Source organism: Juglans regia, chromosome 16 (assembly GCF_001411555.2).
Source record: "Juglans regia cultivar Chandler chromosome 16, Walnut 2.0, whole genome shotgun sequence".
NCBI lineage: Eukaryota > Viridiplantae > Streptophyta > Magnoliopsida > Fagales > Juglandaceae > Juglans > Juglans regia.
The window spans coordinates 13,265,281-13,335,138 of NC_049916.1; the positions used below are offsets into that span (position 1 = coordinate 13,265,281).

The 69,858-nt window shown below is 37.5% G+C and overlaps 2 protein-coding genes and 1 pseudogene across 3 annotated transcripts in view; 1 reads left to right on the top strand and 2 right to left on the bottom strand.

The window, feature by feature from the left end:
• Positions 1–312, top strand: part of LOC108998140 (serine carboxypeptidase-like 34) — a 15,400-nt gene extending 15,088 nt beyond the window's left edge. Inside the window, exon 10 of one of the 2 annotated variants that reach the window (XM_018974605.2) lies at positions 96–207. Coding sequence is in view for 1 of the 2 variants with exons in the window: in XM_018974604.2 (XP_018830149.1) it covers positions 96–251 (156 nt within the window). In the remaining variant the exon portion in view is untranslated. Of the gene's footprint in view, positions 1–95 lie in introns of both variants that reach the window. The other variant, XM_018974604.2, reaches the window with a different exon arrangement.
• A 9,924-nt stretch (positions 313–10,236) lies between these two features.
• On the bottom strand, positions 10,237–35,973 carry LOC108998119 (annotated as a pseudogene).
• Positions 35,974–36,117: 144 nt separating this feature from the next.
• On the bottom strand, positions 36,118–37,105 carry LOC108998129 (nicotinamidase 2-like). Its single transcript, XM_018974577.2, has one exon. It carries the CDS (start codon positions 36,942–36,944, stop codon positions 36,354–36,356), a length of 591 nt encoding a protein of 196 aa, XP_018830122.1. The 5' UTR covers positions 36,945–37,105; the 3' UTR covers positions 36,118–36,353.
• Between the last annotated feature and the right edge of the window lie 32,753 nt (positions 37,106–69,858).

A 69,858-nucleotide genomic window follows, 5' to 3' on the forward strand; every position in this document is an offset into this window, starting at 1 on the left:
TGGGTTTATTTTTTATTTTATTTTATTTTTTTCCTGTTTAAATTTTACATGAAAGTGACAGTTCATAATTTGTTGGATTAATGAATTGTGAGCAGGTTGCCGGGAGGACGAGTGTCTATGATAAGGGGCTTATCTTTGTGACGGTGAGAGGTGCTGGTCACAAGGTTCCTATGCTTGCACCCAAGAGAGCTCTGCACATGGTTGAACACTTCTTAGCCAATAAGAAACTGCAATCTGCTTCACCATTTTAATGTTAAACATCATTATTTGCTTGGTTTCTTCTTTTTCCTTTTGAAATGAAAAAAAAAAAAACTGTTACAGATATAGAGATTACACAAAATAAACCCACAAACTGATGTGGCTTCATTGAATCCATTAGATCTACTTTATAATAAATGTAATTTTACAATCTGACGTACTACATCAAATTACATCAGTTTGTAGATTTTTTTTTAATAATTTTGTGGCTAAAGTATTTTTCAATAAAAAAATATCAGCAAGCTGGAGTTTACACAATGAAGAATGCATGGTGTTTGTTATATTTATAGGGTGTTTTATTTATTTGATGCAGAAAAGGGGATTAATTGCCTGACAAATTAAGAGATAAAAAAAAAGGAAATTAATTAATCATAATAATCATGGGGAGAGTAAACTACTCAATTAATTAGATACTTCAATAAAGGAATCGAAGTGGATGAGAAAGTAAAATTGACTATTCTGCTAATTAAGCGCTAATTAATTAATTATAAATGACTCTCTACCCTAGATATTTCTCTGTCCTCTTCTTTTAAGTCATAAAATATAAAACAAAATCTTAGTTATATCCAGTAAAAATAATCATAAATTCTTCATTTTTAAAAAGAAAAAAATTCACTGGTAAAAGATATATTAATATCGCTACCTACAACAGAAATCATGGTCTTTTGGGAAGAATTTTTTAGACGAAATTAAAATTGTCTCAAAAAATAATTTTTTGAGGCGAAATTCAAATTTCATCTCTAAATAATAACAATGATCGTTTACCATTCAAACCACAAAAGTTACATTTGAACGGCTTATTTAAGGACAAAAAATATTTCATCTCTAAGAAATTTTTCGTTCAAATGGTTAAAAAAACATTTGAATGAAAATTAGCTACAATTGAACGATTTATATAACTGTTCAAATGCCACGCAGTTTTGTTTATGGAACTGAAAAAAGAACCATTATAGTTCGAACGCTTTATATTTTATTCGATTGTTATTTTTTGAGACGAAAGAAGTTGTCCCGAATAAAATAACATTGCAAACATTAAATTGAGCGTTCAAACATACATTGAGAATTCGTTCGAAAGACAAAAATATAGTTCGAATGAAAAATATGGCAGGATCAATTATTTTTTTGGTGGGAGTGGAAAATTAGTTCGAATGCATATAAAATACGTTCGAATATGATCAAAATTTTTATTTATTTTGATGTAAAAAAATACCTAAATAAATTAGAGATCAATATTTATTTTATATGAAAAATAGCAGTTAAAGAACATATAGAATGAAGATCCATAAATAATTTAGAAAAGGAAAAGACGGACATAAACTAGCTTAGTTATTGTTAAAAATAAGAATAAATAAATGCGATAGAAAAGATAATTAATTATATTTAAGCAATGATTCATACAATGATTCATAATTAAATTAATTTTAAAAACCATTTCGTGTTCATACAAAAAATTAGAAAAGTGCAAATAAAATGTATACACTACATCTCCAAATCATTGACCATCGACTTAGCTCCACATTCCTTGACTTGTGTCAGCCGAGTCAAGATTGTCGGTTGAGTCATCTACACATCTCGACCCAACTCTATGACAATGTTAGGAATCTTTGTACATACATCAGAGATGGCACTCCAGATCTACGTGCACACCTCTACTATCACCTTTACTCACCCAATACCCCATGATTGGTCGGGTGTGCATATCCATGGATCTCAGTCGTCTCTATAGTGGGAGCACGAGGCTTCTTGTTGTTGTGTGACAAAGTGGAGGAGTTGATCGGCCCAATTGGCTCTCGGACACACTCATCAACATTTGATTGGACCATTGTTGCGACAAAAAATCATGTGATCAGGACCCCAAAGGGCAATATATATGTCGTAATATAGTTAGTCTCCAATTGAATATTAGCAAAGTTATATCTTGATCCATGAAAGCGACAATTCATTTGTTGGATTAATGAACTGTGAACAGGTTGTCGGGAGGACAAGTATCTATGATAAAGGGTTTATTCTTGTACTGAAAAATATCTGTAATTGCACAGTAACAAGTAGTAAAGTGTTTTAAAGAAAACGGATGTCGAACCCACATGGAATACTTATGATATTGAGTATTGAAATTCACTAAATTAATTACTATTTGGAAAACCAAAATTTGAAGAATAGATTATCTAAATTAAATTGAAGAAAATAGCATTAAAATTAAGATTTTAAATATAATAAGGATAGATCTAGAACGTTTGATTTCACCTAGCAAATCACATACAATTTATTCTTCCTTGTTATAGAATTCCAATTATCCCAAGTTGATGATAAATATCACTTAACTATTCAATATTTTCTCTCGAACAATACCAAAAATATCTCCAACTAATAACTTCATATCTCTATGTGATTTTAACTAATTGGAGACTCATTAAGTTTTTTGGATTTTTCTTGAAAATCACACTAATCGTGATAAAGTATCTATACTTTCGCTCAACTAATGGTGCTTAATTCTAGAGTTTTAATGACAAATCACTTCGCGATCTCATTACGATTCAATAGATTGAACAATAATTAGCTAGAAAATTGCAAGCATTAAGAATAAAGAATAAATACTCAATTATGGAAATATTGAAAATACGATAACTTAGAATATAAATTGTGTGTTCAATGCTAGACTACATCAAAACTCTAGAAAATAAAATTAGTTCATAATGAAATTGAAAACAAAAAGAATAAAACTAGTATTCTTCGTGGGAGTAGGTTGATGAAGCATGCGGCTCTCGCCTCTTCCCTCCAGATCCTCCTCCTCGAAAGAAACTTAAAAAATAAACTCTGAAATATTTTTACTCTAAAACTCATATTCTCCCTCCTCTAGTCATCCCATAAGATGGGATTAAATAGATGTCAAAAATACAAATCCAGAAACAAGATAAATGTGACTACAATCTAGCCTAAAGATCTAGAAAATAATTTTTAAAGATAAATGTTAACATAAAATAAGATTATCCCAAGAATATGATTATCTCAAGAATAACAAAATTATCTAAAATGGAAGATTCAGTAATATATGGCTTGAATTGCAGAGTTCGGGAGGATTTGGTGGTCAGTAGATTGATTGCGGAACTCGGAAGAGTCCCACTGGGTAGATGCCGTGTGCACTAAATATAACTGGTCTCCTCACCTACCGAGAGGAAAGACTCTCGACTAGGATGATAGAATCGTCTCGCCAACCTACCAAGCGGTAAAAATGCTCGCCTTTTCTAGTTGTTGCCCACGATGTAGTTTAGATTGGTTGCTTAAGTTGGTCGTTTATACTGGTCGCAGTTGGGTCTTCTCGCCTACTGAGAGGAAAGACTATTCGCTTACTGAGGGGTAAGTCTTCTTGCCTTTTCAGATCTCGTCGCCTTTCGTCTGGCTCCATAGTCTTTTCTTTTGTACTAAAATGCTCTGTTTTTGCACTAAATCCTATCATTCCTTCAAATCCAAGAAAATAAATAAAAATATTTAATTAAGGGAAAACTAGCACTTTACATAAATAAAGAGTGATAAAAATAACATAAAAATAACATTTATCACTTATCTTTATGACAGTGAGAGGTTCTGGCCACAAGGTTCCTATTCTTGCACCCAAGAGGGCTCTCCGCATGGTTGACCACTACTTAGCCAATAAGAAACTGCAATCTGCTTCACCATTTTAATGTTCCTCATTATTTGCTTGGTTTTTTCTTTTCTCTTTTGAAATGAAAAATATCAATGAGGGATGAGTACTAGAATCTAATGATTTTAATGACCCTGTAGTACTTGTAATATCTTACTACTAAATAAATATAGTATGCTACCAAATTTAAGCCATGCATGGTGTTTGTTAAATTTATAGGGTGTGTGATTCCCTCAAGTCCTCCCTCAAGTCCCACTTGGTATTTGGTGAAATTTGAAGTGTCGATACATGCAACACAATGTTACATATCCCCGTTCATGACAGTTAAAGATGCAATACACCTAGCATGCATCTACAATATGCAATATACGTAGCGGATATTATTTTTCTTTAGCAATACTATGTACCAGATGTAATATATCCCAAAATAATCATAAACATACTTCATAATTCACATGATAGCAAGTATCTAGAAGTTTAGAACTTGTCCAAAGATCTGTAACGTCAAAAGTACTAGAGACAGAGCTTCATAATTACAGCCTAAAAATAAAATAATCTAATAGATTACTGAGCCACCCATGCAGCTCTGCTATGATGTCTAAAGTATTGTCTAGGAAACGAATAATCGTGGTTATCAGTCTGCGTTGCTCCTTTGCGGCCTAGTTAGCCTCGTCCAGACCTCCTTGCGCTTGTTCTGAATTTCCTAACACATTATCTATCATTTTGGGGGGAATGATGATACCAGCCCGCTAGAAATTCAATGGTAAAATTTCTATAGACTTTAGAAATCTCGTGAAAACCACGTAAGTTTTTACAAATTGACCAATCGCGGAGGTTTTAGTCTATTAGTACAGTAAGTGTTACCACTCACTATGGTGCCAAAAGCTCTATTTTATTTATTTGAGATAGTTAGAAGTGTAAGAATGTGATATGGTCTATGCCAATAGACTCAATTGATTATTTAAGATTTTATGACGTAATTATCTCATTTTCAGTTTTCGTATAAAAAGCTTGTTCGAAAAACACGTTTTATTTATTTCAAGGCACTTTGGCCGTGAATTTCGAATAAACGAATCGTACAGTTAATTTAGTGTGTATGTTTAATAATTTTACAATGCAAATTCTATTTTTCACTTTCAAGAAGTGAATTAATCTTAATAGTAGCACCAACTGTAGTGTTTTCAAAACCATAGTGTGGAATGTCCAAATTAGGTTACAGAAGTTTTATTTGAACAGTTGGAAAGATCTTAGCCACACTTGGTGATTAGTATTGAACACTTGACACCAAGAGGAACTATGAAATGGAATGTGAAGGAAATCAAGGTGTGAGATCATGCCACCTAAGCAAAACCCTATTTCATCTAACCTACCAAATTGTGTCAAACCAAAGAGGGTTTAACCCTTGTAAAACCCTAAATACTTAGAATTCAATTGAAATCTCAAAAGTTTGGTTGAAACCGAAACCCTAAACGGTTTTCCCAAACCCTAAAGTTGGCCTTCAAACCCTATTTGATCTTATTTATAATATTGTGTTTAATAACTTGATTAAATCACTTTCACATGCAATTAACTCCTCAAATTCATGCTATAAAATCATTATCCAACCTTTTAAACCTTAGAAATTTGATTGGGTCAAGAAAAATTAGATTTGGGCTTGATAGCATCTCAAATCCTAACAAAACCCTCTTTAAACCCTAAATGAATCACACTTGTTTAAGGCCAACAAATTTTGGCTACCTTGGCAAAGCTTCTAGAGGAAGTTTCCCCCCACCCATAATGGATCAACCTATGCCCTTAACAGTCCCAAATAGTCCCTTGATGTGAGGGAAAGATCCACCTCACCACCTCCCTTCTACACTGCGGCAACAACATCCCATTCCCACTCACTATTTGCATGTTTTTGTGACCTAATCACCACCCATCAAGTTGTCACTCAAACCTATAATTCACTTTTCAGAAGAGTATTAGACGTGCAAGTCACCCTTTCACTCACTTCACCCATTTTCATTTCCGTTCTTGAAAAAAACACTTAGAAGCTCTCTCGGGCAGCTTTCTAAGCCATTTTGCATGCCATTTTTGGAACCTTTTAAATATTTTCTCACAATAATTCCTCATTAAAGTTTTTCGTCTTTGAGTCTAGTTTCCGTGAAATCCTTGTTTGCTTGATTTCATGGTCATTTGATCGGTCAAAAGTTTTGTAACCATAGAAAGGTCAATCTGTGCGATAATCTGGATAATGTGTTGTATTTTGGAGTTTTTTACCAAGTTAATAGACAAATCTTGGTCCGAAATGTTTATGGAGTGTTTTCAACATGTTCATATGAATTTTTTGTGGATATTGGTTGCATAATTAAAACTTTTGATGAAATATTTTCTTAAATCTAAAAGGTTAGAAACTGGAAGAGGAAAAACAATTTTTGTTTTAAGAAAGTTTGGATCGTTTGTGGTCTATTCTTACTCCAATGGTTTTGATAAATTTATTTGATGATACCAATCCTTTTATCTACATTTTAGGATATTATTTTGAATATTTTTTGTGTTAGTTTCTAATATATGAATTTTTATGTAAGAAAATACTCGGTTAGGTCAAAAGTTTGATGTTTTCGACTAGATCCATGTTTTGGTTTATTTTCAGCCATGTGATTTTAAGTTTAATGCTTGGATCTACTTTAGGTCACATTTTTAAACCATATGATGTTTTTGTTTTAAGATCTCATCATGGTATGTCTCGGATCAAGTGTTTGATCAAAACAAAATTGAGAAACAATTATGTTTGTTACTAGTGTTGGAGCAGAGTACTTCAAGTGAGATTTTGTATTTTTGGTGACTTTTGTGTGCTGATTCAAAGCATGTTAGTTCTTAAGAATGTGTTATGAACATGTTAGAAGAAAGTTTTAAATTTTTGAAGTTCTTGAAGATGTTTTGAAATAGGTCAAACCTCGAGATTCAAGGGTTTGTATTTTAGTTAAAAAAATTTAATCTTTTTACTAAAACGTTTTGTGTTTATGAGAAATATAGTTTTGTTAGATGTTTTAAGTATGTTTGTAACCTTAGGATATGAGGATTTTTGTTGCAATATTTCGATTTAATCATGAGTTTTGAAGTTGGAAGAAATTGCAACAAAAATCAATAGATATGGCATTTGGAAGTTTCGACCAAATGGTGTTTTTTATAGTTGTGTTTGGTTTTAATTTTTTTCTAAGTTGATATGGCCGTTGGAAGTTTCTACCCTATGGCCATATTTGTCTTCATGACTTTACATGATATGACATACTCTCGTGCGTGGTATAACACATAACATTGCATATTATTGTTTATCGTACATGATATAGCATAACAAGATCTAAACTTTATGTGAATATTACATGGCATACATGCGATTATTATAATGTATCATCTATTCTAACAACAATCCATATCAGCATGGCAGACATAGTTTCATTGAATCACCATGTATCATCGAAATTCGTAAAGGTTCATGAATAAGGACTAACCTTGAACTGGCTCGTAGCATAGCAGAGGTTATGGTAAACCTCACATGTTCATAAAAGAAGGCAAAATAATTTATCCCACTTGAAGTTATGATCATACTACTTACCTCTTAACGCTGCTTCCTGGTTCCAAGTTCATAGCACACTACCTATACCAGGTACTAGACGTTACTAATTTTCTAGAAAACGTGTCATAGAGTTCTTCCAAATTGAACACATATCATGAATTTTAATCTAATAAAATGTTCATCTACATACTGAATTCAATGAATACTAATATTATATAGCAATTAAAACAATAATATCATGTCTAGTTCTTTAAATACACTTTAGTAAGAAATATATATTATCTATTCTATAAAATAATAGTGTAAATATGGGTGAAAGAAAAACCGATGAACCCATAAGCCGGACCAAACTGGTAGGTTAAGTCTGATACCAGTTCCATTTTTCTCAAAACTGGTCGAAATCGGTCTGGTTTTGATTTTTCCTTTTCTAACACCGAACTAAACTAGACCAAAATGGTTCATATATATATTTTAATTTTTATATTGTATAAAATTATTTTTATATATAATTATATATAGAATAATTTTTATTATATGATAAAATACTAATTAGTATAACATTAAATTTTCAAATCCTATATAAATAACTAACTATATATTATCACTATAGTCTATTGTATTAGTAGTTATACTAATACTTTTTTGTTTTTTGATAAAACGGATCTCATTCCATTCATTTAAAGAGGACATACAACTTTGACTTCAAACAACAAGTCAATTACAGACGTTAGTAGAATCTCAGTACACTATTGTGACTGACATGGTCTAGTCCAGACGGCTTATCTCTACAGACCGAAGTCTAAGAGATAGCAACTCTGTTCCTGACAGTGTACACAGTAACTAAACATAAAACTACATACCCAACTAGACTGAGTATGGAGAAACCAAACCCCAACATCACCGACTAAGCGGAGGGGGGACAACACCCTTTGGACCTAAGTCCAAAGGGACAAATGTTTTTGGATTTTTTTGTTTTCTTGAAAATAAAGACAAGGCATAAATAAATTACATTGAGAAAACACTGTAAAAAAGGAAAAACAGTGCACAAAAATGCCTCAGAAGGAAAAACCGACGGTCGATCTTCGAAGATCCAGAGTTGCCGGTTCGGGAGCAGCCGCGCGTTACTATATCACCATATATTATACTAATACTATATCACCATATATTATACTATACCATAATATATTACGATATTATATATTATAATATAATACTATATTATATATACTATATAATATACCGAAAAAATTGGACCAAATCAAAGCAGAACCAGAACCGGTAAAACTAGAAGTACGGATTTATGAGTATAATTAGTGCGGTATCGGTTCTTCAAATCTCAAAACCAGTATATAGTTGTTTGGTTCTAAAATATGTCTGAAACCAAATCGAAGTGGACCGGTTACATCCCTAAGTGTAAATAATAATTTCACAAAATAGGTTTAAGAACGCTATAGACTAACCATATTTAATACCGAGAGATATAAGTTTCAAATCCTTAAGACATTTTCTGAAAAATAAGTTCTGGGTTTACATATAGATTCAAATTAAAACAGTTTCTGTGACAATAACATAGGAACCACTCCACTTAAATAATATACTAGTTTCTTAAAAGCATAAAAAATAGAGCCAGCATATGACAAGGCCCATGTGAAAAATCAGCCCTCTTAAAAGATTTACAAGGTTCCTGGTCGAATAGGCTTAAGGACCAAGGCCCACTTTGTATTTTAGAGGAATAGGCATCCTTGGAAGAGCTACAGGCTGAGAAAGAGGGAGCTCGTGAGAGAAGGACCTTGCGACAAACTCACCGAGAGAGGAGGCCGAATGTGACGATGGGGTGAGTCGAGGTCGACGGCGGCGCAACTTTCTGAGAGAGAGAAATAGACTTTGTGGTCTGTTAGACTGGGAATCACGATGGAAGTATAGGAATGGAGGGATTCCGACAAGACTTGGCTGGCCGACAGTTTCTCGGTTTGACGTCCTCTATGGTCGACGGTGAGCTGAGCAACAACACACGGGTGTTTTTATTATTCACGGTTGAGAGAATAAAAATGACATAGGGGTTTATGGGTCAACGCACGCAGTGGAGGGAGGGAGGGCTTACCGTTGACGTGCTTTGTGGTGGTTTCCGGCAAGGTGGTTGCTTAGTTGCTGTGAGGAAAGGTCACGGTGGTGCTGTGAGGGCTGGTTTGCTGAATAGCAAACTTTGACTGTACTGGGTTCTAGCCGTTGTGGTTATTGGGGTGAGGGAGGAATAATGTGAATAAAAAGAAAATATTTTAGACTAGGGTTTTGAAGCTTGAAATTGGCTACAAGAATCCCACTAAAAACAATCACTATCTCAATGCTGAATGTGATGAATGCCCTTCTACATTCTGAGCATGATATGTTGATTCTGATTTTAACACCAAACACTGTAAACAAGCTTGAAGCATTTATTTATGGAGTTAAGCAAGCACACCAAATACAGAAGAAAATCATAAACACTGCTGATATTTGAATGACTCTTCAACCTCAACTTCAACTTTAGATGGCAGGGCATAGTCCGTGACTCTTGCAAGAAGACTCAAAATATGAAAGGGCAGTTCCAGGAATATTTCAATTTTCAACCAAAAAATCATGGCATGTTCACCAATCTTCCCCCTACTCTCCCGCACAAAAGAAGTCAGAAAAGGATACACATATTTAGATGGTAGGTAACATCAGAGAGAACCTTATTTTTCAGCTGCATCAGGTTGAATTAATATTCATTGATGACAAAAAAACTAGAGTTAGTTAATTCTTACACTGATGTAGAAACGCCGGTTACAGAGCCAAACATGCCATTGAGCAAAACTCCTATTCCCTGAAAATCAAACAAATTTCACAGGTGATGAAGCAGCAAAATATTTAGCTTAGATTGGAAAAAGAATCATAATATGTAAATGAGGCATCATTTAAACATGTCCTACCAGCCAATCAACACCACGGCTAGACTGAAGGTGGCACGGGTGTAGCGCTGCCATATCTTGCTGTTGCAAAAAATATACCAGCAGACTGCAAATATAAGAGGAGCATCGGAAGTGAAAGGTTTTTACTTTTGTATGTCGTATCCATTTCAGAACGATGAAATTTTTTTTGCAGATCCATAAATTCAACACAAAAGCTAATGAGGTGGTCACATGAAATGTTTGCTACGCTTTCAGAAGTAAATTGCAGAGAATGGTGTTATGGAGCAGCTAGCTAATGAACTAGAAACACACGAAATCCCTGTTCAGAAGTAAACCTCATAAAGTGAAACAAAAGAAGCAGCCATCATTGCAAAAGCTTCACTGGCATGAAATGTGGGGCTTCACTACCTCAGCGCAGGACGGTTTTGTAACATCTAGGAAGAGTAACAATACAGTAAGAGCATATATATGAAAAATACAGGAAGAACATATATATGAATTCTGAGGCCCTCCCCGTAGTGAGGACTTGAATCAACTTTCTCAGAGCTGTTCAAGTTCTACTTTAATTTGCTATCAATGCAGTCGATCAGAAATATAAAAACAATCCCTTGTACAGAAATTGTGTTAGTTTGCAAGCTGTTTTCATCACTTCGTTTTTCTTTTCTTTACTTTACTTTTCTTTCTTTTTTGTAGGGCAAGGGGGTTGGAGCTAAGAACAGTTAACCATCAATTCTCTTGTTCCGACAATATCTTCCTCTTGGGTGCATTTAGGCAATGCACGATAACTTTTATTATCAAACGTTAACCTCAGATTACTTATTGATGAAGCTGTTACATCAAATTATGAATGGTGGTTTCAACTTTCAAGAGAAAAATAAAAGAAAGAAAGCAATTGGTCAATATTTCTACGAGCTTGTTTGGAAAATCTCATCAAGGAGCTGCAGTAAAGAGTCCAGCATGATCTGTGCGGCAACTAATCTGAGTTTTTGCAGGTTTGTTCCTATGCACACCACTTGATGTAAGAGATTGTGCATATAACCAGGTAATTCCAACTGAGAAGAGCACTGCAAATCGATCCCATATTGGCCTCTCTCGTTTCAACAACTGGGGAAGATACTGCAAGTACACACAAAGTTGCCAGCTTGATGGATGATCTTTTTTCTCTTCTATTCTATTTTAATATTAGCATGTTATACTCGCAATGAACAGGTCTCTAACGCACAATCTCAGCCCCACCCCCATCTTATGTAGATGATCTCATTAAGCAAAAGATAGTGCGTTGAGAAACAAAAAACAAAATAAAACCTAGCGCAGGTAGGGAGACTTGTATGTCTACCTGTTACAGTCCTGGAAAAATGAGTACACCCAATTGACTGATTATTTTCCTTCATGCACCATTTGATTAATAAATGATGGTCAGTGTCCTCTCGAATATATTCATTCCACTTGAAAAATAGTGTTATTGCAAATAGAACTAGAGAGAGCCTCGCTTATTTTCACAACTCCTCTTAACTCCTCTTATTTTATCATTATAATTTTTTCAAATTCTTACATAGAATAAAATAAACAATTCTACATTTTTAAATCCCAAAAGAAAAATAATATTAAAAAAATATATTCTAATAATATTTTATTCAAATTTTAACTTTAATCTCAACTCATCTCATCTCATCTGCGAAAACAAACGAGACAATATCTCTCTCTAGAATCAAGAGTCATCTAATGGTTTGTCCTAGGCTTCTAATCTTTATTTATTTTTATTTTTTTGGATAAGTGAAGGCTTCTAATCTTACACCATGGTCCTAGAGAAAATTATCTCCTTTGCCAACTGTCAAATATAAAACATCATTCAATAAGATGTGTAACACCCTGCTTAAGTAACCATTAGAAGCATTCTAGATTAGACTTTTAATTTTGAGTCATTACTTACATTAAGATTGATAGTAGATTAACTTTAATCTTGGCACTTAGTACCATTAAGCTAATGATTAGAAAAGTAAGCCCATTAGTGAATTTAGTGAGGCCTTTAGGACTTTAGAGAATTCATGGGCCTAGTCCAAGAGCCCTTAAACCATGAACTCACACACTTGGTCCTTTTAAGCCCACAATGCCCAAAACCATGTTTGGGTTTATTTCAATATTCAACTTGATAGCCCAATACATCATACCGTTGGTTTCCTTAAACTCAAATCATACCCTAAGTACCCAAATTAAGTTTTGAAAGTTGGCTAAGACCATTAACCATCATACTTGAGGTTAGGGAACTTTAAGCTATGCTTTGAAACTTAATTTTGTTTAATCTGAAATTAAATCTTTTAATTTGAATTTTCTTGAATTATTACTTCATTACATCATAATTAGACCTTGCTAATACCCTAACTAAATCTCCCCACAAGTCATTAAGGAAAATGACATATCAAACCCAAACCTTACATCAATCGGCTTTGTGTATTGTATTTTGTATGCTTGGACTGTTTTGCCCTTAGACCCAACATTTTTGTAGTTTTTCTCCAAAGGTAATATGGTCCTTAAACACCTCATGAGACCCCTTCAAACTTAGTTTGAGGCTTGGACGAAATTGGTTACACAAATCAACTCAAATGATCAAACTGAGTGCACATTGGTCTTGTTTGTGTAGCAATTGATTGGATTGGAATTTAACCAACCATCTACCATGGTTGAGCCACCACCCCATGTCACCTCCTTCACCACCTAATCCCCAAGGGGCTCCATGACCATCATGAAAAATTTGACTCAAATTTTCCGACCCAAAACCATCAAAAAATCGAAGCTCAAATCTACCAAGTAGAAACCACTTGAACCCACCAGTTAGCATAAGTGGTTTGCTTGACTTTTTGTCAACTAAACCATGCCTCAAGACCTGGCCACCACTGTAGGACCATTGGATCCACAGCGAGGAAGAAATTGTGGTGGTTTCAGGCCACTATTCCCCCTGCACAAGATGACACAAACTGATGAAGACAATCTGAATTTTCAACAACCACCCTCCATTGCATCATCTGTTTTTGAATTATACCTCCATAATCACTTGGCAACCAACCCTCCACCTTCTACCACCAGAAAAAGCCTTCAAGAATTGATCTTGCACCTGCACAAATAAGTCATGATGATGAGTCAAAAGAATGAGTTAAGACAATGAGCAAAACTATCCAAAGAAAATCATTTTGAACCCGTTAGTCCCATGGTTGGTTTTGTTGGCTTTCTTTCTATTTCTTCTATACCATACTTGACCAGCCCCCATAGAAGTAATGTAGCAACTATATAAAGTGAAATCATGGTGGTTTAGGACACTTTTTTGGTCTGCATAAGATGACACAAGTGATGGAGTGCAAATTTGAAAATTTCAGTTTCTTATACCACCTTCCACCAATCACCTTGGACCAAGGCCAACGTCCCCTCCCTTTGGCTGCCTATAAAAGGCCCCTTCATCCCCTCATTTTCTTCACACCTCAGCTCCAAGTTTTCTCCTAAGTCTTGAGAGCACTTATCCCCCTTAGAGAGCAATAGAGTGAAATCGAGTAGATTTTTTGTGAGTTTTTGAGTGTTCTTGAGCGAAGCTGCCTTGAGTGCTTGGAAGGCCACGAAATTTGTAGGGTTTCTTGCTCTTGATCTTAGTTAGTATTTCAAGTTTTTTTTCCAAGTGTTGGTACTAATTTTGGTTGAGTTTTGAGAAGATTATCAAGCTTAGTTCAAAACCAGGTCATTAAAGGGTGGTTTGAATGATTAAATGATTTTAAGTAAAAATTTAGCTATAGCATGTCTTAAGCATTATTTAATATGATTTATTATTGTTTTAGAATAATTATGGAAGGTTTGATTTTTGATTGAAAGCATGTCATGATAGGTTTTAAATCTATCTTGTTTTGATCATCAATTATAAATCGATTTTGAATAAATTAGACATTTAGGATATCTTAGCCATGATTAAGTGTCGGAATGAACTTGATTACCCAATAATTAGCCTTTATTATGTCATTAAAGATGTTAGTGATCATTTGTAATTAAAGAAAATCTCTTATGCATGCATTCATAGGGATCAATAGTTGAAACACACTTAGGCATCAACTAGAGTGCATGCCACGGGTTGGGACTGTTTGGGTAAGTTCCACTTTGATTTTTGAAAATCCAAGGGCATCTATGATTTTAGAATGCCAAAATATGAAGTCTATCAATTTTGGTTAAATTTGGAGCTCGTTTGTAATTAGTGAAATTTAGGGCCATAACGACAATTTTTTAGAGCCTAGGGGTGTTTTTGTAAATATCTATTTTTGAAACCTTTAATTTTGAACCACAACCATAGAAGTATTAATCATAACTTAGTACGCACTTGATTTCAACTGCTACGACATTTTTTCGATTACTCAGGAAGTTTGTAAGTTAGCCTCTAACTTACACCTTGACAGACTATTTATGATTTTTTGTTAAATATCTCATTCATGTTCAATTATCACTTTGTGCTTAAAATATTGTGTTATAGATACATTGAGTGTATATATACATGACATGTAATATTTCTACCATTTTAGCATATTGCATCTATAAATGTCATTATCACATGAAAAATTTGATATCTATGCACATGTCATGAAACACATTTTTCAAGTTAGCATGAAAATAATTTTTGTCACGACCCCAAAGGTTAGGATGGGGAATTATCCTAGTGTAACTCTTATGTCTACTCTGGAGTGTTTAAGAATGGAGATGTAACCCTTGCATTGACAAAGAACAGTCAACGGGATTCAAATGGGTTCTTTTTAAAGAACGCAGGAGCAAAGTCAAATTTTATGACATCTAATGCTAGTGGGTGTATATGTTATGATGATGTTATGTTATATTACCAATGCATTAAAAAAGAGTCTGCAGACAACGTAGTTTCAACGTGAGTTGTACTACGATCACTGACAGGTACTCACAATGCACATTGGAAACTATGACGATATCACATGTTATGATTAATTTAGGAATTGCTAAAAATGATGAAATGTTATGATGAAAATATTATTTTTTGACAATTAAAGTAAAAATATTCTTTGAATGAAAATATGTGTCTCCCTTGTTTTGAAAACGTTAAGGAATTTGGCTGGGAGACACACGCACATTTTTCTACATTTCATATTTATCATTCTTCATGCATAATTTATTTTTGTGCAATTTGGTTGTTAACTTACTAAGATTTCATATAAATCTCACACCTTGTGAACCCATTATCACTACACTTGAAATTATAAAAGTTGTGTCAGGATACGAGAAGAGCGGATTAGATGGAGCACTGGACTGACTGATTGAGGAGGAGCCTGACCTCGAGAGGAGACTAGATTTGATTATCATGTTTATAGTCTTAGTCCTTCATGCTCTAGAACGCGTGAAGTGATTAATTTAACTTTAAAGACTTTAATATGTAGTTGTATTAAGTTACGCTGTGATTTGACTTTGAGCTTATGATGATCAGTAATGCATTGGGATGTTTTAGTTATTCTGGCATAAGTTCTGTTTTCACCCTTCTATCCACTGTAGTTATTGCATACTACTAGTTACATACTAGGATGCATTGCATGTTAACTATCACGAATGGGGGTATGTAGCCTTGTGTTATATGTCCCAGCACTCTAAGTCTCTGTTTCATCCCAAACGGAGGTTAGGAGCATCACAAGATGTGATACTAGTTGCCTGTTTTCCAAGATCAACAGAAGATGAAGTTCAGAGTACATACAAAACCTCGCTACTTACCAGTGAAATGAAAACCATAATAACAATCAACCCCGGAAGCCAACTTCAACATATTTTGCCATGAAGGGACCTAAAGTTGAACGATTGTTTCCTTTGCATTTTTCTATTCCTACTGTTATTTCTTTCGCTTGTAACACTGTAAACAATAAGGGTGAAGTATGGCACATACGGTTGGGTCATCCTAACTCAGTTGTTTTATCTCATTTAGTAAACTTTGGTTTGTTGGGCAATAAAGACCAATTTTCATCTCATCTTTCCATTGATTGTTCCACATGCAAATTAGGTAAAAGTAAGTCTCTTCATTTCCCTCTCATGGTAGTCATGTTGAACGGTGTTTTGATTTGATTCATAGTGATGTGTGGAAACTTTCTCCAGTTATTTCACATGCGAATTATAAATACTTTGTTACTTTCATTGATGATTATACCAAGCATACCTGAATTTATTTTCTATGTTCTAAATCCAAGGTTTTCTCTGTGTTTCAACAATTCATTGCCAATGTAGAAACTCAATTTTCTTCAAGGATCAAGACTTTAAGGTCTGATTCAGGTGGCGAATATATGTCTTGTAAGTTTCACGATTTTCTCCAACAAAAATACATTATTTCTCAATGCTCTTGTCCTTATACACCTTAGCAAATTGGTGTTGCTAAACGTAAAAATAAACATTTGTTGGATGTTGTTCATACGTTATTGCTTCAATCCTCTGTTCTGCCTAAATTCTGGTTTGAAGCCTTGTCTACGACAGTTTATTTAATTAATAGATTGCCTTCCAGTGTCTTGAATTTTGATACTCCTTACTTTTGTCTTTATCATCAGCATCCTCGTTATCTTGATATGCATACTTTGGTTGTGTTTGTTTTGTTCATTTGTCATCCCATGAACGTCATAAATTATCTACTCAATCTGTTCCTAATCGGTATGGTTTTTCACATACCTCTCTCCATTTTATTTTGTCTTCCATTCCCATTCCGTCAAGTTATTTTGAGGTTGTTAAACATGAATGTTGGCATGAGGGGATGTCTGAAAAACTTCAGGCTCTTCAAGATAACTACACATGGGATGTTGTTCCTTGTCCTACTACTGTTAAAGCCATCGGTTGCAAATGGGTTTACTCGATTAAGCTACAATGTAAGATAACAAGCATAGCAAATTAAAATTTGCAAGCAAAATAAAGAAAAAAGTGTTTTGATAGTAATTATCAACATTGAGACTTTTTGTTTTTGATAAGTAATTATCAACATTAAGACTTAAAGGCAAAGTGAAGGATTTAGAACTATTTACCAAAGGGAAACCGAGATGATAAAGCCCAAACCCCGTAAAAGTTACATACGGAACAACAGAAAGGGGACTAAGGAACCCAAACCAGCAATTAGAGAAAGATCACAAAATAGCTAGCATAACTTGAATACAAACCAATTCACAAACCCTGCCATTCATGAAACTTTCAGTTATCTATAATTTACCTTACTGCATTCCTCCAAATGCCTAAAAATCCCATAACCATCTGGAAACATGCAATAATAATCAGAGCACCTTGTATTCCTTTCATAGTCTCTATGAACCTCTGAAAAATCACTCGTAAGGCAGACAATAAGTCCAGCATAATGTCAGACTACTCAATAGGAATAAAAATTACAAAAAAAGTAACAGAGAGAAAGTTTCAAGCATAGGTATAAAGATTAATTAACCTCATGAGGATCTGTGAATACATTATATCTCCTGGCTAGTACAATTGAATTTGTGGGTATATAATATATATATATATATATATGAATATATGAACCCACAACCACAGATAGGAGCTGAGTCCCAAACAAAGACTACAAGAGTGTGTTCAATCCTGAAACAAAAAGCAAGGTTTGAACGGATCACCCTTGCCTTCTCAATCTATGATGACAAAAGTACCTCACTTAGAATAAAAATAATCAAGGAAATAAACAACATTAAAGAAAATGTAGCTTAATCCTTGCATCACCACCACCCATTTGAGGAACGATCATGCTGGGAATCAAAGTGGTAATGCCCAGAGTCAAAAGATAATGCTGGAAACCCAACACAACAGCTTCCACTACATTATGATAAAAATACAAGTCCTCCCGGCCCCTCATCCAAGTTGTGACTTAAATTATCACAAAATTATGCTTAAGAATATACATATTGACAATTTTATGGTAAATCCAGATTGATATCAGGATCAGTAGAACTATTATATCAATAAAGACGGAAACAACAAAAGAATAATAGGTAAAACTCCAATGATAGTTTTTTTTTTTTATTTTAAACAAAGGCCGGTAGAGCTTGCTTTATTAAAGCCTCACTAAGGGGGAGGGAACCCAGATACAAGAGACGCTAGCCACAACAGAGAAAAAAACCAAAACATTTTCCTTAAACATCAAACAGACCCTTGCAAAGCAAGGAGACCCAGTTTATCAACCTTCAAAATCCCTTTGAGCATATGATCAGGAACGTCACTGAATTGTAACCATTTCCCAGCTAGTCTTGCAAAAGCCATACATGCTAAATAATCTGCCCTTGCATTGCATTCCCTGAACATGTGGCCAACCACAACCTGCATACTCGAAATAGTTACTCCAAGGATAGTTACTTTGCCGTTTTCTAACTGAAAAGAAACGTAAGAAAAGATCTTAAACTTAGTAGTTTTTATACTCTCTCTCTCTCTCATTCTCTCATTCTCTCTCTCTCTCTCTCTCTCTCTTCTCTCTCCTCTTTATGTTCAGACATCAAAGCATGGCTTTAAAAAGGCTCAGACAGATTATTGGGTGCTCAGTTGGGATGAGATTTCTCATCCCAATTCTTTAACTAGATGAGATGCACTTTCCAAACAATCACTTCAAGATTTCTCAGAAATCTCCCCCATTTCCCAAAACATCTCAACATTGTTCATAGACAAGACCCATTGCGCATAACATGCAGCGTCTGTCCTCCTCCCACATTACTCCCCCCAGTGTGAGCAAGTCACATTATCCTTCCTCCACAGCACACTTGCATTGTCCCCCAAACAAACCCATCCTCCTCCATTACTAAAGGCTCAAGCTAGCACACTTCCTCCACAGAAATGTCAGATCTGCGAACCCGTTCGAAACATATCTAAAATCCTCAAACCCAAAATCATTCGCCATTTCAGAAATCCACTTGGAAAGACACAGGTCGTTAAACAAAGAACCCTCATTTATCGACCGGTGCCTTTTCAACCCTTCGGTGTCCAGTGGCCTACGTAGATCTAACGTTTCTCACGGCATCCGGTGAGAGTACTCACCACTAAGCTCATCTTGATCGTTTGAGGTAAGCAACTTCACAGCCCCTACTTTCCCTTTGCCCCATGCTGCCGTGCGAATCTCTGAACATTTTTATGTCAATCAAGCAAGCTATTGTTGACCCTGACCAAGCCGAATCTTGAACCTAGTTGTTCTATGCAGTGAATTTACATTGACCTGACCTCTGCTGTGCAAAATCAGACCTCGCTTTGGCAGCAATAGTTGCATAGGAAAACCGCTCGGTTGTCTCTTATAGAATAGAGGACAATGGTGTATAAAAGAGCAGTAGTTGATAGAGAGGAAGACATCCGTATGAAGCAAATCAACCCTCGCATCGTTATCCACAAATCTGCCCAATGTTGCCTCCACAACTGCACCACCACAGGTCTGAAGACTCGGTCGTACCAGGTGAGTATCGAGAAGCCCCCCTATTTTTTTATTGTTTTTTTAAGGGCTACTTCTTGATTCCTCGGTCTTTCTTGTAGCATTACTACTTGAGGCGTGCTTCGACTTCATCCTCTCTCGATAGGTATCTTCTCTTCTGCCATATACACAATAACTTATAGCATAAATTTTGGCTGAGACATTATTAATACCACTAGCTACATTTCCGTGAGTTTAATGTTAGGAAATCAGTTTCTCAAAGGTTCAATTTTTTTTTTAAAAAAAAAAGTCAAAGTAAATCTATTAATTATCATCTTTAATATTTTTACATTATTTCATGCATGAGATAGACTGTTTACATTATTTCCATGCATGAGCTTGACTGTTCACTGTGTTGGGGGTTAAGGAATATACCAATACTTAGCACAACATCTTCCCATGCATGAGCTGAAGTGTTTGTCATTATACTGCTCAAATACTGTTTTGGAGTTATTTTTCTTGGTGGTGAGTCTCTTCTTGAGTTGTAGAAACCTGGTGCTAAGTCTATTAAGATGTTATTTGCTGCTACTAGTTTTTTTTTTTAAAATAAAGGAGGGCGGAACCTCTGAATACTATATAGAACCCCTCACTTTTGACGGAGGAAAACCTTTAAACACCATTCAAAAAGTATAAAAAAACTATCTTTTTCCTGCCTACCATTTCCAAGCCTATACAGAATTCCAAAAAACTTGCCATCTAACTATACAATGCCTATCACTTTCTTCTAATGTAAGCTGTACCCAGTATATCCAATCTCACTAAGCCTCTCATCAACCTTGGGAGCTGCAGCCATTCCAAGCAGGTTAAGGACTCGCCCAAAGCCCCTCGCCTCGCCAGTGAGTCTGCCACTTGGTTTCCCTCTCTGTATTGGTGTGCTATGGAGAAATCAAAATCCTGTAATAGACTCTGTACTTGATCCCAGTAGTCTCAAAGGTGCCATACCGTGCATTTGTTGGTGAGGATCCAGTTTACTACGACTGCTGAATCACACTCTATGTCTATAGACATGTGTCCATGAAGCTTACAGAGTTTTAGGCCTTCTAACACCCCCCTTAGCTCAGCTTCTGTGCTTGAACATGAACCAAAAAACTTTGAGAATCCAAACACTATGTGACCCCTCTCATCCGGTAGAATTCCCCCCCCCCTCCCGCGTGACCTGTATTACTTAGGCTGCTTCCGTCCGAGTTGAGCTTCAAACGACCATACTTCGGTTTCTTCCATCTAATCACTTGCACTTTTCTTTTTTTTGTTTGGTATTCGGATCTCCATTTTTCTCAACAATATTTCTTCCCAGCTGTTTGATGAGTGGCATCTGTTTATTCTGGCAGCAATGGAGCCTACCCAGAATTTTATAGCACCCCATACCTCCATTGGACTTTCGGTTCTCCCCTCCATTCTAGCTGCACACCTTCTACTCCATAGTCTCTAGACTATAATGCAAGGAATTAAGCCCAGTAAGAATCCCAACTGAGATTTGCGGGAGGCCCTATTAAACCAAAGTTGAACTCTCTCTTTCCAGCTTTGTTGGGCGAGATAAGGCACTCCCACCTCAGCCGATACCTTCCTCCACACAGCTGCTGCAAAGTCCCCTTTGCCGAGGACATGTTCTAAATCTTCACATTTTCTTTCCTTGCAACTGTTGCAGCCCGATGCGAGAGATATCCCTATTTTACAAATTTGTTCATCAACGCCTAAACAATTAAACACTGCCCTCCACATGCATATTGTTATCTTTCTCGGTAGAAACTTATGCCATACCCATTTGGCCCATTCAAATAACGGCCTCTTCACTCTCACAACCTCCCATGCCGACTTTGTGGAAAAAGTCGCACTCCGCGCAGGTAGCCAAATCAGAATATCCTTATTATCATTAAGAATTCCTATCAATTCTAATACTTCCCTAGCTGCTACTGGTTATTGCTTATCTGTTTTGGAGTTATTTTGTACTGGTGCTGAGTCTAGTTTGGAGTTGTTTCTGGTGGTCCTGAGTGTGTTTAGACTATTGTTTGGTGCTGGTGCTCGTGTTAAGTAGATGAGACTGCTACTGGTTATTGCTGTGTCAGTTTTGGAGTTATTTTGTGCTGGTGTTGAGTCTTGTTTTGGAGTTGTTTCTAGTGGTGCTGGTGCTGGTGCTGGTGTTGTTGCGTTATAGATGTTGGTGCTGGTGTTGACTCACTCATGGAGTTGTTTCTGGTGGTGGTGAGTCTGTTTAGATGGTTTGTTTGGTGCTGCTGCTGTTGCGTTATAGATGTTGCTGGTACTGCTTATTAGAACTGTCTATATTAAAATGTAATGTTTCGGATGTTGCTGTCTGTGTTGAGTCACTGTATTAGATGTTGTTATCTGGTTGTTGTAGATGTACTTTTAGATTCTATCTTATATTGCGTACAACTATATATTGTCATGATTCTTTTGTTCTTAGTTTGTTTTAGGCAAAATCTTTTATGTTAAGTATTGGCAAACTAATAGCAGACTTCACACTTTGTCCACGATTTTGGTCTTGGGGTATGTTTAATGAAATGTTTCTATCTAAAGAATGGAGGTTTGTCAGTAGTGTTGGTAGTTGCCTTTCTATCTAGGGTTCCCCTCAAAGCGAAATGATAAGCATTGGATTTGAGATTGTGCCAGTAGTTTTAGGTGTTGATGGTGATCAATCCTTCTAGTTCAAAATATGATCAATGTGTCATAAAAGATTAAAATGCACCAAATGCATTTTTTTTTTTGTCTTTTTCTCAAAAAAATTACATTTTTTTTTCCACACTGATTTTTAATAAACCAACTTTTGTTTGCCTGTGGAATGCAGTGATTTTTGTATTACATTTTAACTGTTTGTATTAAAATGTAATGTTTCGAGTATATGTAATGTTTCGGACACACATGATTTTTCCCACTCAAAGATTAAACTCCAAATGCAATGAAAGAATGTAATGTTTGGATCAACTCGTGGGTTATACCGTACAAACTATTTGGTCTAATTATAATTTTGTTGCATATGTGCTGCAAAAGAACAATTTTTTTCCTTTGCATTTTGTGGAAATATATTTTTAAAACTAATATTGAGTCATTTTTCCATAATTTGTCTAAACTTGTTTCTTTACCTATTACAAGACAAAAGCTCCCCAGTAGTCTACCGACATAATTTTTTCAATGCTATATTATTTATTTGAAGATCTATGTTCAAATAGATCTTTGATGATATACTCATGGTCTGGAGGAGATAGACCTATTGAAATATGTTTTATTGAAAAGTGGTTTTGTTTGCAAGATAGTATTTAGGGGAAAGGAATTCAGAGAGCATCCGGCCTCTATTGGCAATCAAATTTGTTTTTTCTTGCAACTTCTAGTAAGATAATTTAGAAGCATAATTTATAAAATTATTTATTTGATCCTGTATTTTCATATTTGTTCAGGCCTTGTTAATATTTTTTTGATTTTTATTTTCCATATTCAGAATGGACCATGAGAGTAGCTCTGCAGAAACCCCATCAATTGGGACCAACAGCGAGATGGACGATTCTTGCTCAACTATGCCTGATAACAGCGAGGCGGACGAGTTTATGATGACATATCCTTTTAGTGGAGATGAAGCGGCAATGCAGGAGGTTAACCTTAGTTATGTGATGCACTTAACATCTGAATTATGGGCATGTCAGGTTCCAATGCCCCACCACAATATAGGTCTACGGGGGGATCAATATATTCAAGTGGTGTTGAACAAAAACCCGACGAGTTGCAAAGAGATGTTTCGAATGGAAGTGTCCGCATTCCAGTATGTATGCAACCTACTACGGGGGTCATTAATTATGAACCAGACAGAGAGGGTGTCAGTAGAGGAATCAGTAGGCATGTTTTCCCTTCTCGTTGGCCATGCACAAGGTCAACGCATCATAGGGGACCGATTCCAACATTCTAGTGAAACTATTAACCGACATATAAAGATGGTCATGCGATTGCTACATGAGCTAGGTCGGACTGTGATTAGGCCGACACACAATCATGGGGTCCATCCTTACATTGCGGGTAACCGTCACAATTATCCATAGTTTAAGGTAATTAATTTCCTGGATGCATAAATGCTTATTTCATGGTGATTAACCATCTTCAATACTGGGATGTGTTTTCTGATATATGTGATTGTAGAAATGTCTTGGTGCATTGGACGACACAATGATTTCAGCTGTTGCACCACCTCGTCTTTCAAACGCATATAGAAATCGTTATAATTGGATTGCACAAAATGTCTTATGCTTATGTGACTTTGATATGAAGTTCACGTTTGTGTATACTAGATGGGAGGGCACAGCCCATGATGCACAAGTTTTTCAGGATGCCTTGAGTCGAGCTCGGAATGGATTTCCAAGGCCAAATCCAAGTACGTGATATGTAAATTGGTATTGGAAGTGAGTGGCAAAAAAATCCTTGATGAATTTTCTGCCATTCATTCCAGGGACATTTCTAAGACAAGCTGTAACTCAGTATATTTTCATGTTATGTAGGATTTATTATCTTATCGATTCCACATTTCCTTGCATTGAGAAGTTTATGCCGCCATATCCACGAGAGAGGTATCATTGATCTGATCGTTATGGTGCCCGTTAGTTTCAAGGTTATAAAGATTATTTTAACTTTCGTCATTCATCGTTGCACAATGTTATCGAGTGCACATTCGCAATGTTGAAAAACCGGTTTCAGATATTGGAAGCAATGCCTCGATATAGCCCAAACAAGCAAGGGATGATCGTGACCACATGTTGTACACTGCACAAACTGATTAAAACGGTGATGCCGAATGATGAGTTCATTCAACATACATTGAGGCTTCAATTCAATGGAGAAAATATGCATGGGGGAGAGGACGTGAGCTCGACGAAAGAAGTGGTAGACATATCCCATGAGTCAGCCAGAGTTATGGCTGCACAGAGAGATTGGATTGGGATTCCTATGTGGGAGAACCGGAATGGGGGATGAATGTGTATTGCATATTTTCTTATTCTTGCTAATTGCATGATCAATTTAAGTGGCTTGTCTTGATTCCAAGTATATGATCAGATTATTTTAAAAAAATTTAAGAACCCCCATTTAATAATGGTATTGTCTATCATTTTTTTGTAAACATATTTGGTTGTTTGCTTTAGTTATGAACCTAATATAAAAGGGAGCACATCACAAGTAAAATATAGAGCATGGGCGGAATTAAAGAAGCTTGGAGTTTCCAACAAATACACTACCAATAGACAACAAAAGAAGTCATTATAAAATAATACAAGAGTCCGACCCAATGAAGAGTACACTACCAAAGTGGACAAGTTTTGACATTAATGTAGCATTAAACGGTTTACATTATCATTAACTTTGAAAAATTTTAAATAAACTAGTAAGGCAATAAATAAAACCCAAGACCCAATCAAGACATATTTGTACTTGTTCTTCATAGCTTGGAATCTTTGATGTTCTATTCTTGCACATTCATCTGCGATCCTTTCATTCTGCTAACTCTAACGTGCGCTTACAACAATTCGGTTGATTCCATGCATGATCAAGCCATTCAAAAAATTCACACTGCTTTTGAGCCTTATAATTTCTACAGTTAAAAAACCTCCGGCCAAAACTGTTGGGCTTTGCAGACATCCGCAGTTTGGAGGGAATGCCACAAAAACAAAGTAGTCTTCGTCCTTAGATCATTTCATCTTTTGGCCTTGTAGGGTGAGTAGTAGATATGGTCACTCCGCTACTACTTTCCATATTTCTTGCAAACAAAGTACAAAAGGCAGTAAACAAACACCCCCTACTTTGCACAACAATTTCAAATAACATAGGCAGCACTAGTAAAAAATAACATGAGTTCTTTGCAAGCAGCTTTGTTGCATTTTCTTATCACAACAAGTACTTCAACAATCTGTCCAACACAAGCTTCCTTCCAGGGACCGAAATGATAAATTTGTGTCCAAACTGCCCAAACTATCTGGTGGAACAATATTTCCCTCAATGTATGCGAGTAGTCATAACAAAATGCATTGACAAATGAACTGCCAGTAAAGTCATTCGGCATCATATATGTATGAATTCACAGGTTTGGAACAAGTGCTCATTTTCATGGTTTTTGGGACAATTTTTATTAGGACACAAGCATCTTCACAAGCAACAGAAGATAATCTTTCTAACCAAAAGTAAAAGCAGCACATGCCAAAGAAATAAGGGTGGTGCTTTAGAAATCAACACAAAATAATTCCTACCAGCGTTGTTATGTGTACATTGAACCAGGGAGGTGATGAAATGGAGATGGAAAGACCCAGAAAATTAGTGGACGTAGAGGAAAAAAATCATTAAAACATCAACAACAAAGAAGATCCACAAAATTCAAGAAAATGATATTCACCAACCTGGGAACTTCATGAACACACAAATATGAAACGAGAGGATAGAAATCTAATAATCTTTTAGGAAATCAATTATTTTTATCGAAGCAAAAAATCTTCAAATCGAAAAAATCATTCAAAATCATTTCATCGACCAAGCAATTTCAAATGAAATCCATTGTTTGAAGGGATAATTTTTATCAGAGGACACAAATCTTGAAAATCGTCATCGATAATAACCTATTGACCAGAAAATGTTTGTTCGAAGACAGGGAAAGTGGAAATGAAGTGGTCCAAAGCAGAAATTAAAACCCTAAACTCGAACTGCTAATTTGAATAAACCAATCCCCCGCAGAGACGTAACTTACCCACGGTTCAGATGCGCAGGAGCAGTGGTCATCGAGAAACTCTGCTTCGAAGGTTCCTCGGTTCGTCGTGTCGGTGCTGCCGGATGAAGCTGCTGCTGAGGGAGGAGGTGCGTGATCTGGGGTGAAAATGGAACTATATAAAGGTGAAAGAGCAAGGCAATGGAGACATAGGCCTCAGGAGGATGAAACGGTGGGACCCACGAGTATTATCTCAAGATAATTTCAGAAATCTCAACTCACTTTACATCCAAACATATCTAAATGGGACCCACAAACTTTCTCTAAAACCATTTCAAAAATTTCAACTAATTTCGTTTTAATACTATTCACAAAAATCTCATCTCATCTCAACTCACAAACCTGCCTTAATCTCAATTTGGATTGAGAGTTACGATTTGTTTGGAGAGTGAGATGAGATGATAATTTTATGAATAGTAGTAGATAGTTTGTGAATAGCAGTAAAATAGTTTGAGTTAATTATTTTTTAGATTTTGAGAAATGAGAGAGAAAATGTTAAATAAAAAATATTATAAAGTTAAAATATTATAATAATATAGTTTTATAATATTATTTTTATTTAGAGATTTAAAAAAGTTGAAATTTTTTTCTATTTTTTATTGGAAAGTTTGAAAAAGTTGTAATGATTAATTTGAAAATTTTATATTTGAATTATGTTTGGAAATAAGATGGGATGAGACGAAATGAGATCGGATGAGAATTTTGTGTCTCATCTAACGCCCCAAACCTACCGTCTTGTTTGTTTTCGAGATAAGATGAGATGAGTTGAGATAAAAGCTGAAAGTTGAATAAGATATTATTAGAATATATTTTTTTAATATGATTTTTGTTTTGAGATTTGAAAGTTTTGAATTGTTTATTTTATTTTGTTTGAGAATTTGAGAAAATTATAATGATTATTTGAGATGAGATGAGAATGGATATGAAAACAAACGATACCTAACTGAGAGTTTTTTTTTTTTTTTTTCCTAATCAAGCATATTATATAGAAATAAGTAAAATACAAAAGTTTAAGGTTGATCATTTCTACTATCAATATACAAGAAACAACTAGGGATTTTATCTAAGGGTAAGCTTCTAAAAACATGATTGGTAGCTGCCCATTGCGCTATTGAGTGCACATCAATTTTGCGATCAACGAATTTTAGCAAATTTCCATCATTGTTGATGATGAGAAATACGTTGAATGTCATCAGTAATAGTTGAGATGATCCAAAAGGGAGTAGAGGCTGGGCTTTTAATGGTTGTAAAGACCAATTGGGCATCCCCTTCTATTATCGCTAGATTTTGAGAACTAGCCATATTGGAAGCTAACAGTGCAACTTTAGCTTCTGCAACTAGAGGAATTGTGGTTTGTAGCTTTTCTGTTTTTATTTCTAGTATGTCTCCCATGTGGTTCCTTCGAATGGCTGATGTTACTGAGAATTGATCATGTATTATTGTAACGAAGGAGAAGCTTTGATAGTTTGAGGATGGGGTGTTCCATTCTTCTTCTTTGTTGTGTTGTCTTAGCTTTTCTTTCCAAGCTTCCATATAATCTTCATAGATGTGGTTTAGCTAGATCTTTGCCTCTTCCAGTGACAAGGAGGTATGATTGTGAATAATGTCGTTTCGCGTTCTCCAAATAAAATCTAGCATTATAACTGTAAACAATTGAAAATGATGTTTTTCCTCATTACGTAGCCCCAATTCCTTTTCCGGGTGAATGATCATTCTAATCCAATCCAAAATTGTATCAATTGGCAAGCTTGTGAGGTTTAGGGGCCAACTGCTCTATTGCCACATGATTCTGTTAATAGGACATTCTACAAAGAGATGCAGCAGAGTTTCTTTCTCTTGATTGCAGAGTGGGCATTCTTCAGATTCTTGATGATGAAGATTTCACCAAACCGTGATGTAGTGGGAAGGTTATTCCAAATCAGTAATTTATGACAATCATGGATTTTGAGGCTCGACATTGGCTTTTTTTTTTTTTTATCAAAGAGTGAGAAATCACCTGTCCAATAGTGATCCCCACTCAATTTTATTAATAAGCCCTCACTTGTGGGGGAGGAATACCGTGGTAACAAACATATGTACTCGGGCTTTACAATAATAAGAAAGACTAATTAAGCCCCAAGCACCAGACACCAACTCAAAACTCAAACAAAAAAACTAATAAGTGAACAAAACCAAAATAAAACACTAAAGGAATATTATGAAAATAAGAGAACTGACACTCAATCCTAAATACAACCACACTACCTGAGATAAGCCAATCCACATGAATCAGTTCTAAGAATACCACTTAATAGATGAGGAACATCCGTCTACCCTAACCACTCATGAGAGACCCCATTACTACCCAATCGAGCCAAAAAATCTGCAGCCTTATTACCTTCCCTATAAATATGCTTAATAGAGAAATTCATCTCTGCCAACATATTCATAATATCTTCCCAAAAATCCTCTAAGTACTAGAGAGTACATCTTCTGTCCTAAACCCAATTAACAACCAAAAGCGAGTCCATTTCAATATTTATATTATTAAGCCCCAATCTTTTACAATGTTCAATCCCTCTTCTCAAGGCAATAACTTCCGCAAGATTATTACTACCACTCCCAATGGATTCAGCAAATGCAAAAACCATCTTCCCAAACTCATTTCTTACTACTCCTCCGGCACCCAAAATACCAGGATTATTAATACTACTTCCGTCCACATTCAGTTTAAACCAATCTTTCTTCGGCCTCTCCCATCTTACTGCCATTGAAACTCCTCTTTTTTAAAAATTAATAGAAAGATTCAAAGACTTCAATATCTGTACATCCTTTTCCACAAGCCGGAAATCCTTGTAAATCTTAATACCCACCTAATTAATCCAATACTTTATCAATCTCCATAAAACCTGAACCTTCTCCTTCCTACCTTCCATTCGCGCTGTACATCGCCATTTCCATAAATTCTATGTGATGATGACAGGAATAACTCCCATTAGAATACCTAACTGAGAGGACTTCGATGCTCTTCGGAACCAGGCCTCAACAGTTGCCCTCCAAGACCGGTTCGGGACAAACGGAATACCCAAAATATTAGAACTAAACTTCCATATAGCCTTAGCAATATTACCACTATATAACACATGATTAATATCCTCAATGGCACCGTCCCGACAACATTCACATTTCGAGACTAAAGGCACACCAATTCTCCTTATACGATCATCCACTGCAAGGCATGAGTTTAAGGCCTTCCACATAAGCACATAAAACTTCTTAGGTAAAGCTGAATTCTAAATCCAATCCGACCATTGACAATTAGGATTACGAATCCGAACAAAAGACCAGGCAGTTCTGGTCGTGAAAGACCCATCCGAATTTTCCAACCAAATAAGCTGATCCTTACCATTCCTCCTACTACTAACTTCATTGACTATATCCTCCATTTTCTCAGGCCCTACTAGCTGCTCAAGTTGCTCCATATCCCAATTGTTATTAATCATACAATCTTTCACCTTCAATTCCAGATCACCCACCATCTGATACTGCTCCATTAGAGGTCCAGAATTTAGCCAACTGTCTCTCCAGAACGACACGTTCCCCTCCCTAATCTTCCACCTGGAACGTGAAAGTACAACAGGAATTTCTTTTACAATTGCTTTCCAAAACCTAGTGCCTCTAGATGGATTAAGCTCAAGCGGATGCTGACCATGCAAGTATTTAGCACAAAAAAATCTTTTCCATAAAGAATCTGAACTTAACAAATTCCAGGCAAATTTAAGATGCAATGATCTTTGCACATCAACAAAACTTTCAAACCAACCCCTCCTTCATCAACAGGTTTGCATAATCTGTCCCATTTAATCCATTTCCTCTTGGGACTCCCATTAAATGAGCCCCAAAAAAAAGTACTAAATAATTTATTAAACTGAAGCAACACTAATTTCGGAACCTGCATCACAGATAACAAGTGAATTGGCATACTCGACAACACATGCTTTAATAAAATGACTCTCGCCCCTGTGGAGAGAAAACTCACCTTCCAACCTTCAATCTTCTTTCGAATTTTTTGAATAACATCCTGAAAATGAATTAACTTCAATCTACTAGAAACAATAGGCACCCCTAAGTACTTGACCGGGAACACCCCTTCCGTGAACTGTGTATTCAATAAAAGGTGTCTACGTCTAACAGAATTAATTATTTTAGAAAAAAAGATAGAAGACTTGGCGCTATTTACCTGTTGACCAGACCACTCAGCATAAATACGAAGAACTTCAACAATTTCCGAAACTGAAGACCTCCCTCCATTTGCAAAAATTACCATGTCATCAGCATATAAAAGATGAGAAATAACAGGACCATGTCTAGGATGAGAAAAACTTTTAATTCTCCCCAATTCAAATTTCTTTTTTAACAGCCGAGAGAGAACTTCTTCTACCAAAATGAACAAGTAAGGAGATAGAGGATCTCCTTGACGGAGACCACGTCCACCCTTGAAAAAACCTTTGGCGACACCATTCATAACCACAGAATACCAAGGCGTAGTAACACATTGAACTAACAAATGACAAACCTTCGGGGAAAACCCAAAAGCTTTCAAAATATGACTTAAAAAACCCCAGTCAATCGTGTCATAAGCTTTTGCAAAATCAATTTTCATCATAATATTACCTCTGCGAATTGGCTTATTTATATCATGAATAAGCTCCTGGGTAAGACTAATATTTTCAAAAATACTTCTACCAGGCAAAAAAGCTCCTTGTTCCATAGAAATAATCCTACTGAAAACTGAAGTAAATCTGTTCACTAAAATTTTAGAACAAATTTTATAGACCACTGAACAAAAACTAATGGGCCTAAAATTCCCAAACGACGTAGGATTCTGAACTTTAGGAATTAAGACAATATAAGAGGCAGAGTAAAACCTTGGTAAGACAGCCCCGCCAAAGAAATCACTAACAGCTTCTAATAAATCTTGATACACCAAGGACCAACAATGCTGAAAAAAACCCGAGCCAAATCCATCCGGCCCCGGACTACTATCCACCGGAATAGAAAAAAGTGCATCTTTTACTTCCCCAACCGACGGAATACTACCAAAAAATTGATTTTCCTCCTCTGAAACTTCCTCAGAAATTAACCCAACCAGATCTGGCAAAGAACTGGTTGCTTTAGCTTTGAGGAAATCCTCAAAATAAACACACGCAGCCTCATGGATATCTTCAGGCGAGTTAATCACTCTGCCATCAGAGAGCTTCATTTCTACCACCATATTATGTTTGTTATTCTGCAAAGCTTTAAATAAAACAGTCGAAACCTCACCCTGCGATACCCACTTTTGTTTGACTTGTTGAGCAATACGAGACTCTTCCCTTTTTAACTAGACATCAAGCTCAACCTTGTTCGCTAAAACGTCAGCTTCTACATCCTCTGAGTAACATTCTTGAAGTCTTAATTCACCTTCCTCCACTTTAGCTTCTAACTCTTTAATATGCTTTCCTGTCCAGCCAAACACTTCCTTGTTCCAAGATTTAAGAACCAATTTTAACCTCTTCAATTTAGCAGCTAGCTTCCACAAACCCGTACCATTAACCTCCACCTGCCAAGAACTAGAAACACATCTCCAAAACTCATCATGATTAGTCCACACATATTGAAATTTAAAAGATGTGTGATCATACCTAGCAGATGAAACCAAGTGACCCAATACCATAGGGGAGTGATCTGAAGTCCTCCTAGGAAGATATTGAATTCTACCCGACGGATAAAGATCCTTAAACTTGGAATTACATAAAGCTCTATCCAGTCTAGCCCATGAACGCGCCATTCCTAATCGTCCGTTGCACCAAGAAAAGCCATTACCTGAAAAAGGCATCTCAACAAGTCTGCCATCATCAATAAAGGAACAAAAATCCTCCATTGCAATAAGCATCCTAGGATTTCCCCCTCTTCTTTCATTATCATTACAAATGACATTAAAATCCTCAATAATCACATGAGGAAACTGTAAATTATTAACACCAAGTAAATTAGACCACAAAGGCCTCCGATCTAAAAACCGACACTTTGCATAAACCGAAGAGATCAATAAGCTAGAGTTAATAAGCAAAGTAAGGTGCTAATCCGAAACACCCATAACCTCCACCTTCAAACCAGCCATCCAAAAACACCAAAGCTTACCTTCTTGATTTGCATTAGAAAGACACTCATCAAATTCTAGAAACGTCTTCCAAGAACTCAACTGAGAATCATCCCTAAACGGTTCTGCAATAAAAAGAATAATAGGATGCAGCTCTCGTACAAGCCCCCTCAATCGTTTCCTCGAGGTACCAAGGCCTCGGATGTTCCAAAACAACAATTTATTAATCAAGGATTCTGCTTAGAGGGCTTGCTAGGAACCCTATAGGACCTACATAACAAACGCTTACTAGGAGACTTCCTAACTACTAAATCAGAATCCGAAAAATCATCTTTTTGTTTACCTGGGTGGGGATACTTACCTTCATCCTCTGATTTGGACTCCATCTGCAAATCTGTCTGAACTATCTGCACCTCTCCTTCTGCTACTGGGATATTCCCGCTTGATACCACTTCAATTCTGGACTCTAGCTGCACAGCATCCTCCGCTACAGATGATGTCTCGATGAGTTCCACCCTTCTGGGTTCTAATTGGCCACCAACTACAGCATCGTCTTTCTGCACTGCAACTTCCACTACTGGTAATGTCTCAATGAATTCCACCCTTCTGGGTTCTAGTTGGCCACCAACTCTAGCAGACAGATCATGAGTTATTATTGGTAAGACCAACTCCTCCACTGGTAAAGTCCCGCTGGCCTCTCCACAGATCAACCTCTGCTCGGGGGCCTCCATTTCTTCGATAACACTCTCAGACACCAACTTCGACTTCCCTACATCCTTGCCACCATCCAAGACCGGCACCTCAATCTCAACATCTTCCAATGCCAAAACAGGGGACTCTGAGGTTTTCCCCGAATGATCTGTAGTAATCTTCGCATCATCTTCTTTATCTTTTGGCACCCAGATTGTACTTGACTTAATAACCTTCAAGCTCTTGCTGCTCTTTCCTTCTTTCTTGTTTGCCTTACACATCTTTACGTTATGCCCTTGCACCTTGCACACGGAACAAAATGCAGGCAATGTTTCATACTCAATTTCTTGGAAAATGCTTGTAGGATGTCTCGGTGTCCCAATCCAAATGGAATGAATTAGCTCATGATCGATATTCATCAGAACACACACCCTTGCACCATCGGTACGAGTTGCACAGCGTGTCGCATTATCTCTCCTTAAAAAGATTCAAATCGGTGCAACAATATTCCGCAAGAACGCTTCTTGATAAAGATTCGGAGGTAGTCCGGGCAACATGATCCAAACTGGAACCAATGATGGTTCCTCATCTTCAGTAAAATCTGTAGACCATTGAAAGGGTCTATAAGCAACCCCTTCAATATCACAGCTTTCACGGGACAATGATTTCAAGAAATCATCTTCATCTGAAAATCTCACAAAGACATTCCAAGCCTTCCGCATAGCTGAAACGACTGGCTGTTTCGTTAGTCCCCATCTGCTGTGAATGAACCCTCTGATGCGATCCAAAGATGGTCTTTGCCTTAAGAATTTTAAAACCATAGAGAACCGAAAAGGAACTGCCGAACGATCCAACTCCTCCTTAGTAAATTGCACAAAGAACTCACCTTCAACACATTTTGGTGGCCTGAATGGTATCGAGACCTCAGGGAGGGCCTGAGGAACCTGGGAAACCAATTCCGCAAATGTGCATGTCTTTGCATGCGACGGGGGGCTGGCAGCCCCCGGTACCATCCATGCACGTAAGAAACTGACTAGTTCTAGAACGAAACTCCAAAATCAAGACACTAGAACTTGAAGTTCTTGGAGCATTCTTGCAGTTCTTTGAGGCTCCACATTGACTTGAAGAGTGACATTGAGATATTTTTCTGCACTGGTTCTTGGGCAATTATTGATGCTTGATGAGCTGTTTTAACCGAATATTTTTCATTGTGGTTTAGTGCCGTGACAACTTTATCCTGCTCATGTGCTCTTGCTGAGAGTTGAATTTTTTGTATTTCTGATATACTTTCCTGATCCAAGAGGTTTTTGCATTTTTGGAACATCCCAAATCCGAAAATTATTTTTTATGAGACTCGAAACTGTAAGAGTAGAATAGTTTGAGGCCATACCTTGGATCGGCTTTGGTTTGAAATTTACTAGTGAAGGGACCCTCGAATCAGACCAAATATTTACTGATTGTCCACTAAAAATCTGGAAGCAGCGCCTTCTTTTGAGTAAGTCTTTTGTTTTAAGTATTCCCTTCCACATACTAGAATCAGATGTCTTCTATAATGTCTCTCGGAAGGATGTGTCCTTTAGATATTTAGCAGTTAGGATTGAGTGCCACAGCCCATTTCTAGGTCCACTTATTTCCCAACTAGTTTTTGCTAGCATTGTTTGATTCATCTTTTCCATCACTCTGATGCTGAGGCTTCCATCTTTTTTTGGTTAGGATGGACTTCTAGGATTTTAATGTCAAATTATGAATTTTGTCTTTTGGGAAGCCCCACCAGAAATTTTTGAAGATCGAGAGTTTTGCAAACTGATTTTGGTAGCTTGAATCAACTCATGTGATATGTGGGTATTGTACTTACTACTAATCTGATTAACATGGTTCTCCCTGCCTCAGCTACTAGCTTTGATTTCCAACCTCTAATTTTTTCTCCACTTTGCTCAAGATTTCAATGTAGTTTTCTTTTTTGTTTTTGTTGAAAGAGGTGGGTAAGCCCAAATATTTCATTCTAGTCGATAATGCTTTGTAAGGCAGCCAGAGATTGGTGTTTTGGTAGCTGAGCTTGTATTTCTTGTAATAAATATGAAAGATTTGTTCAGATTTATCTTTTGTCCTGACCATATTTGGTATTTTATTAGGCACTCCAATATATTTTGAGCATTTTTTTCTATGGTCTTTGCAAAGATAATTGTGTCATTTGCAAAAAATAAGTGTGACACTGTTGGATTGTTTCTCCTAATTTGAACCCCTCCCAACTTTTTTTGAGCTTCAACCTTTAACAAGATTCTAGATAAAGCTTCTACGACCAGTATGAAGAGAAAATGCGACATAGGTCTCCTTGCTTAATTCATTTTTGTGATTTGAAGAAACGTCTTGGTGAACCATTAATAAGAATGGAGAATGACATTATTGTTATGCACTCATTTATCAAATTTATCTATTTTTTATTGAATCTCATATTTTTCCTCATTACAAAGAGGAAATCCATTCCACCGATACTGAATGTTGGGTAGCTGTTTCTTCACTTGGTGTGGTTGCACCTCCTCAAGTCCTTTGTTGCCACCTCCCCTATTGTTGTCACCATCTTGGGTCATGTCTCTATAAAGAAAAATGATAATTATACTTATGAGTTACAAACGACGTATAATTATTTTTTAAAAAATAAATAAATATAAAATTTACATAAAAAATAATATTTTTTTAATAATATACTTTATATTTAAAATGACTGCATGACATACACTTTTCGGCTGTATATAACTTCATTCCATGCAAAAGATATACGTACAATGGAGTTATTAGCGAGGGAGGCATACAAATCCTAATATTAACTTTGTTCTACACTCCTTCCACGAGACTCGGAAACAAACAAACAAAATATAGAGACGATACAAAGGGTACATTCAATACCAGAAAGGAAAGCAACAGATGGACAAATAGAGAAAAGAGAAGAGAGATGGAGTTTTAATTTATTTCATTGATTCCCAAGAAATCCCTCCCGAAGCCGTTCGCAGTCGACCAAGTAAGCGAAGCCATAGGCCATGTTCTTCAACGTGGCCTGGTGCAGCTCCTTGTCGGACGTGGCTGTCGCGTCCGTGGAGAAGAAAACTCTGAAACCTCTAATGAATGCCTCACGCGCCGTCGTCTCGCAGCACAGGTTGGTCATCACCCCCGTCACGATCACCTCCCCCACGCCCCTCTCCCACAGCAGCCCATCCAGGTTCGTGTCCCGGAAAGCGCTGTAGGTGTTCTTCTCGACCACCACGTCGCCGGGCCTCCGGTCCAGCTCCTCCATGAGCTCCGCCTCCAACGTCCCGTCGATGATGAGGTCTCCGTTCCGCCACTCCTCGAGCATGCCGTGGTCTTCGGAGGAATTGTGGGAGTGGCGCGTGAAGTAGACGGGGATCGAGGCGCGGCGGCAGAGGTGGATTGTGGAGAGGAGGTTAGGGAGTATAGGTTGGGCCATAGCAGAGAAGTAGTTCTGGACGTCGATGACAAGGAGGGCTGAAATCTTGGGGTCTGGGTTTCTCCTTCTGATCTCATATTTCTGGTACGAGGTAGCCATTGATGCGTGGGATGAGGAATAGAAGCTGTTAAAGTTTTTTTGAATCTGGTTCTTGAGATTTTAGGTAAAAAAGGGAAGCGATGTAAAGGACAAGGACCGAAGGACAGGGAAAGCAGGGTCCGTTCATGTAACAAGCAGCAAAGAAGAGTCTAGAGTTTGTAATTTTGCTGTGATAGAATTTCGAAATTTTTATTCTTCAGCCTGTTTTTTAACACTCCGGCCACACCCCACTTTAACAGTACGAAATTGGCTGCCACCACATTCGTTGAAATAATCAAAGTAAAATTTATGTTTAGATGTTAAAGTGAATTAAATTGAGATGATAAAATATTAAAATATTATTTATTATTATTATTATTATTTTAAAATTTAAAAAAATTAAATTATTTATTATATTTTATATTAAAATTTGAAAAAAATTATAATGATGAATTGAGATGAGTTTGGGATTCAAACTTTCCAAATTTAATGAATTTGGTTCTTACTATTCTATTAATATCAAATTTTTATATTTGATTATTTATTTATTTATTATATAATAATAAAATAATATAAGATAAATTTAATTTTAGTTATTTCATTCACATCAAATTTTTACATTGAATTGTTTATTTATTTATTATATAATAATAAAATAATATTAATTTAATTTTTTTAATTATTAATTTTTTTAATTTTATCATATTTTATCATTCTACCTATTATATATTAATTGGTTAAGTAATGATATACACACAATACATTGTACAATATATTGCACAACAATATTATAAAATGAGAATATTTTTATAAAATGATATTATTTTTGTAAGATGTTTTACAAAAATACCACTTATTTAAAATATAATTATGTAAAGTATTGTAAAAAATATTGTGTATAAATTATTTTCCTAATTGGTAACCATATTCTAATTAATTAGTAATCATATCCAGAATTTGTATGTTTGTAGTTTTACCAACACATTGCAAAGTCCACAAATGATTCCTGTATCAATCTTAAAACAATTGGACTAGAGTAAAAATTAATAATTTTTTATATTGAGAAATACCGGAGAACTTGTCAGTAATGATGATGGCACAATTCACAATAGCACCAAAATAATAGACATAAAAGCCACACACAGGCATGAAATCCAAGCTTTATAAAAAAAAACCATCCCAAAATCTCTGCTCAATTAGTGGAATAATTGGCAGCTAAATTGTAGTCGTTGGAGTAAAATTCTAAAACAACTTTCTTGCTTTAATTAGAATTTAGACCATCATTCAATGCGCAACCACCACACTAAATCATAGAATGTAGTTAATATGTATAAAATGTTGTAGTCCAATTCAAGTTGCATTGACGACTTACATAATGTGGTAGTGTGCACTTGGGGCTATCAATGGAGGGCAAATCATGTCCAAAAACATCCAGATCCAACAAGAAACAGTAACAACTCATGTAAAATCAAAACACACTACTATGAAAGGAGGAGGATAGAGAGATCGGAGGAAAATGAATCAAAAGCAGGGACAGAAGGACCAAGGAGTCTACGAGAGAAGGAGGGGTTTACCAAGTTCTGAGTCAACTCGGCGATTTCCAGTCCTTGGAGTTGGAGTGCGGTGGTGCAGTGGTGCGATGGCATTGTTGCCGACGAGACTTGGGTTGGTGGTGCGGTGGTGATGCAGTGGCGGAGCACCTTCGTTGAATAAAGGTCGTGTGCAGAAGGAAGAGAGTTTCTGGGTCTTTTAGAGCGAAATAAACGGAATGATATTTGGAATAGGAAATGTCGAGAGAAGAGAGAGAATGTGCCAAAAGTAATAATAAAAAAATATTTGATTCATCTACCGTATACATCAAATTTGACTTTTGTTTTAGATATATTGTAGTAAAAATTAACTTTCAAATGCTTTGTCTAATCCAATGTGGGCTAAATTTTATCCCAATAGCTCTCAACATCTATTTTTTTGGCATTTGGCTAATCTATTGAGACTACTCTGAGAGCACTACTAGTGGCCTAATCATTCTTTGGCCAAATTTTGACTAGGAAATTTACTTTTTCAAATTTACCTAGCCATTTTTCAATAACACCAAATAACAAACTTTTTAAGTCTATCACTATTCTATTAAAATATTGATTTTAACATTTTCATTTATTTTAATTCTAATGGTAATTAGAATATTTATTCGATATTTAAAAAGTTCACATTAATTTTCTAACGTTCATATTATTCCAACAAATATAATTTAACGATCTTTTTTTTACAACAATCATATTCTTCCAACGGATATATTTTTCTAACCATCATATTTTTTCAACAGTCATATAGAACTTCTTGCCAAAAGCATTAACCAGAAAATACTATCTCAATAAATAAAAAAATCCAAGTCAAAGATTCTTAGTAAAAGGAAAGTCCCACAGAGCAAAACATGAGAGAAATCTATAAAAAAAAAATAAGTTTTTAACGGAGAGAATGTGTATAGAGAAGAAGACGTTTTGTGCTTTCAATTTTCACCAGCAGACGTTTTGTGGAGCAGGCTTCGGCGCGATGGCTCGGAAGAATATTTTTTGGCTAAAAAATAATTTGGCCAGCAACTTGGGCTGGCTAGATTTGGCCAGTGAGCAAATCTTAGGCTAAAAATACTGTAGATTAATTGAGTACATTGTAGTGGATTTTTGTACAATCTAGCTAAACTTTGGCCAAATTTTAGTTAAGTTGATTTCACTACTAGTGCTCTGACTCCCTTATTCAACCTATGAATTGGCCTTTTCAAAATCATAGGCGATGAGTTCACCCTCACTCCATGGCAACTTCTTCAAACCGATAGCGACATTGGCCATTTAACTCAACGGCTACGAGATTCAAACCGCTGCAACCCATTACTCAATGACGACACTAGTTAGGGAGGCTTCCTTTCTTCAAATTGTACCAACCCAGATTGCAAGAGTTATGTCACCCGAGACCGACTTCTTCATTGTACATAGTTGTGGGCCATAATTATCCTGCATTTGTTTTGAGTTTTTTTTTTTTTTTTGCTAGCCGAAACGATAACATGTGAATGGTTAGATTTAAAAAGCAAAAAACAAACAAAACGAGAGGGGAAATAGAGTTCTTCAACTCAAAAACGAGGAAGGACCTAGAAAGGCAAAGACGTGTACCTTATAACAATCTTAGCAGAAAGTCCACAAAAATTTTGAAATGTAAAGTAGAGAACTTGAAGAAAATCTCAAAATAAAATTAATAAGAACAAGTCGAAATGCAAATGGAAGAGCTTGACAATGTCATTGAAGAAAAACTTTATTTTCATGGGTTGAATCTTCACTTACAGGCGATGTGGATGCAATGCAACACTGGACACAGCTTCGAGATCAAACAAATGGGTAAAACTTGTTGCAGCTCCTTAAGGCTTTTTTTACTCTTCTGAAGCTAGAAAAGGTCGACCAGATAAGGCGTTTGTTGTTAGTTTTTTTTTCCACTTAAGCCATTTTAGTTTGCACGCTGGCCAGTGTAGCCAGAGTGTTAAAAAGTAAGGCTGAAGCATAGCAGAACTCATAGAATTTTGTTGCTCAGTTATAGGGTGAGTGACCTCTAGAGAAACAAGAGGAACGAGAGAGTGAGAGAGGATTCTAGAAATTAATATTAAGATAATTGTTCAAATCTTTCCTTACAGGGACAAAGCCTACTAATAACTAGAACTACATTTAACCATTTTGACAAAACATCGGCCAATAATTGGCAATTACAAATAACATAAGAAATGATAAGATTTTCATATTGTGTCTAAAATTACTAGTGGCGTATAAGGCCTTACATGAAAAGAAAACAAATAAGTGAGCTCATGGCCCATAACCCAGTAGGTGTTGTACACTTCCATCTCTAAGCACTAAGCTCATTCCTGTCCCAGTGCACGAACAGCCCAATGCTTCCCACTTCTCCCTGGCCGTCTTATGTGTGTAACAAAGACCTCCCATTTAGAACACCTTACCCACAAGGTGTGGGTAGGTCTCTTTCAGCTCCCTGTAGGGCTCCCAAGTCATGTCCTTAACCAACTGCCCTTGCCATCAGATCAACAACTCCACCACTGGTAAGTTCTTCGAGTTCCTCATCCTTCTAGCTAAAACTTCCTCTGATTTGGGTTTAATTATGCCTTTTGTGTTGATTGGGGGTAGGGTGTTTTGTGCCACTGTGTTTTGCCCTAATTTTTTCTTGATCTGTGAAATGTGAAACACAAGATGTATGGAGGAAGAAGGGGTAGCTCTAATTTGTAGGCTACTTCCCTAATTTTTTCTATAATCTAAAATGGCCCGTAAAACCTAGGGAAAAGCTTCAAGCTTTGTCGATGGGCCACTAAGTGTTGTCTGTAGGGTTAAAGCCCTATATAGACCCACTCCCCAGTCTCGAAATTTTGCTCCTTTCTCTTAAGGTTAGCATAGTTTTTTCATTCAATGCTTGGCTCTCTTGAGGTTATGCCTTTGTAACTATAGGCTCTGGTCCCTTGATCTCAAATCCTCTTCTACTGCTTCAACTTTAGTGGTTCCAGGGACATAAGGAAGGAGTTTGGGTGGGGCATAGCAATATAGGGCCTCAAAAGGAGTGATGCATGTAAATGAGTGGTATGTGGTGTTATACCACAACTTTGCTAGGGGGATCCAGTGGGCCCAAGCCTTTGGCTGGTCACACACAAAGCACCTTAGATAGTTTTCTAGGCACTTGCTCATAGTCTCACTCTAACCATCAGTTTGAGGATGGTACAAGGTGCTAAGTGCAAGTTAAGTCCCTTGTATTCTGAAAAGCTATTGCTAGAATAAGCTTGTGAAAACACTTTCTCTGTCTAACACAATAGATTGGGGCATACCATGGAGCCTTAAGATCTATTTGAAAAAAAGTTGGGCCACTATCTTAGCCGAGAAGGTGTGAGCTAGAGGTGTAAAATGGGCATATTTAGTGAGGCGATACACAACCACCCATACATTGTTAAACCCTAGGGATCTAGGCAATCCTTCCACAAAGTCCATTATAATGTGCAGCCATGGTTGAGAGGGAATTGGGAGGGGTTGTAGCAGCCCACTTGGCTTATCTGCTTTGACCATTTGACACACCCCACATTTCCTTATAAATTTCTTTAGGTCTGACTTTAACCTAGGCCAATAAAACTCCCTTTCACCCTGTGCAGGGTGTTATCCTAACCAGAATGTTCCCCCAAAGGCCCATTGTGCAGTGTCTGTAACACTTTCTGCCTAGAATCCCCATGGTTAGCAACAAACAATCTCTACTTGTAGTAGAGTAGACCCCCCTTCACTGTACATTTCTGAGGCAACTTCCCTTCTTCAAACTGTTTAAGTAAACTGATTGCATAGGAGTCCTGCCTATACCCCTCCTTAACTTCATCCTACCATTCAATTGTAGGGATAGATAGGGCTGAAATACTCAGGCCCAGTTCCTATTTAGTAGTCTCATCCTTTCTAGATAAGGCATCAACAACATGATTTTCCACCCCTTCTTATATTCCACTCTTATGTCATATCCTAGCAACTTAGACACTCATTTTTGCTATATGGGTGTTCCCACCTTCTGCTCAAGTAGGAATTCCATACTTTGGTAATCTATCTCTATAGTAAAGACCTGCCCAATGAAATAGGGTCTCCACTCCTATATTGCAACCACTAAAGCGTACAATTCCTTCTCATAAGTGGGCAGACTAGTATTCTCCCTTTAAGGCCCTAACTAAAATAAGTAATGGGCCTATCTTTCTACATCAACACAACCCCAATAGCCTTTTCCAAAGCATCACATTCAATAACAAAAGGTTGGGTGAGATCAGGCAGGGCTAACGTAGGGTGGTTTGTGATTGCTTCCTTCAACTTAATAAAGGCCTCTTTAGCTTCTTGGGTCCACACAAATTGATTCTTTCCTAACAAACTAATTAGAGGGCCAAACAATGCTCCCATAACCCTTAATAAATTTTTTGTAATATCTTGTTAGGCGTAGGAAGCCCTTGAGTGCCTTGAGTGAAGTGGGAAAAGGCCACTCTTCCATTGCCTTAAATCTTTCTAGGATCTGCACTTACCCGTCTAGCTAATATTAGATGGCCCAAATAAGTCACTTCAGCACATGCAAACTTGCATTTATAAGCCTTAGCCAGCAATTGGTGTTGTCTTAGTGTCTCCAAAGTCACCTTCGGATGCTATAAATGGTCTTCTGGTGTCTTGTTGTACACTAAATTATAGTAAAAAAAAATAAAAAAAATAAAAAAAGAATAAACCTCCTCAAATAAGGTCTAAGTATTTCATTCATTAGATTTTGAAAAGTTTAGGAGCATTAGTTAGCCCAAAGGGCATAGCTAAGAATTCGTATTGGCTCTTATGTGTCTTAAAGGTTGTTTTAGGAATATCTTCTTTTCTCACCCTGATTTGGTGGTAACCAAGTCGTAGCTCCAATTTTGAGAAGACCTTAGCCCCATTAAGTTCATCTAGCAGCTCCTCAACCACTGGAATTGGGTAATTTTCCTTCACAGTGACCTTGTTGAGTGTCCGATAATCCATACACATTCTCCATGAGCCATCGACCTTCCTTACTAGCAACACTGGGGAAGAATAGGGGTTTTGGCTTGATCACCCCTATTTTTAGAAATTCTTGGACAATGTTTTCAATTTCGTCTTTCTGAAAGTAGGAGTACCTATAGTCTCATTGACACATGTAGGGTGCTGGGTAATAGGTTTATGAAATGGTCATGTGTTCTATGGGGTGGCAGGCCTTAGGGCTCCAAACACATCAATAAACACTTTTAAAAAATCCACTAAAAAATTCAGGAATATGTTCTAACTCTTGGAATTTCTATTCTTCAATGAGCTGTAACCACACCCTTTTTCCAGTTTATTGTATTTATTAATGCATGCCCCCTTCTTCAATACTGATGGAGGGACTCAATCCCTTTAATTGTACATCTTTGTCCCATTGTGGGAATCCCATAGTTAAGTCTCCAAAATTCCACAGTATTAGCCCCAATTCTCTTAACCATTGCACTCCTAAAACCATGTCACAACTAACTAAAACCAGCACATGTACTTCAATCACAAACTCCACTCCTTGCAATTTAAATTTCAGTCTAGGGCACCTCCCTTCACAAGAGATTTCCTCCCATTGGCCACTTTGACTTTGACCATTTCCTTCCCTTGAATCGAGATGTTCCCCTTCATTACTACTGAAGGATCTAGGAAATTATGTGTACTGCTCAAATCTATAAGTACCACCACAACCTAGTTCCCCACCTTCCCCTTAATCCTCATAGTCTTAGGATTTTGGGATCCCACTAAGGCATGCCTTGGGGTTCTGATTCCACTAAGGCATTCAGTGGAATCAGAACCAAATTGTTCTTCCTCAATAAAGAACAGTTTGGGGTTAGGGCATTTGTGGCTGAGATTCCACTTTGAATCACAATAATAATAAAGGTCTTTTTCCCTTCTCTCCTTCATTTGGTTTTGATTTATCTTTTGCACTAGGACCATGGCTTTTGAAGGCTCTTTTGGAGCTGTGGTATGAATAACATGCTGGTATTTCAAAGTTCCCTGTTCAGGGGAGGGCAGTATCCCCTTATAGTTTCTCTTCATCACCCCTAAGTGTTCTTGATTTTTTGCTAAAATGTAGGCAATTAACAAGTTGTCTGGCTTAGACATTCTCACGGGTAGCATCATGTCATCCCTTAAACCACTAAAAATGAAATTGAGTTTGTAGGATTTAGACAACCCTTTAAGCCTATTTGAGAGAACCTCAAATTTAGACTTATATTTCTCCACTATTCCAACTTGTTTAAGCCTTGTTAAGGTCTCCAAGGGGTCATCATATGAACTAGGGTCAAACCTAATTAAGAGAGCTTGGGTGAACTCTTCCCAACTACCCAAGTTTCCAAACTCTTCTAAGTCCTGGAACCAAATCAGTGCCTAGCCTTCCATATGGAATGAGGCTAACCTCAATTTATGAGGGGTAAGGTATTGTAAAATGCAAAGAAATTGTTAGCTTTGTAGAGCCAATCCATGGACTCTTCCCCATTAAAACTTGGGAAATCAATACGTACTAACCTTGGCATTACTCCTTCTGTAGGTTTCCAAAATTCCTCATATTGATGGTGCTATGTTGAAGCTTCCCCATCTGATGAGTAGTGGTTCTTCCTTTGCAACTCGGCTGTCAATGCTAACATATGTTGCATCATTAAGTCTGATTGTCGTTTCAAAGCCAAAATCTCAGTATCCACAGTTTTGAATTATGAATCTGTGGACCTCGTGAGATTGACCAAACCTTCCTACAACTAACTCATGCGTGTACCCTCATCCATTTTCACAGTTAGAGATTGAAATCTTTGATACCAGATTGTAACAAGCAATAAAGAAGAGTCCTAAAATATTTGTTTTAAGGAATGCATAATGGAGTTTTGTTTATCACTTAGAGGGTGAGTGACCTCCAGTGAAACAGGAGAGTGAGAGAGAATTATGGAAATTGTATTTAAGATAATTGTTGAAATCTTTCCTTACAGGGACTGAGCTTACTAATAGCTAGTGAATCACATCTAACCGTTTCCATGAAGCATCAACCAATGATTGGCAATTACAAATAACAGAAGAAAGGATAAAATTAAAAACGCATATAAAGCCTTACAGGAAAAGAAAATGCATAAGTGAGCCCATGGCCCATAACCCAGCAGGTGCTGGACACGTTCATCTCCAATCACTAAGCCCATTCTTATCCTGGCCTACAAATAGCCCAATGCTTCCCACTTCTCGTTGGCCATCTTCTACTTTTGACAGTCTATGTACAGTCCCCATTCGGGGACCGCCCACGCAAACCTCGACATTATTGTCCCTAAAATTTATTTTAATTACAATAAATGCTCTTGATATGTATCCTTTGTCAAAATGTGAGATTTTATTTCTAAAATAGACACAAAAATTTCTCTCATTTGTCTCTTCAATCCTTGTCCGACAAAGTAGCAGTGGTCAAGTCCTCCACCATCATCGGCTTGCTTGTGTATCGACTTCGAACACTCCCTCATTTTCGTATTCGTTTTGAGTATTTCTAAAATCCATCTACTTCAAGCTTCGTCCACCGTCGTTGACTTAAGTTTCTCCTCCACCATTTTTTACCCCAGACCACATGTTTTGATATTTTATAACCGACTTATTATCCTTGCCTTGTAGCATGAGCACAAAGTTGCTATGTTTTTGGTATGTTTTTCCCTTACTCGAAAAAGCGTTGTTGCTGGTTGGTTTTGAAGCAATTTATCTTACTATTCTTTCTTTGATTTTCTTTGTTGGGTATCCAACAATCTTATTTGTTTACATTGTTATCATATAGAAATTTGATTATGTCTTAGTTACATTCTTTGTTGGGTATCCAACAATCTTATTTGCTTACATTGTTATCATATAGAAATTTGATTACATCTTTTGTGTAACTACATCATTTTTTATGCATTCTACTTATTAGGAAATCAAATTTATTTTACAGCATCAGTTTTCCATTTAAAAAAACTTACAACAATGATATTTTCCATGAGAACTTCATGTCTAAGAAATGATCATATCTTAGATCCTTCAACAATTGCTTACTTTACATTGTTTCATCTTAGCACTTGTTATGTCCATAACAAAAGCTTGAATATGTTCAATGTTTAAGGAGATTTAATCACTAATTGGCACATTGTCAGCACAAGTTTTAGTTACCTGTTATTCTTAATTTTAGAAAACATGCTTACTATTGCCGCTTATTTCTCAAATCATTGGTGTTAAGTGGATGGCATACAATTGCAATTTATCCATTAGGCAAGATGTTAACTATTTTCGGGTTTAATATATGTTTCATGGATGATGAGACACTGAGGGACAACTTTTTTAAATATATCAAGATGGTTAACTAGTCCATTTTTTATGTTAGTTTTCTTGTCTAAATAGGTATTCTTTGTGTACAACTAGATGGAAAAAAGGAGAAGAAAACACATATGCAAGACCTACCAACACTGATGCAATCTGCCAATACTGCTGCAATGCCTGCCAACACAGTTGCATGCACTCAGGTATTCTTGTCTTATCCGACAACCATGCTATTGGTTTGATGTATAATTTTGCTAAAAATCATTAGTCGATATTATTTTTTCGAAGTGCTTATGTTCAAAGGGATGTGTCAAAATTACATCTATGATTTTATATTGTAAATTGTAGTAACCGATGGGAGTCCCATTTGGACAACAAATTCCATATCTATTTGGACTGTCAATTCCCTATTCGGGATGTTCAAGTAAGCCTAAGGAGGTGATAGAACCCACCTCATCTACTAGGCGATCGTTATTTTCTTCTGAAAGTAGTACTTATCCAAATACCCCAAATGTAAGAGATGAGTTACTTGAACAACTGATAGACCATAAATATTTGATTTCATGTACATATTAAACAAGCATAATTTATAGTCAAGTTGGGTTTATACCTTTCCTGATATTCTGTTTTATGGTATCATGCAGGAGAATGAATGTTCAGGAGAGAAACATGTTGATGAGGGCACTACAACTATTTCAGTTGTGTCTTATGGGAATACTGATGAAGAAGTACCGCTATTAGAGCCAATGCCGGGAAATGATGATGATGGAGTTTTAAAGCCAACGTTGGGATATTTTTAAAACTGAGTAGGAACTCATTGACTACTATAAGCAATATGAGAAACAAGCTGGGTTTGGCGTAATGACCCAAAGAAGTAAAAGGGAAGATGATGGGAGCGTTAGATATGAAACACTTGACTGTGCTCGTGGTGGTAAGGCAAGGAAGCATACTACCAACCTTGCTAAACCACATCCGATAATGAATACTAATTGTAAGGCGAAGATGAATGCAATCTTGGTTAGTGGGGTCTTGCGCATAACTAATATTGAGAATGCACATAACCATGAGCTAAGTCCAAAAAAGGTAAGCTTCTTTAAATGTAATCGAGTTACTGATGATTCCGTAAAGAGGTAGCTAGACATTAACGATAAGGCAAGCATATGTATGGCTAAAAGTTTTAAATCATTAGTTGTCGGGGCTGGTGGATTCAAGAATTTTCCATTGATTAAGAAAGATGCACGAAATTATATTGACAAGGCCAACACCTTAAACATGGCAAAGGATGTACGAACTTTCACTCATTCAGCTGCACAATCTCATGTTATATCCCATTTATCCATGGAGAAGAAAATTCAAGAAGTGTACACTAATTCTAAATTTAAGGAAATACAATCCGGAGTAATGGGGATTATCTATTCTCATTGCGTTCTCATCAAAACGGAATAGATGATTTCAACATATCAAGTTAATGACTAGAGGCAAGTTGAAGATTGCATCAAACGAGTTACTTATCAGGCATACTTCAATGAAGATATGTGCGAGGCTAAGTGCATATGTGGACTATTTGAGATGAGATGAATTATATGTAAGCACATTCTTGCAATTATTGCTGCAAGGGATGTCCAATCGTGGCTGAAAAAGTACATTATAGAGAAATGGAGGAAGGACATTAAACGTAGATATGCTATTATTCAAAGCAATTATGATGACTTGAGTGTTAAACCAGCTGTTGGTAGGTACTCTAGTTTGATAAAGATATGCTACAAAGTAGCCACAAATGCAACAAAAAGTGAAGATAATTCCCTAGTTATGGCATAGAAGTTATAGGCCATGAATTTGATTTACACTAAAACAAAACCTTAGCAGGCACTTGCAAATACTGATAGTTCTATTGATGTTGAAACTGGAAGTTCGAAGAAAGTGCTAAGTCCTCACGTCATTAAAGGCAAAGGGAGGACCTCATCGAAGAGGAGACAACCTACAATAGAAAAGGTTATAAACAAGACACAAACATAAATAAACAGCTCGATGGCAAGCGACAGAGGAAAAATGTGGGATGATTTGTTTATGATTTTATATAGGCAAAATTTAGTTTTTTACTCTTAATTTGTTTATGTATTCAAATGTAGACAATTTCACATCCGAAAGATGTATTCAACCCAACAAATGAGGTAGTATTGTTTGGCACACAACAAAGTGTTATTTCGCAAGTATATGCTATTACTCTTTTTTTTTAGTCATGATTTGTTTCTATGCTGAACAAATAATGAAATTTTTAGTCATGATTTTGACACAATTTTCCAAACTATTTGTAGGTGAACTTCCAATATCATGGCCTCTTGAGAATTGATGATCATTTTTGTATGATGGTCGTTGTTTGTAATGAGATTTGCATAGGTTTGGTTTAATCAGATTTGCGTGAAGGTCAAGAGATGAGAAGACTATGTAGTCTGCTATATTTTGACTACGTTAAAAGAATGGGTTCATGTATTTTGTAAGTTCATCCGTGTAACTCAATGGAATCATGAAGCATTCAGCGTATTGTTGTAACTCGTTGTATTTTGCAACTTGTTTGAGTAAACCAGATTGGTCATTATAATTGTCTAAATCCTGGTAGTATATGTTGCCATCATTTTCCTCATGTTCAATTTGTTATCATTAATATTCTGATAGTATTGTAAACATAACAATACGAACTGTTGAAAACATAACAACACTTAATAATATATTAAATAAATATTACAGATTCTAAGAGTTTAGTACACAGTTGCTAGGTTTGAAGATTACAATATTGTCAAAGGTTTTAAATTGTGACAACCTGGGCTTAGTCAAGTCCTCACCTATTGCTTCTAATATTTTAGTCTTAGTCCAATTAGAATTTAGCCCAAGAATTTGGTGAGATGAGACCTTAGGAAGTGACAAGGGTCCCACCTTTTTGCTAATGAGTTAGGCGCCCAAGCCCACAAGGAGGCCCAAGGCTAGTGTTACTCGGCCACTAGATGGTTTAGGGTTTTGAATATAGTGGGAGGCGCCGTTTGGGAGAAAGTGACCTTTAGGTTTCCTAAGTTTCAATCATTTGGAACCTTGGGAAGAGGCATTTCAGTTTGACAAAAAACTTTTCATTTGGCGAACTTGCAAGATAGCTTCTAGAAGAAGCAAAAATGATGGAAGGAAGACAAAGATTTTGGCTCACTTAGGGCACACGTCCACTTCACCAACCACCATGCCACTTGGCCAACATGCAACCTCACATCCAAGATTTATTGTATCTAGACTTAAAAATGGAAGAAGGGAAGAGAGAAGTGAATTTGATACCCAAGGAACACATGCCACCCACCCTTTAACGTTCATGCATGGAAATCTCTAAGAGATACAATTATGAAGGAGTGTAAAACACACATGGGGAACCACGAGATTTGGACACAAGCCTCTAGGAAATTTCTAGGATTTTGGTTAGGGGAATGAACACACCACCCACAAGGCATTTTCTAGAAGAATCTTTGATGAAGGGACAATGAGGATTTCGGAAATGGCATGCCATTTGGCAACCATGTTGTGAGGTCTCTAATTTTCGTATGTTTTAATTCCCTTTTTATTTTATTAAATGTGTTATTTTAATTATGTTTTTTGTGTTATTTTACTAATGGTATTTTATTTTTGTTAATTTTATTTTACTTTAAGTGTGTTATTTTAATTATTTTATTTGTAGTATTTTATTTTATTTTTTGGGCTTGTGTTTATGTGTTACTGGTTGTGGGCCATGGGTGTGTGTGTTGTGTTAAGCGAGCCCGTATGCAAATTGGACCCAACCCTTACGCTAAGCAAGCCCAGCCCGTGTGGTTTGAACTCAGCCCCTCCCACTATCTGGAACGACGCCGTTTGGAGGATTGCCCCTTAGGGTTTTAATTTCTTCTTCCTGCACCGCACAACTTCTTCCTTCTTCTTCTTCTTTCTTCTTCTTCCTTCTTCTATTTTCTTCTTCTGGTTTCTTCTTTTCCAATAGCTACCGTGAGCCACCTCCACTTTTCTATGGCAGCTCCTTGTCGTTCAGTGGAGGCTCCGAAGCCTTGCTGTCGAGCTACCTCACATCACACGGCCCCCAACTTCCACCTCCATCTTGCGTGGGCTTCTCCGTGTCGTGCGGCTGTGCACTCCAAAGTGCTGTTGTCCAGCTGCCGTGCCACATGTCCGCGCCTTAGCCATTTCTTCTCCATGGCTTGAGATGCCAATTTCACCTTTCATCTACCATGCGGCACGCACAGCTCCTCGAACCGCCATTCTTAGTCTATAAATAGGCCACAGGATTTCCTAAATTGAAGTCCTTCCAGTCACTCATCTTCCCTCTCTCGCTTAAGCTTTTTACATTTCTTGGTGTTTGAGATTATTCTGTGTTTTTTATTGTGAACCCGTGAGCTTGTGTTGTTCTGCCGAACTCTTTTTGTTTCTAAAATCATGAATTTTGCTCAGGTTCTTGGTAAATTATTGGTTTGTAGTGAGTTGAGTTTTCATCCACTTATGTTTTGACCAACCCAAGAGTTGAGAGGCCTTTTTGGCAGTGTTCTGCCGTGAGCTTCGCCGTGTGCCACTGTTGAGCTACCGCCTTGAGCAAACGCCCTTTCGCTTGATCTTTCAAAATTTTTCATCTTCATTTTGTATGAAATTTTTCAGTTTTAAAATAATATTGTTGTAATTGTCTTTCATAAACTGTTGATTGTGTTGGTCTGTTGGAAATTGGGCCTGGGCCGGATTGGAGGACGGGATTTTTGCTTGTAATTGTGAAATTGTGTATTTGTAAATAGAGGGCTATTTTATATAAATGAGTTATTTAAATGTGTATTCCAATTAATTGTTGAATAGCATATTTATCGTTTTTAATAAACTTGTGCTGTGATATCACGTTGTTTGTTTGGAATTGTGATTGAACATATGGGTACGTGTATATCACGACCCCAAGCCGAGATGGGGCATTATCTCAGTAGAGCTCCTCTGGTCACTCAGGAGCATAACAGACTGACGTGACATCCCCTGAGTTATCGCAGGGCCACGACGGGAATGGACGAGATGGTAACGCTCTCGTACCGATTCCATGACCTTTTGGCAGGCGAGGTTAGAGGATGCTTGGCTATGTACACGCTGGGAGTGGAACTGGACATCGCTCGTTACGAAGTCTCATGCACGGACGTTACCCGTGGTGTGACGAAGAGAGCCAGGTAGTGCGGACGGTCCATAGGGGAGACCGTGGTGCATGCTTATTAATTAGGGGTTATGACTGGACCAAAAATGGAATTTTTTGCGTGAGCTGTAAAAATGGGTATTTTAGGAAAAGGGAAATGAGATGTTATTTTTCTGCATATATGTCTATATGGGGACGCGTGATTTCAATATTGAGCTATAAATCTCTTGGATATTATTTTGGTTAATTATTTGCTGAGATGTTATAATCTCATTGTAGTATTTTACCCTACGGTTCCGTCTTATGGTGTCGTAGAGTCTGACGTAGAGCCCGAGTATGAACCCGAGGGATCAGCTCCGTCGGAGGTTTGAGTTGCTAAAAAACTGTTCAGCGTTATTGGAATTGTTTCACTTATGTTATTTCTTGTTTTTAATTTATCTGTCAGATGACTGTTTAATCCTTGTAAAGTTACTTTACTGTTTTTGAACAATTCTGGCACTTAATAAAGAAATACCTTTTATTTCTCAGCTGCGAATATTATTTTGTACACTTATTGCATGATGTACACACTCTGAACACTGGTCGTTGGGGTGCGTGATCCGTGTGATCATCATCCTTGTGTCACGAACTCCACAAAATTAACACGTGGGGGTCGAGGGCGCCACACATGCCTTGCTCAATTCTAAGCTCATTGCATATGGACACAAAAGAGATAGGAATAGGGCTTTAGGGTTTCGGCTAGGGCAAGGAGCTTGCCACTTGTCATCCATGCTAGAGGTGCCCTTTGGAATTTCTGAGTGAGAAGGCAATGATGAAGAGAAAGAATGAAAATTTCAGCCAAGGGAGGAAGCAACATGTTACATGGCACCCATGCACAAAGGCCCTTCAGTTTTCACAATCATAAGTGATGATGGGAGAGAGAGTGTGTGGGGAATTGAGGAGCATATTTAAAGCGTGCATTAAAGGAGACGACACCTTACACCCCACCAAAAGACACCCAAAGGTCATTTGTTCCATTTTTCAGATCTCACATCTCCCCTCATCTCTATCTCACCTCCCTAGGAGGAACAAGCCAAACACCATTTTTCCTACCTTCCAAACGCTTTCAACCCACAAACATAGGAAGAAGATTTGGACATCACATTTGGTGTATTTGCACGATGAGAAATCTACCTCACTCACTTCTTTTGAGCACACACGCACTCACAAGGGTTTTTGGGTCAAAGAAGGCTCAGCTTGGGTGAGTAAAGGATGTATGACCTTGTCACGAGTTTGTGGGGATGATGGGAATATTTGGTTCAACCATGTTTGATCTTGTCGAGTATGAGTGTCTAGGGTTTTCTTCTTAAGGAGCCTGAAGCACCAATAGCTAAACAATGGAAATAAAGGAACTTTTGCAGAGTTAGGTGACACTAAGAACTACTAGGTCTTCTAAGAAGGGTCTTCCTTCTAGATAGAGATCCTTGCACTTGCGACCATAAGAGTTGATGGACACACAAAGTGTACTCCTTACACACACCAAGCACACTAACGGCTATTAGGGTTACAAGGATCAAACCATTGTAGGTTTTACCAAGTAAGGGGAGTATTAACACCATTCAGCCTAGGGTTTCCCCCAAGGTATGAGCCTATGAGGCTCAAGGTAGAGGAGGGGTCAAGAAACCTTAGAATTGAATAGGGTTAAACCCTAGAACTCGACACACACGTTTGGTTTGCAGTATGTTGATTTTGTTAAGTCTAATGATTGAAACATACACTTTCGACTTGCTTGATCATCGGAAAATAATATTTTGAAGCTTTGTATGTTAGCCTCTAACTTACTCTCGAATAATATACTTATGTAGTATGTAAACTTTGCATTTTGTGTAAGTTAGCCTCTAACTTACTCTTGGATAATATACTTATGTAGTTTGTAAACTTTGCATTTTGTCATTCAAATTGGATTATGGAATTGTTACTTGTCACATGATGTGGTTTCGGCTTAAGCATACTTGCTATGCTCAAATGTTGCTTATTGATTTAAATGACATGCTTTCAATTCTGAGTTATGTTGTATGCTTGGTTGAGCTTCCACATGTTAATTTTCTGGTACAAGTTTCTACATGTTTAAATTCTTCAACTAGTAAACGTGATGCACTCTTGATATATGACATAAGAACATGATATTTTTGCATAAAGTCACATGGTGTAACACCCGTCCTTGCGGTGGGATTTTTTACAAAATATTTTTATTAAAGGACGACGGGAATTACCGTCCAATTTAAAACTTCTCGCTTGCATACCCAGGGTGCAAGACTCCACGTTTATAAATTAAAATGTGCTTTGACAATAAAAGAGGTTTACAGCGGAAAACATTAATTTTTACAATAAAAGGCCTCTCGTACGTTTTAAACTCGTGCCTAGACTTCCGTGCTGTTCCCCATGGGCCGTATCTGTCCTGACCAAGCAGTTCCTGTGGGGGGAGGCACATGCATAAAAACTAAAATGAGTCGAAGACTCATAAGCATTACTTCATACAGTTAAAATATAACAATATAGGTTTTCATTCATGTATTCATCATTCATACATACTATTACGTGCATGCATACGTGTCATACGTGCGTTCATTTGAAAACGTCATTGGACGGGGTTTTTCTCTTTTAAACATGGGCTTCCTTTTCGTAAAACGTTTCTCCCGTCAGTGCCTTCATTTCTTCAAGAGTTTGTGCATGTTTACGTGCATACGTGTGTTCTTTTGAAAACGTCACTAGACGGGGCTTTTCTTTCAAAAGGCTTTCCTTTCTTTAAAACGTGTCCCCTATCAGTGCCTTCATTTCTTAAAGGTTCGTGCATTCGTGCGTTCGTATATGCATGCATACATCTATTTGTTCTTATCACTTTCATAGGCCAGTACACACTGTTACGCCCCGTGTGTTTAGGGTTAGCGGTCTTCCTTTGGACCCAGATTCCGCCCGTGGCCACGGGTTGGGAAAACCTTTCATAGGGGGCAGCACTGGGTGCACTTCCAGTACTACTTACCCAGCATTGTAATCTGCCCATTCATTGGTACCCTTTTCATTCATTCATGTGGCCGTTACGTATCTTCATACATTCATGCTTTCATTTCTTTCTTTCTTGCTTTCATCCATTCATTCATTCATGTCAACTCGAAAGAGCTGGAGTTTTCATTCAGTTCATTCATTCATTTAACAGTCATTTCTTTTCATGAGAAAACATTTATTTTCATGAATAAACATCGTTTGGGGCGTAAGCCCGAAAACCGTCTTTTCATTTTTCAGTTCATTTCAGTTCTATCCTTTCTTTAACAGTTCGTTCGTGCATAGATCATTTAAGAACATACATAGGTTTAACATCAGTTTTCATGGCATCCATAAGTGTCACCTTGAACGTCTTCAATCATGGCGTCCACGAGCATCACCTTGGGGCTCACATGAAAGCGTCGGTTCGTAGGATCCATAAAAGCATCCGTTGTCATGCCTTTCATGCATTTTCATCAGTTTATGAATTTTCTCAGAAAATATATACAATAGATACAGCGTATAGTCATCCATTCACATGCGTACAATTAATACTTTGGTTGCATAAACAGAGGCTGCCAAGGAGGGGCCGTACATACTTATACCTTTGAAAACTTAGCATTTTCTTTCGTAAAGCATCTTTCGTTTCTTTTCATGAGTATCTTAAAGCAAAAGCGTTTCTTGTATCTTGTAAAACTCTAGAAGAGTATGAATGTAACACTTACTTGGACTCCATGCTATTTGCATGTCATGCAGTCCATTCATGTGCTTGTCAGATGGCAACCTACATGCACACACATAACCTTAACGTCATTCTCTATCTAATGCATAAGTAACTTAAACTTAGAAAGCATAAGCTACACTTCACTTGGAACACTCTCCTTCTATCTCATGCACTTACGTGCCCTTTACTATGTTAAACCCTTTGGGGACCACTTACGGTCACCACATCTTCTAACTCAAAGTCTTGTCTCAAGTGCTCATCCACTAAAGTAAACCCATTATTCACTTTAGGATTAAGACACTAAGACGTTCATCTTACTCTTCTTACAACCACATTCAATGCATGATTCCGACCGATGGAATCACACATCTTCATCCTAACGATGCATCCGTCACTACCTTCATGCATCTTAGCCCACACTAAATCTTCATTTCCATCCATACAAGCCACACGGCTCTAAGCCAACTCTGAGGCTTAAGTACCGTGCAACTATGCTCATAACAGATTACCCATTACATATAGTGAATCCGTCTGACACATGTGTCTACCCAGATTACACATGTACCTTACCCCTTCATCACTTAAGATCAACATATGACACGTTGATCACCTGCTCTTATACACAAGCACCATACTCCGATATCAATCTTCTCTTAACCCGACTAGCATGACTCTTCACGCTATCTGTTCCTTTTGACAGTTCATCCTAACACTTAACACGACAATACTCCATTCACAACTACGTCTTATGTCACGTCATATAGCTCAAGACTATGCCCAAGCTACACCGTAACCTTGTCGCGTTACCCAACATTCTGCTACGTCAACTCCTGACTCATCATGAGTACGGTTCCTCACCTACTCCCGTCACATCGTGACATCTCGTCACGTTCCCGTTACGTCATTCCTACATTCTAACACTTCACCCATCATAAGCATGACTGCTAATAATCACGTCACTTCGTGACGTGGCCTAGTCATGCTTCCGCTGCGTACTCTCACACTTGTTTCACTACTTCATCCATCTCAAGCACAACTTTCAGTAGTCATGTCATTTCGTGACATTCCTCAGTCATGCTTCTACTGCGCACTCTTACACTTGTTCTGTTACTTCACGTATACTCCTAGTCATAAGTCCATCATGGTGACACCTGTCACCTTAGACTATAGGCTTCGCCATAACTTCTTCGGGACACTGTTCCACAGTTCCCGACACTACCCATCACGTTCCACGCCCATCAATCACATAACTATTCTTATCTCTACGACACGCCACACGGAGTGTTGTTGCCACATGGAGTACACTACATGTATACTCCCTTCATACATACTACGCCACATCACCACTATGGCATACCCGCCATATGGTACATCACTCCATCACATGGAGTACACTCCACGTGTACTCCCTTTACATACGCTCCATCACCATTATGGCATATCCGCCACATGGTGTATCACTCCGCCATACGGAGTACATTCCACATGTACTCCCTTCATACACATCACGCCACATTACCATTATGGCGTACCCGCCATATGGTGCATCACTATACCACATGGAGTACACTCATCGTGTACTCCCTTCATACACACTACGCCATATTACCATTATGGCATACTCGCCATATGGTACATCACTCCACCACATGGAGTACACTCCACGTGTACTCCATTCACATGTATTACACCACATCACTTCTATGGTGTACACGCCATATGGTGCATCAATCCACCACATGGAGTACATTCCGTATGTACTCCCCTCATACACAACATGCCACATCACCATTATGGCTTACTAGCCATATGGTACATCAATCCATTACATGGAGTACACCCCACGTGTACTCCTTTTACACGCACTACGCCACAGAATACACCCCACTCGTACTAATCCCATTCCACTCTACGCCAGGAGGGTATATTTTACATATACTCTCCTTGTCTCACATTACGCCACACACAAAGTACACCCAGCGTGTACTATTCTCATTCCATTTGCCACGTCACTAATACAACACATACTCCACAACCATACTACACGGCACAGTCCACAACACTTCACAGCACACTTCCCAATTACGCCTAACCCTTTCCGATACACTACACGGCACAACACATCTCCATCCAACACAGATATGCCCAACACTTTACTACACAGAATGCCCAACACTTCATCACACAGCGCCACATCACAACTCCACAAATACCAATAGCACAGTCCACAACCTAGTCAACTAATCAATATCTAACATAATTAACGAGGGATAGAGGGTTATACCATCGACGGGATAACCCGTGCGTTGCTCGTTGATCGTCACAGCCGATGAGGTCGAAAGAGTCGTACGTGGCGGCTAACTCACGTACGTTAACTGTTTAGGCGTTTAGATAGCTAGGTGTGGTCTTGGAAGGGCTCGTGGTGGCCTTGTGATGATGGCAAGGAGCGTAACACGGCGGATCTAGTCGTGTACAGTGGCAGTCAACTATGCGCAGTGGCTGTCCATCACGTGCAGTGACTACCCACCACTCAAAGTGGTGGTTTGGACCTAAGGTTGGGCTAAGGGGTTGCTGGTGGAGCTCATGGTGGCACTGGGGTGGCGCCACGGTGGCTCATGGCGGCGGAGGGAGGAGTGGCCGTGTAAAGGGGAGGGAAACCCGTGAGAGAGTGAGGGAGAGTGTGCATGCGTGGGTGATAGATCGGGGCCATGGGAGGTTGCGTTGGCTTTGTGGCAGCCTAAAGAGGCTGGACGTGGTGGTCACCTGTTGTGGGTGGCGGTGCACGGCGGTGCACGGTGTGCAACCCGTGCGTGTGAAGAGAGGGAGAAGCCATGAGGTGGAGGGAGGGCTTCTGGCCTCGGGTCACATGGAGGAGGAAGGGGAAGGGGAGAGGAGGTCCAAGGCGTTGCTTGGTGGTCGTGGGTGCTGCGTACGGCGGCGCTAGAGGCCGCGCACGGTGAAGCCTTGCGTGGGTCTCCTTGTGCGTGCGTGTATGCGACGGAGAGGGAAGGTGACTGCATGGGAGGTGCTAAGTTTGCTGGGGAGTGGTGGCCAGTGGCAGAGGGAGCTGCCAGAGGATGGCGCACGGCGGTGCTTTGCGCACCAAGCCCATTCGGGCTGTGTACTTCCAGCGGGGAGAAAGGGAGAGCCTGAGAGAGAGAGGCTGGGCTGGTTGAGCTCGCCGGCGTGAGGTGGAGCTGGTGGTGCCGGCGGTGAGGGCTGGCGACGCACGGTGGCGCCGGGCTATGCAATGGAGGCTTCGGCGTGGGAGACGCAGCGTACAGCGTACACTTGAGGGAGAGGGAGGAGAGAGAGGGCTACGGGGAAAAGTGAGGAAGAAAAAGAGGGGGGTCTGGTATTTAACCCAGTCATGTCATCTGGGGATCCACGTAACGATCTAACGGAGGATCTCAAATACTGATTTGAAAATGCGTAAAACATTTAAATTAATTAAAAGCACTTAGAGGAATTAAGGTAGAATATTATTTTAAACTAACTTTAGTTTATAAAATAATATTCTTCATCATTAATAAAATGATGAAGTCTCACTTAACATATTAAAGAGAATAAAACCATTTAATTAATAAAAGCTCTCAACATAATTTAAGTCCCATAATACTTTAAATAATTGAAATCATTTTAATAATGATATTAAAATGATTTCTGACAATTATAATATTTTTGGAGCTCTTCAAGAATGTTATAATTGTTGTAATTAAGATTAATCTTAATTCAATAACACTGGAAATACTCCTTATAAATATTTCCAATATATTTAAAACATTGGGCGTGCCCTAGAAGTCACACCATATCTTTCGAAACACGCCATCATGGTTTGACACGCATGACGAGTCTCGCAGTCGCTAGATAGAAGGGGCAGACAACTTACAAAAATCTCTACCATCGGGATTTGCTTACATCATAAAGACGGAACATATGTTAGAAAGAAGAAGCGTACGTAAGAATGAAGGAACAAGGTATGACACATGATCACATGTTACACGCTCTCGGGTTATGCATCACAGTTTTTTGTCACAAGTGCATGTCACATGCATTTTGGATTGTGCTTTAAAAGAAAACAAAGAATAATGATTTTTGTCATGACCCCAAATATTAGGATGGAGGAATACCCTAGTGGGACTCTTCTGCCCACTCTCTAGAGTGCTTAAATTGGAATGATAACTCATGGGTTGAAAAAGTACAGTCAACAAACTTCGAATAGGTTCTTTTTAAATGATTCTAGAATGAAGTAGCACCTAACGCTAGTGGGTATAACACATTGAAAATGCGGTGAAGGCAAATCTTGAACTGTTGTATTATATAGACTCTGATGTACTCACACCCAGTCAAGAGAGTCGACTATGTGATGCGATAACTAGCAGGGAACCCATGGTGCGTAGGGGAGCCGTGAGATATCCACCCACAATGTTATTGGATTAAATAGTTATAAGTGATTAATACGAATTGAAAACGATACTTTTACATGACTATTTTGTTACTTTGTTACATGAAAATTTGGTCAATGATTTTGAAATGAATACAAGAACGTAAGAAGCTTTTGGTCAAGTTCATGTCCATTCATTCATACTTTATGGATTGCCTCTGCATGCTTATGTTATCTTCTTGTATGTTATTAGCTTAACTTGCTGAGATTTTTCGAAATCTCACTGTGGTAGTTTCCACTACCATTCCCCTCGAAATGTAGAAGTTGTGATAGGTTTAGGTGATAATGATGGGGAAATGCAAGCGTCCAGACTCCCCAAGGACTAAAAGGGAGCTTAGCAAGGAGAATTCTAGCAAGGGCAAAGGTAGTGTAGCCTCTAGCTCTTAGCATGTTAAGGGAGATAGTCTCGAAGATGCGGTCATTAACTTGACAATACTACTTGAACATATCAAGGAAGTCCGAGAACTATTGGATCAGAAGAAACGTTATATTTGGAAATTGATTAGCATACATGTCATCCTTGACCATTGAGGGATTTCGTAAACGTGGTTTTAAGGGTTGTGGTTTAAAACCCTCATTTTGTATTTTCAAAGTCTCTGAACATGTACTTTGGGATTTTAGTAATTAATTTATTTGGTACCATACGTTAATTGCTCCATCCTTACTTAGACTTGAACATTTTTCGTTGCGATTATTGCATACTGCTAGTGACATGTTATTTGCATTGCATATAAACTGTCATGAACGAGGAGTGTGTAGCCTAGAGTTACATGTTCCAATGCTTCAGTCTCGGTCTAATCCCAAGTGGGGTCTGGGGGTGTCACATAAACCTATTACAACATTAACAAAGTTACACAGTTTGGTACACATTATGTTCTAATCTATAATTGTTCTTGATCAAATCCAACAACATGAGATTAGAATTGAAAGTCCCCAATACACGCATAGTAGCATGCATGCATAGCTAATATCTTTCGTTTGACCTTGAAGCTCATCCCAATCATTAAGAAGTCTCAACACTCTATTTTGGATGTCCTCCTCCCTTTTTTGGATCTCTTCCCTTGCACATTGGACTTATTACTCCTTCTTTTGGAGTTCTTCCTCTCTCTTTTAGTGACGCATCCAAATCAGGACTTGGATATATGCTTATGCAAGAAAAGTGTGTTGTCGCCTACGCTTCACGACAACTGAAGAACCATGAGCACAATTACCCCACCTATGACTTGGAGCTAGCGGCCATAATTTTCGCTTTAAACATCTGGAGGCATTACTTATATAGTGCAAAGTGTGAAGTCTACACCGATCACCAGAGGCTCAAGTACTTATTCAATCAACATAAATTGAATATGAGATAAAGAAGGTTGTTAGAAACTATTAGCAATTACCAGTGTGAAATTAAGTATCAGCCTGACAAAGCTAATATAGTGGCGGATGCGCTGAGTCGAAAGTTGCAAGAGGATAATTCCACAGGCCCTACCTCAGAAGTAGAGTCCCTACTGCACAACATGAGGAGATTGTTAATCAAGGATCTTCCTGCCAAAGTATCCCTAACCAAAGTACAAGAAACTGTACCAATGGAATGGGAAGAGGTGAAAAAGCATCAGATGGAGGATCCCAAATGGGCAAAAGTTAGACGGAAGGTAGAAAACAAGGAAGGACCAAAAGGTTTCACCCTCAAAGATGATGGGTTGTTATACTACAAGAACCAGAAGTTATTCCAGCTGATCAGGAGATCAGGGATAAGATACTAAGGGAAGCGCATCAGACTCCATACACGGCTCACCCAGGGAGAACAAAATGTATCAAGATTTGAAGTAACACTTTTGGTAGGAAGGATTAAAGAAGGATGTAGCAGAGTATGTTAATATATGCTTGATTTGTAGAACAGTCAAGGCAGAGCATCAAAGACCCATTGGAGATTTACAGCCACTTCCAATCCCAGAATGGAAATGGGAGGACATATCCATGGATTTTGTGATTGGATTACCAAGAACTTCGAAAGAAAACACCTCTATTTGGGTCGTGGTCAATCGCTTAACGAAAAGTACTCACTTTTTGGCAGTGAAAAATACCGACCCCATGGAGAAGTTAACTCGGCTATTTGTATCTAAAATAGTGCGACTACATGGAGTACCAAAAAAGATTGTATCTAATAGGGATACGCATTTTTTTTTTTTTGCCAAAGCCTTCAAGACACTCTAGGCACTAAGTTGAAGTTTAGTAGTGCCTATCTTCCTCAAACTGATGGGCAAACTGAAAGGACAATTCAGACCCTGGAGGACATGCTAAAAGCATGTGTTTTGCAAGAAAATGATGATTGGGAGAAGCTCTTGCCATTAATAGAGTTTGCCTACAATAATAGCTTCCAGGCCACCATTCAGATGGCACCCTACGAAGCTTTATATAGAAGGAAATGTAGATCTCCCTTACACTGGGATGAAGTAGGAGAATGCAAGATTTATGGTATGGAAACTCTTCAAGAGATGAAGGATCAAATCCATCAAATAAGGGAAAGGATGAAGGCTACCCAAGATAGGCAAAAGAGCTATGCTGACCATCGAAGAAGGACCCTTGAGTTCGAAGTTGGCGACTGGGTTTATCTCAAAGTATCACCCATGAAAGGAGTCTTTTGGTTTGGTAACAATGGGAAGTTAAGTCCAAGATACCTGGGACCATATGAGATTCTGGAGAAAGTAAGGGCAGTCGCTTACAGACTGATCTTTTGGCTGAATTCCAAGGAATCCACAATGTTTTCCATGTATCTTCTCTCAAAAAGAGTTTCGAAAAGCATATTCCAACCGTTGTAGACACGAGGGATATTTCGCTCCAACCCAACCTAACCTATGAAGAAGTTCCTATTCAGATCACAGATTTGAAGGATAAGGAACTACGGAATCAAAAAATTCCTTTAGTTAAGGTTTTGTGGAGGAATCATGATGTTGAGGAAGCCACATGGGAAAAAGAAGATGACATGAGAAGCAAATACCCCTATCTGTTTGGTGTATGATTTTGTTTGGCATTGCATCATGGCATTCACATTCATCCATTCATGCATAGCATCTACTGTCATTTCACCCATATGATCCGCATCCTTTCTCGTCATTTTTAGTTGCGCCATGGCCGGTAATGGTAGGATTGTCCATCAGACGTATATGACCCGTAGTCGACTTCAAAGGCTGAGAGCTGAGTAGCGACAGAGACGATTAGACTGTATGGCCAATGAATTTTAGGCCGAGCAAGAGAGGCTGGAGTACCATAGGACTCACATCCTCGACCATGATGGGAGAGGTCATATCCATCTGAGGAGAGCATAACGACATGAGGAGCGTTAGCCTTATGACCCCGTCTGCTGGATGGGAAAGACTAGGGCTAGATGGCTTAGACGCCGTATGAGATCGACTTTCTTAGTTGCACCAGATTAGCCTGAGTCGAACCAGGCAGTAGAGTAGCGTCAGTTCAAGCAGGAGCCACTCATTCCTAACCCCACTACCTTCGACACATCTGATACTTCTGACTCTTCCCCGAGTCCGTTCTTTTCCGTGATGAGGGAGACCCCTGGCTTGAGGACGAGGAGTATAGGTAGTGGAAACGCCATAAGGAGAGAGTTAACACCTTTTACGATTTAGATGAGGATGAGTACTTTTATAACAGCCAAGATGAGATATCAGAGGATGGCAACGAGAGGCCCCCATCAAGCCCTAAGCAGTAGCACGGTTAGTGAGTCACACTCAACTCTTGCGTATTGTATATTTTGTTTTGGCCCCAATTTCGAGAACGAAATCTTGTTTTATGGGGGGGAGGATGTAACACTCCGTTTAATTTACCATTAGATTAACCCTTAAGCATTCTAGATTAGACTTTTAATTTTGGGTTATTACTTACATTAAGGTTGATAGTAAGGTTAGCATTAATCTCGACACTTGTACCATTAAGCTAAGGATTAGAAAAGCAAGCACATTAGTGAATTTAGTGAGACTTTTAGAACCTTAGAGCTTTCATTTGCCTAGCCCAAGAAGCCTTGAAACCAAGCCCATATGGAACTCAAGACTTGGTAGCTAGCCTTGGCCCAAACTTAAGGAAGGCATAAGGCCTTAAGGCCAAACTTGGTGTAGAATAGATCCATAGCCCAATTAGGCCAAGTCAAACCTTTTCAAGCCCATCTTAGTGGATCTCGAGGTTTCTTTTCAACCCTAAAAATTTGAAAATGAGGCCTCTCTCATTCAAGCCCAAGAGCCCATAAGCTATGAACCCATAATTGGCCCTTTTAAGCCAACAAAGCCCAAAGTCATGTTTGGGTTTATTTCACTATTCAACTTGAAAGCTCAATATACTATACCATTGGTTTCCTTAAGCAAAAGTTATACCCTAAGTACCCAAATTAAGTTTTGAAAGTGGCTAAGACCATTAACCATCATACTTAAGGTTAGTGAACTTTAAGCCATGTTTTGAAACTTAATTTCGTTTAATCTTTTCTTAACCTTCTAATTCAAATTTTTTCTTGATTGATTATTTCACTTCATCATACTTAGACCTTACTAATACCCTAGCTAAATCTCCCCACATGTCATTAAGAAAAATGACATATCAAACCCCAAACTTTGCATCAAGCGGCCATGTGTATTGTCCTTTGAACACTTGGACTATTCTGCCCTTAGGCCCAATGTTTTTGTGGCTTAACCTTAAGGCTAATATGGTCCTTAAATACCTCATGAGACCCCTTCAAATCCAATTTGAGCCTTGGATGAAATTGGTTACACAAATCAATTCAATTGACCAAACCGATTGCACCTTAGTCTAGTTTGAGTGGGAACCGGTTGGGTTGAAATTTAACCAGCCATCTGCCCTAGTTGAGCCACCACCACATGCCACCTCCTTCACCACCCAATCCCCAAGATGTCCCATGACCATCATGAAGAATTGACTCAGTTTTTCCCTCCCAAAACCATCCAAAAGCGAAGTCCAAAATCTGCCAAATAAAACCACCTGAACTCATTGTTTTGCAAGGGTGGTTTGAGTGATTTTGTCATCTGAATCATGCCCCAGACCTGGATGCCTCTACAATACCAATGTAGCTACAGTGAGGAGGAAATCATGGTGGTTTTAGGCCACTATTCCCCCTACACAAGGTGACATAAGCTGAGGAAGCAAATCTAGAGAATTTCTAGACTGGTGCACCACCCACTTCACCCAATCTCCAAGCATCCAAGCCAACATATCCTCCCCTCTTGAACCCTATAAATACCTCCCTCAATTCCTCATTTCCTCCACACCTCATCTCCAAGCTTTCTCTCAAGTCTTGAGAGCACGTCTCCCCCTTAGAGATCAAAAGAGTGAAACCGAGTGAGTTTTGGTAAGTTCTCGAATGTTCTTGAGCAAGGCTGTCTTGAATGCTTGGAAGGCCATGAAATTTGTAATTTTTCTTACTTTTGATCTTAGTTAGCATGTAAAGCTTTGTTTCCAAGTTTTGGTTCCAAATTTGGTTGAGTTTTGAGAAGGTTATCATGCTTAGTTCAAAAACGAGTCATTAAAGGGTGGTTTGAATGATTAAATGATTTTAAGTGAAAATTTAGCTATGGCATGTCTTAAGCGTGATTTGATATGATTTATTATTGTCTTAGAATGATTATGGAAGGTTTAATTTGTGATTAAAAGCATGTCATGATATGTTTTAAATCTATCTTATTTTGATCATCAAATATGAATCGGTTTTGAATAAATTGGAGAGTTAGGATATCTTAGCCATAATTAAGTTTTGGATGAACTTGATTATCCAAGAATTAGCCTTAATTATGTCATTAAATATGCTAGTGATCATTTGTGATTAAATAAAATCTCATATGCATGCATTCATAGGGATCAATAGTTGAAAACACACTTAGGCATCAACTAGTGCATGCCACGGGTTGGGACTATTTGGGCAAGTTCCACTTTGATTTTTCTAAATTCAAGGGAATAGATGGTTTTAGAATGCCAAAAATATGAATTCAATGAATTTTGGTTAAATTTGGAGTTCGTTTGCAATTAGTGAAAATTTAGGGCCTTAACGACAATGTTTTAGAGTCTAGGGGTATTTTTATAAATACCCATTTTTGAAACCTTTGATTTTAAACCTCAACCACAGAAGTATTAATCCTAACTTAGCATGTACTTGTTTTCAGCTGCTATGATGATTTTTCGAATTTATCAAGAAGTTTGTAAGTTGGCATCCAACTTACACCTTGATAGATTATTTATAAATTATTGATAAATGTTTCATTCATACTTCAATTGTCATTTTGAGCATAAGATATCATGTTATATCATACATGGAGTGCATACTTACATGACATGTGATATTTTTCACCATTTTTGCATATTACATCTATAAATGTCATTTTTGCATGAAAGCTTACTACATATGCACGTGTCATGAAAAATATTTTTTCAAACATAGCATGAAAATAATTTTTGTCACGACCCCAAAGATTAGGATGATGAATTATCTTAGTGAAACTCCTCCGTCCACTCTGGAGTGTTTAAGAATGGAGTGATAACCCCTAGGTTAACAAAGAACAATCAACAGGCTTAATGGGTTCTTTTTAAAGAATACCGGAACAAAATCAATATGTTATGACACCTAATACTAGTGGGTGTACATGTTATAATATTATGTTATATTTACCAATGCATTGGGAACGAGTTTATAGACAACATAATTTCAACGTGAGTTGTACTAAGGTCACCAGCAGGTACTCACAATGTATATAGAGGAACTGTGACATTACCACACGTTATGATGTTAATTATGAATTGCTAATAATGATGAAAGTTTATGATGAAGTTATGATTTTGAAAATGTTGGCAAAAATGTTTACTAAATGAAAACTTGTGTCTCTATTTTTCTAAAATATTAAGGAATCTGGATGGGAGACATGCATAGTACATACTGATTTTTTTACATCTCATGCATTGCATATTTATCATGCTTCATGTTTAATTTATCTTTGTATAAGTTGATTGTTTAACTTACTGAGATTTTGAGTAAATCTCACCCTTTATGGGACCACTATCATTCCACGTGGAATGGTAGAAGTTGTGTTCGGTCTTGAGGAGGACGAGCTAGATGGAGCACTGGATCCGACTGATTGAGGAGGAGCAGGACCTTGAGATGAGATTTTATGACCCATGTCTTTCATGCTTTAGATTGCATGAAGAGAATGATTTGACTTTAACTCTTAGTTGTACTAAATCTATGCTACATTGGCATTTTGAACTTGATGATTACTAATGAAATTGGGATTTTTTAGTTATTTTGGCATAAGTTATACTCTCACCTTTATTTCCGCTACAATTATTGCATACTGCTAGTTGCATACTAGGATGTGTTGCTTATAACTATCATGTACGGGAGTATATGACTTTGTATTGCATGTCCCAACGCTCTAAGTCTCTGTTCCATCTCAAATGGAGGTTGGGGCGTCACACAACGACAATGGATGTATAAAAGTCCGTCCAACAAAATAGAGAATGCAGAAAAGTTCTATATGAAATTATATTTGGACTCTGTTCCTTCAGCAAATAAATTTGGAATTGTTTCTATAATTCATTATTAGCATTGAAAAACCAACTCCTCTCTTATGCCTTTGAATGAAGAGATCTCAGAATGATGAAACAATTTGAAACTTTTGATGACATTGTAAATGATAGGTGAAACCTTACTAATCATCAATTGAAATAATAGAAAGACACAACTTGTTGCACAATATTATTTCAATGAAGTGAATTGGCTTCCAAAAATTCCTTTATTTCTTTTTTCCTACCAAATTGTTAACTGACTTTTTCTTCAAATTTAGGTTTTGGTTTATCTTGGTAGAACTTGATTTTTAGCAAACTTAAGAGTTTAGAAAACAAGTGAGCCTAAAAGCAAATATTTGGTAGGCAAAAACAAAAACCCACCATCCAATCCACGTCTTTTCACACCCCCCACCCCCATTTTCCAAACAACCAATTAGAAACTCAAAGAGAACATAAATAATAAAAATTAAGGCTCAATGTATGGTTCCACCGAAATCATACATTTAAAGTGGATGGTAGCATAGAAAATAACACATTGTATGGTTCCAACAAAATCGTTACCTTGTTGAGGAAGGGGACAATGACTTCCAGACGGTCTCATGGCGACGAAGGCGACATCGGTCTCAAGCTTACGAAGGGCTCAGATGGGGGAAGGGAATGAACATCAGTCTGTGTTTGCCCTCTTTCCACTTCATCGATTCTCTTTTTCCCACTTAGGCTGCGTTTGGATGTTGAGTTAAGTTCAGTTGAGTTTAGTTCTTTATGAATAATAGTGAGTTGAGTAGTGAAGGAAGTTATGTGAGACCCATCTAAACTGAATTTAAAGTGTGTTTGGATGTTAAGATGAGTTTAGTATTTTTTATGAAAAGTTGAAAAAGGTTGTGGGTCCCACGTATAAATATATTTTAAGTTAAAAAAGTTTGTGCGTCCCAGTTTTGAGTTTGGATGAATTTAGTAATTTGAGAGTTGAGTGTTTGAATGTTAAACTCAGTTTAAAATTAGACTGAACTCAATTAAGCTCAGTTGAGTCCAATAACCAAACGGAGCCTTAGTGAAACACATCATTTCAACCACTTAGGGCGTATATTTGTTTCTGGGGACTTCTAACTCTATGTGGCTCTTGGTCCTTTATTTCTTCAAAATTTGAAGAATTTTTTCCTTTTTATTGGAATTGAGATTTTTAAAAGAATTTAGCTATTTATAATTCGAAAATTCTTGTACGACTAAAATTATATAAAAATTAAATAGAAAAATATTTGTATATTATTTAATGTGTCATATTTTCAAATTAATGTGATTGATGTCTTTATAAACGAGGTTTCTAATACATTATTTTATTTTCAAAATAACTGTATTTCATTAAATATTTTTGTCCATTCTATTTATATATTCTTCTTTCTATTTTTTTTTTTTAAATATTTAAATTTTTTTTAAGGACATTTTTATCTACTAGTCATATTTTTTTAATGCATTGTTCTTCATTCAATTTCAATTTTGTCAATCCCTCTCGTTTTTCTTTCTGCCACCACCACCGAGTTTCCCCCTTTCAAATATGATGTCTGTCAATATTCTTAATCATTTTTGTCAGAATTTCGTAGGCCTCATGAAGATTCATCGATAGGTACTTAGAACAACTAAAAAATCCTAGTTGCCCTTATAATCATAATTGCATTGTGCTTGTGAAACACAATGCATAAGAAAAATAAAATAAAAATAAAATTCCAAGAGGAAACTAATATATAAACTCTGAACATTCTTCTTGAATTTAAGTTGCGTTTGGATGTTAAGCTAAACTGAATTCTTTATGACTAGTAATGAGTTGAGTAAGTGGAGTGCGTTATGTGAGACTCATCTAAAATGAGTTTAGATATGTTTGGATGTAAAGATGAGTTTAGTATTATTTATAAAAAAATTGAAAAAAATTGTAAATCTCACTTATAAAGATGTGTTAAGTTAAAAAATGTTATGTGTTCTACGTGTAAGGAGCCTTTTTAAGTTGAAATGAATTTAGTAATTTGAGAGTTGCATGTTTGGATATTAGACTCAACTTAAAATTAAACTAAATGATCTCAACTAAGTCTTGCAACTTAACAGGGCCATTTTTTTAGAAGATCCTTGGATTTTGTATGGTACACATCGGGTCCTTTGCTTTAACCATG

Excerpts from the sequence above, each read along its gene's own strand:
- LOC108998129 (XM_018974577.2), bottom strand. The coding sequence starts at position 36,944 with ATGGCTACCTCGTACCAGAAATATGAGATCAGAAGGAGAAACCCAGAC.